We start from the raw sequence: 72,089 nt of genomic DNA on the forward strand, positions 1-72,089 counted from the left end.
CAGCAGTTAAGACTCCACTTCTACTGAAAGGGGTGTGGGTTCAGTCCCTGGTCGGGGAACGGAGATCTTGCCATGGCCTCGTGGCATGCAGAAAACTAAAGGACTGGATTGGGTGATCCCCAGAAAATCTCCAGCACCTAGGTTTTATGGCTCAGAGGTATGTGAAATGCTATCCACAGCCTCATTTATTTTAGCAAATGTCTCTTTTTTTAGCTATGAAATAATTGTATTAAATATAATACATATTTTAAAATACTGATAACAAAAGTATAGGTATAGGCAACCAATTAATGTTTGTCTACGTATCTTCCAGTTTAAGAGAAGAAACCACAGTTTTTAGGGTGATAAAATACAACTATTAGGAGAAAAGCAACTTGCCCAAGGTCACTTAGAAAGTGTCATTATCTTTATTTTCCCACTCCAGGTGGTTTATAACTAAGTGATGGAAAGACTGTCACTATCAATTATAGAAAGATACATATTGATGTCAGGTGGACCTACCAGTACTCGAATCCTGATTCCACTAGTCATTTGATATAAAATCTTGTGCATATTTTATGATAACTTGGTGTTTCAGTATGTTCTTCTAATATAGTAAGATTAAAATTAACTACTTGGTAGAATTTCATGCAGGCTAAATAATATATTTATGTTAAATGCTTGCTGCAAAGTGGATGTTCCTATTGCTTTCAAAGCTAACTAAAGAAGTCAAAAAATGCTTATTATACAAGCTAAGGTTTAAACTAAACAAAAAATGCAACTTATCCAAATTTATGGGGTGCTGCAAATACAAAGATCAAAGTGAAATATTCAGCATTAAATGCATATGTATTAATAGGAAAAAATGTCTTACTAAGCTTCCAATTTAAGAAACTAGAGAAAGAGAAGTAATTGAAACCTAAAGTAAGCACAAGAAAATAGATAATAAAAATTAGGTCAGAAATGAATGAAGTTATAAACAGTAGAGAAAAAAAATTAATCAAAAGTTGATTCTTTGCAAAAATCAATAAAATTGATAAATCTTTAGCCAAGATAACCAAAGGAAGACAGAAATAATCAATATCAAAAATGAAGGAGATATTGTCACTACTGATGATACAGATATTAAAAGAAGATTGTATACAACTCTTTTCCCACATATTTGATAATGTAAATGAAATGGGCTACTTCATATAAAGACACAAAGTACCAAAACTCATATAGGACAAATGGATAACCTGAAGAGCTCAATATCTGTTTTTAAAATTGAATTCATAATTAATAACCCTCCCAAAAAATCATACCTGGATGGTCTAATTATTAATTCTATCAAAACAGTTAAGGAATAAATAACATCAATTATCTTCAGTCTCTTACAGAAAAGTGGAAGCAAAGGAACCACTTCTTAAATAATCCAATGAGATCAGGATTATCCTAATCACTAAAGTCAGATAAAGACATTTAAAAAAAAGAAAGACCACAAAGTCAATAACTCTCATGAATATAAGCATGAAAACTTCTGAACGAAATATAGGAAGTCAAATCCAACATATATATATATATACCATGATCAAGTGGGATTTATTCCAGATACTAAATCTAGTTTTACTAGATGTAAAACTAGTTCAACAGGCAAAAATCAATGTAACAGGATACAGAAGAAAAATCGTATAATTGTATCAAGTGACACTAAAAAGGCACTTAACAACATTTAAAAGTGATTCACAAAAAAAAAACAGATTCATGATAAAAACTCAGCAAACTAGGAATTAAGAGAGCCTACCTCTCTATACTTAATAAAGAACAGACACAGGAAAACTAAAACTAATGTCATAATTACTGGCAAAATAATGAGCTTTCCAGCTAAAATCTGGTGGATATGTGACACTGTATTTGTTAAAACCCATAGTGATTTACAGTACAGAGTGAAACTTAATGTGTGCAAATATACAAATTAATTTAAGAAACTGGAGATTCTAGGATGGAATGCCCAACATGACAAAACAGCCTCTGTTACCTGGCAGCTCCACAGGAGGGGACAGTGACAAAACATGCTGACCTAAGTAACTTTGGGAATAAATGTAAGCCAAAGGTTTAAAGCGAAAATTAAAGTTTCGTGAGCACTGTACTCTGGGTGACAAGGTGATTTCCCACAGGGGTAGAAGTTAACAATTCTGAAACCACTATACAAGCATACTGAGACCGAACAAATCAGTAAATCAGTGGTTGATGGTGAGTCAGATATCCTACCATGAGAATGGCAGGATAAACAAGTTAGGGGAGAAAGGATGTGGTAACGGATTATAGATGGAGTCACCAGTATGCAGTCATGTTTAACTTATTATAGCTACAAATGATTACATATAAACATATTTATAGACATGTATATATACATACATTTCCTTGTTCTCTCAGTTTAGAGGGCCTAAAAGAAACATGTACCTCTAATGCTCAGGTATGAAGTTTCTAATAATGTTCTCCAATAATAGAAACCAGAACAGCAACTGGAGAAAGAAAGGTTTAAGAAGAGACTGGAGCATCTTTGCTAGAAAGCAAAGAAGCCCTAAAGTATACACACACACACACACACACACACACACACACACACACACACACAAAGATAGGATTATGACAGAAACAGGAGCCAGCTGAAAGGGTTCTCAATGGTCAAAACCAGAATAACTTCACTAATACATTAAATGAAGTGGTATTGGATTATGATTTAAAATATAAAATAACCATGAGTCCATAGTGGTATAAATAAATGATTGAATGACTAAATAAGAAAGAAAGGAAGAAAAACAAATTCCTTTTGCAGAAGCTTAATGAAAACAGAAGAAAATAAATAATAAAGATAAGAGCAAAAATAAGTAAACAATATAAGAAAAAATAAATGAAATATAAGTGAAAGGAATTCGCCAGGCTCCTCTGTCCATGAAATTCTCCAGGCAGGAATACTGGAGTGGGTTGCCATTCCCTTCTCCAGGGGATCTTCCCAACCCAGGGGTTGAACCTGGGTCTCCCACATTGCAGGCAGATTCTTTACCATCTGAGCCACCAGGGAAGCTCAATCAAAACTGTACTGCAGTATTTTTTAAAAAGCATATATATAGAGACAGAATTATATGCTACAACCAAGTAAGGTTTATTTTAGGGAGTCAAAGATGTTCTGTATTTGAAAAATATCAATAAAGGTACTCTATCACATGAATAGGCTAAAGAAGAAAAAATATATGATCATATCAGTTGAGACAAGAAATATATAAATCCAACAGCAACTTAATAATTTTTTTAAAAGTATGAAAAACTGGAAATAGAGGAAAATTTCCTCAACTTGAAAAATAATATCGACAAAAAAGAAAACTCCAGTGAACATTATACTTGACGATGAAAGACTGAAAGCTTTCCCATTATTACTGGGAATAACACAAGGATATCCATTTATCACTTTTATAATGTCCTTAATTTCAGGTAACATAATTTTCGGTAAAGAAAATCCCAATGCATCTGTTTTTTTTTTCCATTTATTTTTATTAGTTGGAGGCTAATTACTTCACAACATTGCAGTGGGTTTTGTCATATATTGACATGAATCAGCCATGGATTTACATGTATTCCCCATCCCGGTCCCCCCTCCCACCTCCCTCTCCACCCGATTCCTCTGGGTCTTCCCAGTGCACCAGGCCCGAGCACTTGTCTCATGCATCCAACCTGGGCTGGTGATCTGTTTCACTATAGATAATATACATGTTTCGATGCTGTTCTCCCGAAACATCCCACCCTCACCTTCTCCCACAAAGTCCAAAAGTCTGTTCTGTACATCTGTGTCTCTTTTTCTGTTTTGCATATAGGGTTCTAGTTACCATCTTTCTAAATTCCATATATATGTGTTAGTATACTGTAACGGTCTTTATCTTTCTGGCTTACTTCGCTCTGTATAATGGGCTCCAGTTTCATCCATCTCATTAGAACTGATTCAAATGAATTATTTTTAATGGCTGAGTAATATTCCATGGTGTATATGTACCACAGCTTCCTCATCCATTCATCTGCTGATGGGCATCTGTGTTGCTTCCATGTCCTGGCTATTATAAATAGTGCTGCGATGAACATTGGGGTACACGTGTCTCTTTCAGATCTGGTTTCCTCAGTGTGTATGCCCAGAAGTGGGATTGCTGGGTCATATGGCAGTTCTAATTCCAGTTTTTTAAGGAATCTCCATACTGTTCTCCATAGCAGCTGTACTAGTTTGCATTCCCACCAACAGTGTAAGAGGATTCCCTTTTCTCCACACCCTCTCCAGCATTTATTGCTTGTAGACTTTTGGATAGCAGCCATCCTGACTGGCGTATAATGGTACCTCATTGTGGTTTTGATTTGCATTTCTCTGATAATGAGTGATGTTGAGCATCTTTTCATGTGTTTGTTAGCCATCTGTATGTCTTCTTTGGAGAAATCTCTGTTTAGTTCTTTGGCCCATTTTTTGATTGGGTCATTTATTTTTCTGTAACTGAGCTGGAGGAGTTGCTTGTATATTTTTGAGATTAATCCTTTGTCTGTTGCTTTGTTTGCTATTATTTTCTCCCAATCTGAGGGCTGTCTTTTCACCTTGCTTATAGTTTCCTTTGTTGTGCAAAAGCTTTTAAGTTTCATTAAGTCCCATTTGTTTATTTTTGCTTTTATTTCCAATATTCTGGGAGGTGGGTCATAGAGGATCCTGCTGTGATTCATGTCGGAGAGTGTTTTGCCTATGTTCTCCTCTAGGAGTTTTATAGTTTCTGGTCTTACATTTAGATCTTTAATCCATTTTGAGTTTATTTTTGTGTATGGTGTTAGAAAGTGTTCTAGTTTCATTCTTTTACAAGTGGTTGACCAGTTTTCCCAGCACCACTTGTTAAAGAGATTGTTTTTTTCCATTGTATATCCTTGCCTCCTTTGTCGAAGATAAGGTGTCCATAGGTTTGTGGCTTTATCTTAGGGCTTTCTATTCTGTTCCATTGATCTGTATTTCTGTCTTTGTGCCAGTACCATACTGTCTTGATGATTGTGGCTTTGTAGTAGAGTCTGAAGTCAGGCAGGTTGAGTCCTCCAGTTCCATTCTTCTTTCTCAAGATTACTTTGGCTATTCAAGGTTTTTTGTATTTCCATACCAAATTGTGAAATTATTTGTTCTAGTTCTGTGAAAAATACCATTGGTAGCTTGATAGGGATTGCATTGAATCTATAGATTGCTTTGGGTAGTATAGTCATTTTGACAATATTGATTCTTCCAATCCATGAACACGGTATATTTCTCCATCTGTTTGTGTCCTCTTTGATTTCTTTTATCAGTGTTTTATAGTTTTCTATGTATAGGTCTCTTGTTTCTTTAGGTAGATATACTCCTAAGTATTTTATTCTTTTTGTTGCAATGGTGAGTGGTATTGTTTCCTTAATTTCTCTTTCTGTTTTCTCATTGTTAGTGTATAGGAACCAATGCATCTGTTTTAAAGCTCTTAGATTTTCTAAGAAAACAAATACTGATTTTAAAAAAACCACTACAATATTGTAATTAGCCTCCAACTAATAAAAATAAATGTGTATATATATATATACACACCCCTGTGTTTATTGCACTACTATTTACAATTCTCAATATATGAAAATAACCTAAGTGTCTACTGACAGGTGACTGGGTAAAGAAGATATGTATATTCACATACATTCAATGGAATATTATTCAGTTATAAAAAATGAAATCTTGCCATTGTGACAACATGGATGAATCTAGAAGATATTGTGCTAAGTGAAATAAGTCATACAGAGAAGGACAAATGCCATATGATCTCATTTATATGGGGAATGTAAAAAACAGAACAAATGAACAGATAAACAGGAAACAGACTAGTAAATACATAGAGGTGGTTGCCAGAAGGAAAAATAGTGGGAGGGCTGATCAAACTAGGTGAAGTGGATGAAGAGGTACAAATCTCCAGTTATAAAATAAATGTCATGCACACATGGGCTTCCTTGGTGGCTCAGTGGTAGAGAATCTGCCTGCCAACGCAGGAGATGCAGCTTCAATCCCTGGGTCAGGAAAATGCCCTGGAGGAGGGCATGGCAACCCACTCCAGTATTCTGGAGAATCCCATGGACAGAGGAGCCTGGTGAGGCTACAGTCCATAGGATCGCAAAGAGTTGGACATGACTGAAGCAACTTAGCATGCATGCATGCAGGGAAGAGTAAAATATGTTCGTGTATTCTAAATTAGGCAATAAACTGTGAATGAAATATCAAGATATTTTACATTTTTCTTAATTTAGAATTTTGCCTTTATCTGTGTTCAGATGCATTTTACTCACTAAAATCATTGTTCACTGATGTCACTGATTTTTGAAAGTATATAGTAAATTCTGTATATTTCTTTAACTTTATACATTTAGAATCAAAACAAAACACCCAAGTCCTAGTCTCAGCTCTACCACTTATAAATTGCAATTTGGAATAAGCATGAACATCTCTAAACCTCAGTTTCATCATCCATGAGATGGGAACTAGGATCCCCTTCCCTAATTCCCTCACTGTTCTTCCCTGAGGAACACACAGCATGACAGATGCAACAGTGCAGAGAAAACTGCAACATGACCTCTAAGAGCAATCGTGACACCCAGCAAGTTCTCTCTATTAATGTGTGAAGTGGGTCTACTGAGCTTCATGTCACAGGGCGACTTCAAACAGCCCAGGTGATTTCACCAGGCTCCTACTCACTGAGCAAGAGGATGTCTCTGCTTCAGGATGTAAGACTTCTCCACTGAGTGAGCTTTAATGTTTAAAGGTGCTTATTTTGTACACCAGACCCAGCATGTAAAGCAACAACTTCATCTGGTGCCAGGCTGACTACACAGGGAAATGTCCCAGTGCTTGAGAGAAAAACCAATTGTGCCAGCTTTGGGAAAACACTGTCTGTCCTCAATATGTACAATATAATATTGTAAAGTAATTAGCTTCCAATTAAAATAAATAAATTTATACTAAAAAATAAAATAAAGAAAAAGAAAATACTGTGTCTGTCCTCAATATGTACATCAATTTACCAGAATCAAATTTCAGTAAGAATTTTGAATACAAACAACTGATCTCACATTCAACCCATGGGTAGCCTGCAACTCCACTACATTTTAAAGAGAAAAACAGCCTCAATGACTTTCTCTCACTTGTGACATACAGCTCACTGTACATGTCACCAATAATGGATATTAAATGCATGTTTTGTTTGTTGTAGTCACATAATCAAATGGGTAAATTAATCAACAGCCATTTCCTCTTGCTAGATGCAACAAGTAGTTCCTGCTCAGCCTTGCCCCTCAGGCACTGGAGATAAGAACCACTTACCTGAATGAGCTTGCAAAGATTAAAAGTGGGTTGTGTATCATGAATTGATGTTAGGCAGCGATCTCATAAAATACAAGACTTGAAGACATTGTGTGTGTTTGGCGGGGAGGCCGTATAAGGAGAAGTGTATAATGGGGTTCAGTAAAGTTGGGGGTTCAGGAATTATCAGAACCACTTTTACTTCTGGTTTTCTTTAGCCCTTAACCACAGTGCATCTGCGTCTTGCTCATTCCAAACCTGATCCTGACAACAGTAGCCCACTTAGAGAAAGTTCACATTAAACACATTCATGATGTCGTCAGGGAACTTTCTGGTCCCTAACTAGGAAGACTGCTTTTGTTAAGCCTACAATATCAAAGCTTTTGGGCTGATCTAGAAACAGCTCCATCCTAGTACACAGGCACAGGAGAATCCCATGGCTTACCTGTTTGATTCTCAGCTGTACCAACTTCAATAGAATCATACTTTCCCTCATAACCCCTTTTATCCCATTTCAAAATTCTATGCTGTGTATATAAAATAACTGACGTGCTTCCTCAGACATATCCCTCCCTGTTAAAAGAAGTCCACCTAGCTATATAGTACTTAAATGCACTAACCAAAAAATTAAATTGCCTCTATTAAAACTTAGCCACCCTTAACTTTTACAATCTGTAGGCATATCTGTTTTTCTGATTAATCATTTGTAAAATAATCTGAAGGAATGAGACATTTTTTTGAAGTATAATTACTCTACAATAGTGTGTTCGTTTCTGCTATACAATGAAGTGAATCAGCTATATGTATACATATTAATATGTCTCCTCCTTCTCGAGCCTCACTCCCACCCCACCCCACCCCACCCCTACCCCACTCCTCCTGGTCATCACAGAGCACCAAGCTGAGCTCCCTGTGCTAGACAGCAGCCTTCCCCTAGCTGTCTGTTTTGTACATGGTGTACATATGCCGATGCTACTCTCCCAATTCGTCCCACCCTCCCCATCCCCCACTGTGTCCACATGTTCACTCTACATCTGCATCTCTATTCCTGCCCTGCAAGTAGGTTATCTGTACCATTTTTCTAGATTCCACATATATGTGTTAATATGATATTTGTTTTTCTCTTTCTGACTTACTTCACTCTGTATGACAGACTCTAGGTCCATCCACATCTCTACAAATGACCCAATTTCATTCCTTTTTATGGCTGAGTAATATTCCATTGTATATATGTACCACATCTTCTTTATCCATTCCTCTGTCAATGAACATTTAGGTTGCTTCCATGTCTTGGCTATTGTAAATAGTGTTGCTGTGATCATTGAAGTGCTTAGAAGGGCAGTTGTGTCCAGCTCTGAGATCCATGGATTATAGCCTACCAGGCTTCTCTGGGATGGGATTTCCCATGGGATTTCCCAGCAAGAATACTGGAGTGGGTTTCCATTTCCTTCTCCAGAGGATCTCCCAACCCAGGGATCAAATCAGTGTCTCTTGTGTCTCTTGCATTGACAGATGGATTCTTTACCACTAGTGCCACCTGGGAAGTTCAAACATTCGGGCACATGTGTCTTTTTGAATTATTGAAACCTAATTTTAAAGATTTTTTTCTGAGATTGAAACAGGTTTCATTTGTATTTTGAGGCTCATCAAATGAAAGATCAACCACCATTTTTAACCCACTCTTTGAGTCATCTCAAATGCTAGTAAAATATATAACATATTGAACACAATCTTTGATGTCTACAAAGGCTCCCAAAGAGCAAGATACTATTTGCCTATTGAGATATATTTTTCCTTCAATATGGAAAGTAATTTTATCAGAACAGTTACTAAAAGAAAAGCAAAATGAAAAAATCCAGCCAAGATCAATTATTTGATATACCTAGAACTAGTTAAGTGGAAATCAAACATACTATTATTGGATCAGGGGATGGGATATGAATGGTCAGTAAAACTGTAAGTCAAGAATTTAGCAATGCTGAACATCTAAAAACAAGCCAACAATCCAGCCATGCTAAATTTCAAAATATCTAAATATTGAATGGAGACTGGAAAACAATAAAGTAGTAAATGTTACTACAGTTATTTTAGAACATGTTTAAATTGTCTCAGTACATCATAGTAAAGATGTTTGAGTGGTTTTCTTTTTCCTAATGCCTCAAAAGAAAAAGACATCTTGTTCAAAATTTAGTTTATTTCCCAAATATTTCTTTCATTGTTCTCACAGCGGAAATTTGAGGCTTTTGTACTTTAAAATCCACATGAGAATAGCATGTGGAAGCCAACAAACAGGAATGTGTGTCCAACATCTTATAATATCAAATAACTTAAGCTAAAAGTTAATCCAGAGAAATCCTGTGACCTCCATAATATTTCTAGAGCCTTCTAGAAAGGAGAAGAAAATCATAGAAAGAGTTTTCTTTTCTCATAATTTTATTTTCTATTCTTTCTTTCTAACTTTAGTTTTGATTACCAATCACTATGTTATCTCCTTAAGATACTGTCCTCTCTCTACCTGATTCCCAACAGATGTGGCCATGGCCATTGGTCTTCATCCTCCAAGCCACTATTAATGTGTGGTCATTGTGTATGATAAGTTTTAATAAAAGCTTTATGTAGGAGAAGGAAATGGCAGCCCACTCCAATATTCTTGCCTGGAAAATCCTGTGGACAGAGGATCCTGGCAGGCTACAGTCCATGGGGTCTCAAAAGAGTCGGACGCGACTTAGCGACTAAACAATAACAAGTGATAGCTAGTACTCAATCCTGTTTAGCCAAGACTAGCTTCTGTCTCCAACTCTTAAATTAAAATTCATTGCAGTGCCAACTTTCCTTCTTTTCCTCTAAAAGCCTCTGATTTTACTCCTGAGCTGGGACACTGTTCGGGCTGCTACTAGAATCTTTTTGCCCCAAATTGCAATTTTTTTTATTCAAAATTAACACTTTTGCTTTTTTTAAAAAAAAAAAAAGCTTTATGGAATATGGAGGATAATTAAAGTACGCTACAGATAAGGAAACAAATTCAGGATGAAGTGTGACTTCTAAATCTCATTGTCCATTCACTACTGAGGGACCTCTTATTTACTGGCCTTGTGTGAGGTACCTCTTATTTATAGGCCTTCTTTATTAGACCGTGGAGTAATGACACATTCCTAGGAAATGTTTTAACTCCCATGCCTGTTCTCTGAATTATAAGATCCTGAAAATTTTTTATTTTTTTTGGCAGAAAAAGTCAGTTTTCAAAACAAATGTTTTCTCATATCTTATGTTTGCTGTGCTGTGCTTAGTCACTCAGTCATGTCTGACTCTTTGTGACCCCATGGACTGTAGCCCACCAGGCTCCTCTGTTCATGGGGATTCTCCAGGCAAGAATACTGGAGTGGGTTGCCATGCCCTCCTCCAGGGAATCTTCCCAACCCAGGGATCGAACCCAGGTCTCCTGCATTGCAGGTGGATTCTTTACAGTCTGAGCCACCAGGGAAGCCCTATCTTATGCTTACTAAAATACAAATAAAATGAAGTAAACAGAAAGTATACTAGAAAGAGTAATACATTTGAAATCAGAAGGCTAATAGTTTATTCCAGATTTTTTCATAAAGAGATTGTGTGACTTTAAGTAAATCATTACACTTCTCTGAGTTTCAGTATTCAGTATTGTATTCATGAAATAAATATATATTGAAAATCTGATGTGCTACTTTGAATATAGAAAATAAATATGAAATATTGGAGATAAACATGAAAGTAGCTTAATGAATAGTGTTTACAGATGCAAAGTGGAGTATCTTTGATAGCCTTTATGGAATCTCCTTAAGGGTAAAACTATGGCATTTGGAAAATCACATGCCTGACCACTGTAGGACAGATTGTCTGATTCATGCTTCCAGTGGCATAAGTGTCATTTAAGAAAGTGTTACCTTATTGAGCATTCAAAATCAATGACTTTAAAGACTTTAAAGTCACACTAGTGTTACTTTATTGATCATTAGCAGAAACATTCATCTTTTTCCAAGTTAAAAAAAAAGTCAATAATAACAATAGGAAAAATAAATAGAAGGGAATTCTCTGGTGGTCCAGTGGTTAGGACTCTGCACTTCCACTGCAGGGGGCATGAGGTTCGATCCCAGGTTGGGGAACTAAGACCCCAAAAGCCATGCTGGGTGGCAAAAAAAAAAAAAAAATAGGTTAGTTTATTTCTTTATGTTATCCTTAAATGGGAAACATGAAGAAAAGGAAAGGATATTGCTAAAGTAGTAATAAAAGAAAGATGATCTACTCTAAGAAACTGGAAACAACCTGCTGCTACTGCTGCTAAGTTAGTCATGTCCGACTCTGTGCGACCCCATAGATGGCAGCCCACCAGGATCCCCCATCCCTGGGATTCTCCAGGCAAGAACACTGGGTTGCCATTTCCTTCTCCAGGAAACAACTTGAGAGAAGACTAAATTTCCTTCCCTATGATGAGAAATCATTAGGGGATTTCCTTGGTGGCTCAGAGGTTAAAGCGTCTGCCTGCAGTGTGGGAGACCAGGGTTCGATCCCTGGGTCGGGAAGATCCCCTGGAGAAGGAAATGGCAACCCACCCCAGTATTCTTGCCTAGAGAATCCCATGGATGGAGGTACTCTACAGTCCACGGGGTTGCAAGGAGTCGGACACGACTGAGTGACTTCACTTTCATGATGAGAAATAAATAAGGTAAGAAGGCTGCTACTACAAATATCGTAAATAAACACACAAAATCTCTCCCATCCTATGACCTGGACATAGAAACTGATTTTAATCAATACTTTCTTCTCCTCAGGGTTTTTCTCAGAGCATTTTTAACATCTTTGTTCCTCAGACTGTAGACTAAGGGGTTCATCATGGGAACCACATTGGTATAAAAGACAGAAGAGATTTTTCCCTTATCCATAGATCCAGTAGAAGATGATTTGAGATACACAAATGCCCCAGATCCAAAGAACAGAGAAACAGCAATGATGTGGGAACTGCAGGTGCTGAAGGCTCTGGACCTGCCCTCCATGGACTTGATGTGGAGGATGCTGGACAGGATGAGACCATAAGAGACAAAGATGGTGAGACTGGGCACAATGATGTTGATGCACGCCATGATGAAAACTACCAGCTCAGTGACGTAGGTACTTGTGCAGGAGAGCTGAAGCAGAGGGTGGATGTCACAGAAATAATGGTTGATGGTGTTTGCATCACAGAAAGTCAGTCGCAGCATGCATCCAGTGTGAGCCATGGCACCAGAAAATGCCATCAAGTATGAACCAAACATAAGGCTGGAACACACTTTAGGGGACATGGCAGCATTATACAAGAGTGGGTTACAGATGGCCACATAGCGGTCATAGGCCATTGATGTCAGCACATAGCATTCAGAAACGACAAAAAAACAGAAGAAGTAGAACTGAGTCATGCACCCCATGTAAGAAATAATATTCTCCTTCGATAAGAAATCTATCAGCATTTTGGGTGTAAGTACTGAAGAATAACAGAGGTCTGTGAAGGACAAGTTAAAGAGGAAAAAGTACATGGGGGTGTGTAGATGTGAATTTATCCCAATTAGGATTATCAGGCTCAAATTTCCCATCACAGTGACCATATACATTAATAGAAACAGGAAAAACAAGGGAACTTGGAGATCCAGTTGGTCTGTTAACCCCACCAGGATGAATGCAGTCACAAAAGACCCATTCCCAGGAGCCATTCCTCCCTAAAAAAATCTGTGGGCACAGGAGAGATTTACATTGGGGAACAGCTCAATCCTTCTGACAATATCTCATCCTACAAGACAGTGTACATACTGAGCGTGTCTGAGACTAGGCCAACCTGGGCCCATAGAATCTGCCTTTACCATGGGCTTTCCCTTTCTAGAGTCTTGATAAGCTAAATAAAGCAAAGATTGTCACAGACAGCCTACAGAGAGAAGGCAATGCTGCCATACGGATACATGCCTGCTGGAAAAATGAAGGGATAAGAGAGAGGGATCAAGTTAGAAAGTCCTCCTCTTATTTCACCTTTTCTTCATTCACTTAAGCCTTCTCCTCATCAGTAAAATTGTAGGCAGAGACCCCAGCTACATGGTGCTGGCTTCTGGTGCAGATTAGATCTGGTGTGAGTTGGAACCATGAAGACTGTCTCTAATCAAAGACTAAGGGACCGAAGGCTAGAGGAGGTTAAGTTATTGCCCAGGTAGAAGAGTGAGAGTCTGTCCATAGAAAAGGAACTTACTAACTGAGACACTTCCACATCTCCTAACCTCTGAAGACTCTCTGATCCTCTTCAATATAGTCTCCTAAGAGTTTCACTTGAATCTCATGACTGCACAAAATGGTCAGGAGACAAGGAGACAGGAAAGTGGCAGATCTAGTATCAACAGAATTCAGAAACTCACCCTTATGTGGCCAGAAAACTTAGAGTTCTCCCTAGGCATTTGTCCTGGAAAGGTAGTGTCAGGTCTGAGGCTCTGGTTCATTTGATTCTAAAATGAAAAGTCTGAGCAGCCCAGAGTTAATTTCAGGTATGCCCTTGAAATCTTTCTGAACTACAAATATTAATTTCTAATTATGACTTTGAGTCTTCTCATTCAGCAAGGAAAATTTCACAGCATTGTTATCAGGTTTGCCACTTGATAATACACGGAAGATGGACTGTGAGTTTAATGATGAAGCGCACTTGGTTATAAACAGGGTGGAAGCTTGCTTGGTCTCTCCCTGGGGAATAGATTCTATGTGTAAAAGAAGTAAGGGAGTTACATTTACCATGTTCTCTACCTAGGTCCTTAGGGACTCAATATTTTCATCCAGTTTACACATCACTCCAGGGATTGCACACCCCCCAGGGCAGAGGCGAAAGTAAGCTCCCATCTTCCTATAATCTTCATCACTTTAGAAAACTCTATTGTGCAGGTTCTTTCTCTATGTCTTCCCAGACCCTAAGAGGAAATTTTCCAGAGTCTACCTATGGGTTTCTTCGTATCTTTACCTGAAATTTTACAAAGCCTCTAGTAACTCACTTCACTTGTTGTCTCTCATGGATTATCTCAGAAAGAAAATGCTAAATGCCTTTCTCCCTACTAAATTTTTTACATTTTAAACACCTACTGGAAATATCTACCTAAGGTTCCAGCTGGGTCCTTAAATGTATTATTTCATTAACTGAGGTCATCAATTATTTATCACAGTAGAAAAGAGTGGGGGCTATAGAGTTAGAGGGTATGAGTTTGAGGCCTATCCCCATGCTTACTAAATTGGACACAGTGATTAACTCTCCATGCCTCAGGTTCATAATTCCTAAAATATTGATGATAATAATAGCATCTCTTTCATTGGGTTATCTTGATGATTAAATGAAAAAAAAAATACAAAAAAAATGGTTAGAATAGTACCTGGCATGTAGTATACAGTCAAATAATGTCAGCTGTCTTCATATATGTTCTCCAAATTTTCTGTAAGTCCTCCATTATAACACTCACCAGTTTTCTCTTTACTTCCTGTGTCTCCCTGTAAATTATACGTTCTGTGAGGACAAACATCTCTTCTGTCTTGTTTACTGCTTCTCTTGTACTGCTGTGAATAAGGCAGGGACCTCCCTTGTGGCTCAGCAGGTGAAGAATCCTCATGCAATGCGGGAGACCTGGGTTCGATCCCTGGGTTGGGAAGATCCCCTGGAGAAGGGAATGGATACCCACTCCAGTATTCTGGCCTGCAGAATTCCATGGATTGTGTAGTCCATGGGGGTCACAAAGAGTGGGACACGACTGAGCGACTTTCACTCGCACAGTAGGCCCTGCATAAATAACTCTGTGAGTTACATTGTTCTCTGGTGAAAGCCTTCCGAGTGTTTCTCACGTTTCTCACATGCTCAGTGTTAGGGTCTACAACCGCATTGACTTCCATCCTTTTCCCTCAGCCACCACACAAGCTCAGGTACTTTTGAGGTTTTTATTGAACTATATGCTGAAATGCAATGATTCCAGTAACAATTCTAGCTTTTCTCACATACTCCTTCTTATTTGGCCATATACATAGCTGGAGGATAAGTTCTGAAAGCACACATCTCTCCCTTCCTTCTTTAAAATCTTCAGTGACCTTCAGTTACCCCAGGACACCTGAATCATTGTAATAAAACAATACGGCAACATTGTAGTGAAAATATAAGTATCAAAACTACGAATACTGGGCATATACCCTTTGAAAACCTAATTAAAAGAGACACATGTTCCCCAATGTTTGTGACAGCACTTTTTACAATAGCTAGGACATGAAGTAACCTAGATGTCCATCGACAGATGAATGGATACAGAATAGTGGTACATATATATACAATAGAATATTACTCAGCTATAAAAAAAAAAAGAACGCATTTGAGTCAGTCTTAATGAAGTGGATGAACCTAGAGCCTGTTATACAGAGTTAAGTAAGTTAGAAAGAGAAAGACGAATATTGTGCATTAACACATCATATGGAATCCAGAAAGATAGTACTGATGAACTTTTATTCAGGGCAGCAATAGAGATGCAGACATAGAGAAGAGACTTGCTGACACAGTAGGGGAAGGCGAGGGCGGGACAAATTGAGAGAAACATGGAAAAATACACATTGCCATATGCAAATAGATGTATTTTACATAAAACAAAACATTACCTTCTTCATTCCTGACTGCTCTAAATGGTTATCTTAGTGTTTTTGTCCTTAGGAACTGAAATCAAAAGACAATCTCCCTTTACCATGTTTTCTTAAGACTAAATTGAGAAGATAGAGACAATGGTGATAGAAGCATTTTCCTATTCTCCTTTTCTAAGAAACAAAGGAATCTACCAGACAAAATCCCCTCCAGCACTTTCAATAGAGGTTTATTAAATAAATGAGTAACTTACTGAATCTTAAGTCCACAAAGTCCATATGTCCATGACAAAGCTTCACAGGAGTTCTGGACATACCTTAGTCAAAAATCTCACAAACTTACTGTTTCTGGATTCATCACCATTCACCTTTTTCTACTTAAAACCTTATAATCTCTGAAAATAAGCTTGAGCATGAAAGAATGAATTATAGAGTTGGGTTGGACAAAAAGTTCATTTTCCAAATGAACTTATTGGCCAACCCAATACTTTCCTACTTTCTATGAAAGGATGAATGGCTGATTCTCCTCTTCTTTATACTGTTTTTTCTTATAAAGTGGTTTTCATAAAAAACTTAGCTTCTCTTATTGTTTAAATCACCTGCCTTTTATTTTAATTCCTTTCTCTTTTCTCCATATCATCATACATTGTGTGCCCTTACTAAAAATTGACATCAACAGCTAACATGATTTCTATTCAGAACACCCTATTCCTAATAGTCTTACTCAGTGCAACTTGGACATCTTTGTTCCTCAAACTGTAGATGAAAGGATTCACCATTGGCCCCACAATGGTGTAAAAAACTGTGGACACTTTATCTTCATCCAGAGACCCAGCAGGAAAAGGCTTAAGATACATGAATGTTGCTGATCCAAAGAAAAGAGAAACCACGATTATGTGGGAGCTGCAGGTACTGAAGGCTTTGGACCTGCCCTCTGCAGAACGGATGTGGAGGATGTTGGAGAGGATCAAGGTGTAAGAAACGGAGATGGTGGCACTGGGCACTATGACATTGACACCCACCACAATGAAAACCACCAGCTCATTGATGGAGGTGCTTGTGCAGGAGAGCTGGAGGAGAGGAGGAATGTCACACATGTAGTGGTTGATGATGTTTCCATCACAGAAGGAGAGTCGCAGCATGCACCCAGTATTGGCCATGGCACCCACAAGCCCCATCGTGTATATACCCACCGTCAGCATGAGGCAGACCTGATGGGACATGGAGACCTTGTAGAGCAGGGGCTTACAGATGGCCACGTATCGGTCATAGGCCATTGACGTCAAAATACAGCACTCATCAATAACAAAGAAGGAGAAGAAACACAGCTGAGTCATGCACTCTGCATAAGAGATGATGTTCTGGCTCACAAAACTCATCAGCATTTTAGGGGTAATGACAGAGGAGTAGCAGAGATCAGTGAACGAAAGGTTGAAGAGAAAGTAGTACATGGGAGTGTGCAGGTGACGGTTCAGACCAATAAGAATAATCAAGCCAACGTTCCCCACCACAGTGACCACATAAATTGCTAAGAAAATGAAAAAGAGAGGCAGCTGGAGTTCTGGCTCCTGTGTTAAACCCAGCAGGATGAACTCGGTCACTGAAGAGTCATTCTCTGGGGCCATTCTTCCCTAGGACACACCTGGAGAGCAGGACAGAGGGTAACGTTAAAATGAGTGCCCCGCTCTCTCCACCCAGCCCCACTCTAGTGAGAGAGACCCAGAACGCGAGAAGGAACCCCAGCTCACTCTTCTGTGCCTTTGTTTTCTCCTCCGTATAAAGGCTGAGGAAACTCTTAAAGACGTGTATCAAAAACACTAATGGGCAAGTTCTACAGGGATAAAATTCCGTAACCCGAGGGCTCAGGACAGCAGCATCTCTGCTCCGCTTCTGCTCTGACAGTTACCAGGCCCACCCAATGATCAGTGGTCATCTCAGCAGAGAGAAGACGTGTCATTTCAGGGAGTTCCAGGCTTCCACAGATGAGGTATGGAAGACGAGTAACAGGACAGATAAAATTCAACACTCACCCTTCTGCACAGAGACTTCAGTGTTGGGACTTGCTACCTCTGCTTCCTTATTCTCAAGGAAGAGCAAGTGGCTCTGATGAATTTTAGAGATGAACATCCCAGAACAGAGAGTCTTCTTCTTCTTTGCTATTGTTTCTGTTTTGAGTGCGTTTTGGACTGAGAGTCAGAGCACAGACCTCGGTACCTCAGGTTCTGAGGTGCCATGAGTTACAGGTCGTGGTTTCTGATGGTGGCTCTGCAGAGTGTCCTCTCCAGTCTAGGGGGTGGAAATAGCATCTGCTGGTGCCCAGGGAGCCACCTGCTAATATGACCCAGGGGTTATTGTGAATTGGGAAATCCTGGGGACCTGATTAAAACTTAGAAGTCTTAGGTTTTCATTGTGTTTTCCCCAGAGATATGATTTGCAAGAAAGAGAAATTATCCACACTGCATTTAAGTTGAATTCACTAGAATAACAGTGTGTGTTGGAAGTAACCCATTTTACATACATGTTGGTTTGTTGCCAAATGGGGCACATCCTCAAATAGAAAATCAGTGACTTTTCCTGCATCCACAGCTCTTAAGAAACACTAGTCACTTATTTGTTTATCTGGTGTGTCTTCTCACAATACAAACACATACATTCATACATTCACATGCATTTGAACCTAAGTTCCATGAGGGCAGAGATTTTGTCTGTTTGTTCAGTACTCTTTTTGTAGCACCTTAGAGTAAAACCACACATATACAGTAGGTATTAAATAAACATTCATTTAATAAAAAATGAATGAATTTAATAAAACATGAATGAATGAAAAGTTTGAGCAAACTTTTCCCCCTTTCCCTCATTTCCCTAGGGACCAAGAATGGATATCACAACAGAAGTACTGCCCCCCAAAATAAAGAAGTACTGCCCCACAGGCAAAGGCTTATATAGGATCAGTGATTTTCCTTGTAAACCTGAGTGTGGGACTGGACAAACACCAGTGAGATATGTGAAGGTCACAGGTAAACTCTTAGTGGCCATCTATAAGCCTTATAGATCAAAGTTACTGAACTCAGAGAAAATACATAGTTTCTGTCTTCCCTGAATGTCACATAGACGACTTCCATGGCTCTTAGAGAGGCCCCAGTGCCTCTTCTCGGAAGTCTGCAGCATAGACTCAGACCGGAAGGCAGATTTGGATCAGTTTGGATCAGTACAGGATGCTTCCAAATGCCCAGATCAAGGTCAGCTCACTAGGGAGGCCATTAGGAACCGTTCAAAATCATTTCTTTCTTGGCACAGCTTTGAAATACTCAGTGCCAACTTAGGAAGAGTACTAATGTGAGCACTGGGAGGACAGACTAGAGTAAGGACTGGAGGCAGGTCAGCGATGGTCACTTACTTACAATAGTCAGTAAGTGATTTTAAATGCCCTGAGTTAATACTGCTACTGTGAAAAATTCTAAAAAGCAAACAAATGAGAGAGGAGGGAAGATTCATCAGGACTTTCATAAAGGGATCAGTCAGTTCAGTCACTCAGTCATGTGCGACTCTTTGCGACCCCATGGACTGCAGCACGCCAGGCCTCCCTGTCCACCACCAACCCTCAGAGTCCACTCAAACTCGTGTCCATCAAGTCGGTGGTGCCATGCAACCATCTCATCTTCTGTCGTCCCCTTCTCCTCCTGCCTTCAATCTTTCCCAGAATCAGGGTCTTTTCAAATGAGTCAGCTCTTTGCATCAGATGGCTGATGTATTGGAGTTTCAGCTTCAACATCAGTCCTTCCAGTGAACACCCAGGACTGATTTCCTTTAGAATGGACTGGTTGGATCTCCTTGCAGTCCAAGACTCTCAAGAGTCTTCTCCATACCACAGTTCAAAAGCATCAATTCTTCGGTGCTCAGCTTTCTTTATAGTCCAACTCTCACATCCATACATGACTACTGGAAAAACCATAGCCTTGACTAGATGGACCTTTGTTGGCAAAGTAATGTCTCTGCTTTTTAATATGCTATCTAAGTTGGTCATGACTTTTCTTCCAAGGAATAGAAATAGACAAAAAATTCCCAAAGATACTAGGCTAGGTATTTGGATATACTATGGTGTTATTACAAACAGAAGAAAACTCAGAAAAGAGTGAAAATATCCATAAAAATTATACATTTAGTTTCAAACGTGGTGGGCTTGAGCATCTAGCAGGACACCCAAGTGAGTGAAAGTCATTCAGTAATGTCCGACTCTTTGAGACTCCATGGACTAACATGTCCATGGAATTCTCCAGGCCAGAATACTGGAATGGGTAGCCTTTCCCTTCTCCAGGGGATCTTCCCAACCCAGGGATAGAACCCAGGTCTCCCGCATTGCAGGCAGATTCTTTACCAGCTGAGCCACCAGGGGACATCCAAGTAAAAGCGTACAATTGGGCAAATGCCTAACTAAGGCTAAAGTGCTTTGTTGGATGGCATCATTGACTCAATGGACATGAGTTTGAGCAAACTTCAGGAGATAGTGAAGCACAGGGAAGCCTGGTGTGCTGCAGTCCATAGGGATGGTAAAGAGTCCAACATGACTTAGCGACTAAAGGCTAAAGTAACAACTTACTTTAGTAAGTTTAAAAGTAACAACCTACTTTTAGCAACAAAGGCTAAAAGTAAGAAGAAAGGTCAAAACATGAGAAGGTTTGAGAATTGTTTCCATAGAGATTAATGCCATGGGATTAGGTAAACTCAACAAGAGAAAGAAAAAGAGCAGAGGGTAGAAAAATACTTGGGTAATTCCCCAAATTGTGAGTATTGTACTTAGGATAATCTCTTAAACCCGATCGTCATTAAAATGAGTCCCAATCGTTTTTCTCAGACCCCCTCACAATTACTAGGGGACCAAAAATTCCTCAAGCCAAAGTTGAACTCTATCCCACAAGGTAGATATTCCTTGACCTCAGCAGTGATAAAGAACTTGGAAATTTATTAAAATGTGTTTTCTATGGAAAGTTAAATAAATCTTATTTAGGCAATACAATAGACAGAAATATTTCCTCTAATTTTATATCAAATCACATTGCAAGAAGAATTATATGCCAGCGTTCTAAGCTAGACTTGAAAAATCCTTCTTTCATCTTTAATAAGCCACTGTAAATATAAGCAAACATGGAATTAATACAGAGCAATTCTGAGCTTATCCTTACATGGCAAAATTCTCATTCCTTCTTTCTTCTCTCTCCATAACCATCAAGTTAGCCTAATTCAAGTGTAACTCTCAAATGGTCACCCTCGCACTGAGATATATTCCAAGGAAAGATTCATCAGGACTTCTCACAAAGACACTAGAGACAGACCAAAAAAATCCCAAAAATAATAAACTAGATGTTTGGATAAACTATGGTGTTACTACAAACAGAAGAAAAACTCAGAAAAGAGTGGAAATATTCATAAAAATTATGCACTCAGTTTTACTCATTCTTAACTCCTTTTTAAGTATCTCAACCCCAATATGTTCTAACTTGTCAAAGTTAGTGGTAATATAAAATTTATATTGTACCATAAAGATGCATAAAACATAAAGATGTCTTTTAACTAAATGGATTTTTAATTGGCAGGATTATGTGACACTAAGCTAACAAGCTACAATCACCCAGAAATATTAACTAATATATTCTCAAAAGTAAAAGTATAACTGAGGTTATAATTTTTAAGCAGAATAAAACAAGTTATCAGATACTAATTTTATACCGATGACTGCTATTAATGTTTTTTAAATATCACAACTATGTCATTGACATTGATTCAGTCAAAATATTGACTGTTTCTACCATTGCCACAAGACTTCTTCATGTTCCCTTTGATACCCACTTTTTCTCTCATCAGTTCAGTTCAGTTCAGTTGCTCAGTCATGTCCAACTCTTTGTGACCCCATGGACTGCAGCACACCAGGCCTCCCTGTCCATCACCAACTCCCGGAGTTTACTCAAACTCATGTCCATTGAGTCAGTGATACCATCCAACCATCACACCCATTTTTCCTTTCATAGCCACACCCACTTTCTTCCTATCCTATTCTTCTCTAAACCTTTGGCAATCATGACCAACCAGGTTCTCCATTTCTATAAATTTATCATTTCAAGATTTATGTTATATTAATTAATAGAAGCATACACAGTATAACATTGTATCTTCTATTTATTGGCTGAGGTTTCCTTTTTAAAAAATTTGTTTCACACGCTTGTAATCGCTCAGTGAAGAATTTCTACAATGGCTGCTTTGAAATCTTTGTCAAATAATTCTAACATCTCTGTTGTGTAACATGTATTTCTTGTCCTTTTTGCACTGAATTTGAGATCTTCTTTATTCTTCATATAAAAAGTGATTTTTTTTAAACCTGGGAACTTTGCAAATTATATTATGAGACTCTAGATTTTATTTAAACCTTTTGTTTAGCTACTTTTCTTTGATATTACTCTGCCTGGAGGAACAAGTCTACTCACTGCTGAGTGAGGGTTATTGTTTTGCTTCCCCTCATGGTCTCATCTGACAGGCAAGGGCGTGTGGGTTAGTCACTCAGTTGTGTCCAACTCTTTGCGACCCTGTGGACTGTAGCCTGCCAGGCTCCTCTGTCCATGGGATTCTCCAGGCAAGAATGCTGGAGTGGGTTGTCATTCCCTTATTCAGAGGATCTCCCTTACCCAGGGATTGAACCTGGGTCTCCTGAATTGCAGGCAGATGCTTTACCATCTGCGCCAACAGGCAACGGGTGTCAGTCATTGCAAGCGGACAATGATAAGAGGCTTGATTCCCCGTAAGTCCTCCTCTGACATGACCTCATGGAGGGCAAGGACTCACTCATTACTGATAGGTATCGATGGAAGTTCAGGCTTCCTCAATGGCCTCTCACCACTTAGGGAGCTCTTGTCACCCAGCAAGAATCAAAGCCCTGACTCTGCAAAGCATTCTCTGATTCCACTTTTACCAGAGAAAGTATTAAGGCAATCATTACATCCCATGAGGGAGGGAGTCTAAGGATTCCTGTTTGAACTTTGCTGTCATGGAAGGGAAGCTACAGGTTTTCCCTGGGGTTGGTCTATGGTATGGTGGTTATTGTACTAAAATTTTCTGTCTTACTTGGCTGCTCCTTTCCTGGTCCTTGGACTAAAAAAAAGTAGACTTCTTTTTCCAGCTTTATTGAAGCACGCGCAAGTGCATGGTCAGTCACTTAGTCATGTCCGACTCTTTGCAAGCCTGTGGCCTATAGCCCACCAAGCTCCTCTGTCCATGGAATTCTCCAGGCAAGAATACTGGATTGGGTTGCCATTTCCTTCTCTGGGAGATCTTCCTGACCCAGGGATTGAACCAACATCTCTTAGATCTCCTGCACTGACAGATGGATTCTTTACCACTGAGCCAACTTTTGTTGTTGTTGTTGATGAGAAAAACCTTATGACAGGATAGGGGCTCTGAACAGTCCAATCCAATGTGGCTCTCTGGCTGATTAAGAAAAATAAAATCTGTAAAGACACTGAAAACCCAAACTTTTATTCTATCATTTTTATATTAAGCCAGGACACAGAAGGACTTCAAACACTAAGAGTTCTGAATACCAGTAAGATTTTGTTCGATGTGCATTTATTCTGTAAGGTGTTCTCTGACCCCTCTGACTCTTCTGGATACCCCTAAATCCACAGTACTCATGTGGTCCCCAGCATCAGTGAAATAGGTCCAGTAGTATGTGTACTGTGCCAGAGACTTGGCATGAAATTGTGCCTCTCACTCTGAGTGATTATAAAAGAATTCCTTAAACTTCAGTCATCCTTTCCTTATCTGCAAGATAAGCACAGCACTACCTGTCTTTAAGGGCAGATGAGAGAGGAGATGCTGGCTGTAAATTTCTTAGTAAGTAATTGGTGCTCAATATCATCTGTGTTATTACTGGTATTCTGGTTGCTATCACAATCTGTTTCTCTTTTTGTAAGTAATCCACAGGCAAAAATACAGATTAAGTGTCAGTATGTAAGAAATTGCTAGGCATGCGATATTATGTCATTGATTGATTGAAGGATTGGTAGCTGTGGACCAGTTATGAATTTCTGTTCCATTTACCCTGTGGATGACTGGAAATGAGTCCTAAAAACTGGACTCAGGTAACAGGGTTTGTCCCCCTGGGTTTCCCCAGGAGCCATATTCTGCAGTTTCTGTTTTACTAAGGCCACTGGTGATCTACGTTGTAACTACCACAGGCAACCTACTCATCACTGGATTCAGCTGGATGGGCCAACGCCTGCACACACAGGGTCCTTCTTCTTGTGGAACCTGTCCTTCCTGGAGCTGCTGCTCGTGTCTGTTGTGGTTCCCAAGATGCTTGTCATCCTCCCAGTGGACCACTCCATCTCATTCACCAGCTGCATCATCCAGTCCTACCTCTATTTCCTCCTGGGCACCACCAACTTCTTCCTCTTAGCTGTCATGCCTCTGGATCATTTCCTGGCAGTCTGTAGACCCATTCTGCTATGAGACCCTGATGAGTGGTCATGTCTGTTCCCAACTTGCGCTGGCCTCCTGGCCAGCTGGGTTTCTCTGTGTCCTTTGCCCCTCCATCCTCATGGCCAGCCTACCACTGGCCCCAGTGGTATTGTTCACTTCTCTTGGGACAGCTGGCCCTTCCTGAGGCTCTCTTGTGGAGACACTTGCCTACTGGAGCTGCTGGCTTTTGTGCTATCCACATCAGTGTTGCTGGGCTCGCTGGCACTGACCTCAGTTTCCTACACCTGCATTCTTTACACTGTTCTCAGGGCCCCCACAACAGCTGAGTGAAAGAAAGCGTTCTTCATTTATGCTTTACACCTTACAGTGGTGATCATCTCAGAGCAGCTCCATTTTTCTCGACATCCATCTGCCAGAGACTCAGTCCATGCTGTTCAACAAAGGGGCCTCGGTCCTGAACTATATCATCATGCCCCTCCTGAAACCGGTCATCTTCAGTCTGCAATGAGAAGGTGAAGTGAGCCCTGAGACATGCCCTCAGGTGGAACTGACCCATGGCTGTGAGACACCATGAGGGTCACATGTGAAAGGACATATTCCTACTAGATTGGGCAAATATTTGAAGTTCAGGTCACACAGGCAATACCTTGTACTTTTCTCAGATAATGAAATAGGTCTTCATAAATATGCAATGTGGAGATCAGCCTTCACTTTCCTCCCTCGAATCTTCCTTATGCCCCCACCTTCACACAGAGAAAGCTGATCCATTTGGTCAAATATCAAACCTCTGGTGATGACATGTTTCTTTTGAGGTGCTTGAACACTTAGCCTCCATTCATGGAGGCTGCTCCTCTTTTTCCTCACATGTGTGTGCTTCAGTTCAGTTCAGTTCAGTTGCTCAGTCGTGTCCAACTCTTTGCAACCCCATGAACCGCAGCACGCCAGGCCTCCCTGTCCATCACCAACTCCCGGAGTCCACCCAAACCCATGTCCATTGAGTCAGTGATGCCATCCAACCATCTCATCCTCTGTCATCCCCTTCTCCTCCTGCCCTCAATCTTTCCCAGCATCAGGGTCTTTTCAAATGAGTCAGCTCTTCGCATCAGGTGGCCAAAGTATTGGACACGACTGAGCGACTGAACTGAAGACCAACTCACTGTTCTAAGTTCCAAATACTGTCACTACCCTGTCTGCAACTTCAGCCATAACAATCTATTATGGGAACAAGGGTTATTAAGGATTTTTGTAGGAACAGTAAGAGGAGGGTGTCAACATTTTGCATATTGCCTTACCAGTTGTGCTGTACTAATTATTTCAGCTAACCCTAGAAAATACATCCCCCAACACTCCCCTCCTAGAAGAAAGAAATGATAGACAAACTACACCTGTCAAGTATCTTCAAAATACTATTTTTATTATTAAAATCTCTTTCGTTTTCTCAGCCTCCTAAATTCCAGTGCAAGTCATTGTGTGCTAAGTCACTTCAGTCATGTCCAACTCTTTGCATCCCTATGGACTGTAGCCTGCCAGGCTCCTCTGTCCATGAGATTCTCCAGGCAAGAATATTAGAGTGGAATGCTGTGCCCTCCTACAGTGGATCTTCCCAACCCAGGGATCAAACCCAGGTCACTTAGGTCTCCTGTATTTGCAGGCTGGTTCTGTACTACTGGCACTACCTGGGAAGCCAATGCAAGTAAATGATACCTGAGCTGTTAGCATATGCCAATAGACATGTTAACACTGAGTAAGTCATTTGCTTCCCATATTATCTCTGTACTCTTCCAGGACTTCTGCCACTCTACTCTGACAAAAAGAAGAACCCTTCAGTAGTACAAAGGGAAAATAGTCTACGAACAATAAGCTGAAGCATTTAGATTCCCTCCTTAAATCATGGTTTCATTAATCTTTCTAATCTAAAGGCTTCCTAATGAGACTCATAGATAAATACACAGAGAAAACACAGAAACAAAGAAGACACCTATTAGTTTTGATTCTTTTGATCTTTTATCAAGATAATAGTCATGAAATTTGGGTTTGGCAGAGTGAAAAGGATTTTCTGTTTTTCTTTAATGTGTCTTTGACACACTGGGATCTAGGCCTGATTACTGACTAGAACATAGAGTTTCACTTAGGAAGGTCCTGGTCAGAAAGAGAAAGAGCAAAATATTAAAAGGAAACAAAAGAATACACAGGTAAAGGAGGCAGAGGGTCAGAGGGGTGTCTCCATATTCCTTCACTGCATTGCCTCTGAGAACAGACTAAGGGGAATACCGAGGGCAGAAGCCCTCTTCCTGCTCACATTTAGGGAATTGAATGAACTGGTCCTACAGGCTGTCCACAAACCAGCGTGGTATGTAGTCAAGCTTCTGAGAGAAGCAGGGTAGTAAGGCAAAGGATGGGCTGGCAATATCGCTTTTCAAGCACCCTCAATTTCCTTGTGATAATGGATGGACCCCAAGATCCCATATGCTAACGAGGAGAGATTCAGTTGGGGTCTGAGATGACAGTAAGTGAATGTGTCCTGGGTTCACAGTGGCCAGGGGTCACATGATTAAGCTCTGTGGGGTGAAAAATTTGGCCTAGGAATGGGTGGAGAAAGAGCAACAGACTCAATGGGATCTATGACCCAAACCAGGGAATTAGGTGAGACTAAGCCTCTTGATGAAAGTGAAAGAGGAGAGTGAAAAAGTTGGCTTAAAACTCAACATTCAGAAAACTAAGATCATGGCATCTGGTCCCATCACCTCATGGGAAATAGATGGGGAGACAGTGGAAACAGTGTCAGACTTTATTTTGGGGGGGCTCCAAAATCACTGTGGATGGTGACTGCAGCCATGAAATTAAAAGACGCTTACTCCTTGGAAGGAAAGTTATGACCAACCTAGATAGCATATTAAAAAGCAGAGACATTACTTTGCCAACAAAGGTCCGTCTGGTCAAGGCTATGGTTTTTCCAGTGGTCATGTATGGATGTGAGAGTTGGACTGTGAAGAAAGCTGAGCACCGAAGAATTGATGCTTTTGAACTATGGTGTTGGAGAAGACTCTTGAGAGTCCCTTGGACTGCAAGGAGATCCAACCAGTCCATCCTAAAGGAGATCAGTCCTGGATGTTCACTGGAAGGACTGATGCTGAAGCTGAAACTCCAGTACTTTGGCCACCTCATGCGAAGAGTTGACTTATTGGAAAAGACCCTGAGGCTGGGAGGGCTTTGGGGGCAGGAGGAGAAGGGGGCGACAGAGGATGAGATGGCTGGATGGCATCACTGACTCGATGGGCATGAGTTTGAGTAAACTCCGGGAGTTGGTGATGGACAGGGAGGCCTGGCATGCTGCAATTCATGGGGTCTCAAAGAGTCGGACACGACTGAGTGACTGAACTGAACTGAAGCTCCAATGGGAGCTTCACCCAGCCTGACCAAACAGAAACCAAATGTCAGCCTGTCAGTCACAGACTTCAGCATCGGGGTCAGCAGAACATTCAGACATGCAGTTACTCTGGTGTGTCCAGTCACAAGCCCAGGTCAGCCACTCTGTAGCAGAAGACGCTGTGTGCATGCGAGGCCTCGCTTCAGACCCACGAGGTCAAGTAAACTGCACTCCTCCTTTGTGCACTTTGGTATCACTTTATAAAGTGCCAGGGCTTCCCCAGTGGCTGAGTGGTAAACAATCCACCTGCCAATGCAAGAGGCACGGGTTCGATCCCTGGTCAGGGAAGCTCCCATAGCGGTGTAACAACCACACCCATGTACCACATCTCCTGAGCCTGTGCTCTAGAGCCTGAGCACTGCAACCGCTAAAGTCTGCATGCCCTGCAGCCCGTGCTCTGCAGTAAGAGAAGCCACTGCAACGAGAAGCCTCTGCACCACAGCTAGAGAATAGCCCCAGGCGCCACAAGTAGAGAAAAGCCCATGCAGCAATGAGGAACCAGCACAGCCATAAATAAATAAATTTTTTTTTAAAAAAAAAGGACAAAATTGGAAAAAAGGAGAGGCCAGAATTCTAAAGGACTGAGTTATTTTCTAGGAAAAAAAAAAAAAAAGACCATTTCTTTTACAGAACTATTTGACTTTATACATAAAAGTAAATGTACTAGACTTGCCTAAATTTTAGCTATTTCCCCCTATTATTGGCTAGAGGACATGTTTATGAAAATTATATTGATTGTTGAGAAATAAAGCTACCTTTTATTTGCACATAGAACTTGTATAATTAAAGTTTGCTACAAGTTCAGAATATAAAACAGAGAATTAGATTTTTTGCTACTAAATTAACATGCGTTGAAAGAGGACTCTGACTTAACATCTCCTGATTCTGAAATTCTCTTTCTGTTAAAATACACTCTCTATAAACAGTTTGTTTGCTCTATGCTGTCATGTCTTCTCTTACAATATCCCAACTTCCTCTTTCAAGTCTGACCCATGATCTAGGCCCTGTTTGCCTTGTGGAGGGGAACTACACTTAGAGTAATTTACTTACTAATTTAATTTAATCAATTTACTTAGTAAGTTAATCAGTCAGTTAATTTAATTAATTTACTCACTAAGCAATGGATAATGACTTAATGCTAAGATCACAGACACGTGTCATCCTCATCTCATCCCACATCCATGGAGGGTATCACTGATGGATTAAATACATTCAAGAAGTTAAACAAGCATTGCTTTGCTTAGTTTTAAAGTTGATTCTTAGATATGGAAGTGAGTTTAAAAATGCACAGGTCTTCTGACATAGATGAGAAGCCGACTGATTACCTTGGTGACAGGAAATGCAGGAGCCTGGATCAAGGAGTTAGGGTACTGGGGGGAAACAGAGATGATGAAGGAGAAGGCCATAATCATTTCTCCACACCCTCTTAATTTGAAGTAGAGCTACTAGGTGTGCTTATGTATTATTTTATACCACTCTTTATTTAGCGACCAGAGGATAATCTTATCTTCCCACTTTATATCCCAATTTTGCATTCTTTCCTGGGTTTCAGATGTTTGCACTCAGTCGTGTCCAACTCTCTGTGACCCCATAGACTGTAGCCCACCAGGCTCCTCTGTCCATGGAATTCTCCAGGCAAGAATACTAGAGTGCATTGCCATTCATATGCTCTCATATCTGAAAGTCTTAGATATTATCAAGAACTTGGGCTCAGAAGTTAAATAAACAGAAAAATTTCAGAAACAAGCTCTGAGGCTTTAAGTAAATTATTTAATGTCTCTAGCCTGCAACTGATTAACTTTTGAAATGCAGAAGGTACCAACTTCATAAGAATGTTGAATGAATGAAAGTAAACAATAAAACTATATCACTTGGTGCAATGCCTGGCACACAGTAAGCTTTTAACAAATACTACTTAATGATGGAGATGACCATGGCTTTAAGAAATTGTGAGAAAGAAAGAAATTTGCCCAAGATGATTCCCTTTCTCTTCATCAACATTAAATTCAAATAGCCTCCTGAAATCATGATTTGACTTCTGACATTTATTTTAACCTACAGATCCCTCCTGTTTCCTGGAAGTTTAGAATTATTTTGAGCTCCTCAAAAGTATTTTGTGTCCAAGAAGCAAAATCAGAAAAGAAAACCCAGATGCACCACCTCCACGCATACTGCAGTTTGAACGTTCTCAGCAGGGCCAACATCATAGGGGAAAGTGCCATCGGAGCTAAACATGATTTCCATGTAGCTCTTGAGGCTTTTTCTCTAGGGGAAACGGGAGAAGTTCTCAATTCCACTTTCTTTATAAAAATTTATATTTATTTATTTATTTTTGGCTGTGCTGGGTCTTCGTTGCCACACCGGCTTTTCTCTAATTTTGGAGATTGGGGGTTATCCTCTCGTTGGCGGAGCATGGGCTTCTCTTTGCAGTGACTTCTCTTGGCACTCGGGCTTCCACAATTGTGGCACGTGTGCTGAGTAGTTGCAGCTCCCAGGCTCTGGAGCACAGGCTCAATAATTGTGGTGCATGGGCTTAGTTGCTCCATGGCATGTGGGATCTTCCCAGATCAGGAATCCAACCCTTGTCTCCTGCATTGGCAGGCAGATCCTTTACCAACAGGGAAGCCCTGGATTCCATTTTCTAGCTTTGTTAAAAGTTCAGGTCAGCAGAACTGAGCTGAGGTTAAAACAGTAAAGAAGCAGGAGACTTACTCGTAGCTCTGGCTACTTCATGAGGCTTCTCAGGTGGGTTGCTACACTGAAGCAGAGTTCGGATTCTCAGCTCCCTGCTTCTGTTCATCTGGAGGTCAGGGCTCCAGGGGACCCAGAAGGTCCTTTTGCCTCCTCCGCAGCTTCTTCATGGCCATGATCACTTCCTTGTTTCTCAGGGTATAGATGGCAGGATTCAGCATGGGAGTGACCATGGTGTACAGCACAGAGACCACCTTGTCCATGGGGAATGTCCGAAATGGCCGTGCATAGATATAGACACAAGGCACGAAGATTAAGGTGACCACCGCCACATGGGAGGCACAGGTGGACAGGGCTTTGCTTCGGCCCTCCCGCGAGTGGCTTCGGAGCATGACCAGCAGCGCTGTGTAGGATCCCAGGAGCACCAGAAAACACATCAGCGTCACCAGACCATTGTTGGACACCATCAGAAGCTCTAAGACAAAGGTGTCTGTGCAGGCCAACTTGATCAGCTGAGGCACATCACAGTAAAAGTTATCCAGCTTGTCAGGCCCACAGAATGGCAGCTGGACAGTCAGTGCAACCTGTGCGATGGAGTGGATGAAGCCCCCCACCCAGGAGGCTGCCACGAGGAGCCCACAGACTGTCCGATTCATGATAAGCATATAGCGCAGGGGCTGGGAAATGGCAACATAGCGGTCATACGCCATGACCATCAGCAGGAAGATCTTGATGCCTCCGATGAAGTGGAAGAAGAAGAGCTGAGACAGGCAGCCACTGAAGGAAATGACGGGCTTCAGCGAGAGCAAGTCAGCCAGCATCCTCGGCGCCGTGATGGATGAGTAGCAAAAGTCCAGGAAAGAAAGATTGCCTAAGAGAAAGTACATGGTTGTGTGCAGGCGTGGGTCGGAGGTCACTACGGCCACAATCAGGAGATTTCCGGTCACAGTCATAAGATACACAACCGAGAAGACGATAAAGAAGAAAAGCCGGAGCTCCCATATCTGAGAGAGCCCCAGGAGGACAAAACCTGTCACCTGGGAATGGTTCGCTGCGGTCATCGGCTTGGTGTGGCCTGGTAAGCGAGCCTGCTGAGGAAAACGGGCACATTCACTGTGGGCTCCACAAGCTTCTCTGGAACAGTGTCTTCTGACCTCCCTGGGGAACAGAGTTCTCGCCTGTCGCTTAATACAAGAAAGCTGTAAGTGTTTCTACGGGACACCAGCATTTGAACATCATGTACTAGTGTAGTCAAACACCAAGACCATAAAAACAGCATAGCACTGATGGTATTTATAGTCCATGAGGATCACAAATCATCAGTCCTCAAAATTTAAAAAAACTGGTACTAGAGGCAATATTGCCAAACTGGGAGTGAATTTTGATTCTTTCAATAACTAGCAGTATAAACAATAACAATCTTCAGAAATTCTCTAAACCTCACTTCCCACATCTATGATATAAATTAGCCATAACGCCTGCAGAATAACCTATAGTTTATCATTATATGTGGCATTTATGTAGGAAACCTGATAAATTTCCATGGCAGATATTTAGTTTCCATGGGGTGACAGATTGCTCATTTGTATCCCCAAACAAAAAAAAGTGCAAGTTCCCATCATATCCCTGGAAAAATATTCAGTTTCTTTTTGAGTTAGCTCTAACTTGGACATGTATTTCCTGCTTTAGGATTTTCATCCTGGAAGGATGTTAAATCATGGGCAAGGGACAAAATAGAAAACACTGTTCCTCAGACTCACGGACTTGGAGAACGAACTTAAGCTTGCTGGAGGGGAAGGATGGCGGAAGGGAGAGTTAAGGAGCTTGTGATGGACAGGTACGCACTGCTATATTTCAATGTACACACAACAGTGTCCTACTCTATAGCACACAGAACTCTGCTAAATGCCATGTGGCAGCCTGGATGGGAGGGCGGTTTGGGGGAGAATGGATACATGTATGTGTCTGGCTGAGCCTCTTTGCTGTTCACTTGAAACCATCACAACATTGTTAATTGACATACTTATATACAAAATTAAAAGTTTTTTTAAAAAACAGTGTTCCTGCACATTATAAAGATAATGACCTACTGCTTTTCTAACATCTGATTAGAAAACATGTGAAAGAAAAGCTTTCTATCATGTGTCTCTGGGAAACCCAGAGAAGTGATAGTCCCCTGGGGAAACAAAAAAGAAGGGTGACTAGAACAGAGTGTGATTATCAATATTAATCTCAGCGTACTTATCTAAAGTGTAATTTCTTATATATATGAAAAGTTTTCAGAGAAGATCACAAATACTGATTTCAGTTTTAAAATCACTATCAAAATACACAGCTGCCTTAACATTTGAAAACCTTGAAGAGATGTTTCATATATTTAAGCATTGTAAAAGATACTAAGAAGCTAGCTATTTACAAGAAACCTGGAATGCATCTCTTCACATCCCATAACAGGATGGTCACTTATCAATTCAAGTTAAACTTAACTAGTTTTGCACTAGTGCATGTGATCTGGGGAAAGTTACTTAACCTCTCTCAACTTCGATTTTCCTGCCAGTAAAATGAAAACGATGACAATATACCCAGTTTGCCTCACTGAGATATTTTAAGCATAATATGTAAATTAATATATAAGAATGATTTTTCCCCAGCCTTTGTATTGTTTTAAGCAGATTCTGTTACCGATGAGCGTAAGATAGGAAAGAGTTTATTCTCAAGTTGTCATACCTGAAACGTTTCTAAATGGGAGATTCAGTGTAATATATCTTATATCTAGCACTGCAAATGTAAATTTTAGATTTTTAACTAACATAGTGGATTGTTCTTTAGCATACCTTTTTAGGTATTTTTAGTTATAATTCTAAGCATACATGAAATGCAGGGGAACTGGGTTCCACTCTTGGGTTAGGAAGATCCCCTGGAGAAGGAAATAGCAACCCACTCCAGTATTCTTGCCTGGGAAATCCCATGGACAGAGGAGACTGGCAGGCTACAGTCCATGGGGTCACAAGGTCAGACACAACTGAGCAACTAAACCACCAAACCACCCCTAGGCATACATTTGTGAATTTTCCGTTCACTCCAATTCAGTGATCATTTATTCTCAGAATATTTTATGAAAGCAAAGAGTACTAGCAACTACAAAAATAGTGAAGAAGTAGTATGTTATATCTCTACCTTCTGTATCTTATTTTAGATGGAAAGATGAGAAAATCATTTTGTAAATTAAGAACAAAATAAAAATTTTAAATAAATCTAAAATGTGATATAGGTCTCTAAAATGTTATAGATATAGTGCTATTGGGAGGGGAAAAAATTCCTTCTCCTTGAAGGAATAAGCAACTGTGAGACCTCAAGGAGAGAAGTTTATTTCATTCATTTTAGGATCTCTACTTCCAGATACCTATGGTGCTCAATAGTCATAACTTTTACCAACACTGTAAAAACCAGCTTGGATAGAGAGGAAAGTGTGTTCCCAGCATCACCAGTAGACCTTGGCTTTTGTACTGTGATCTCTTGGTTAAAGAATCTGAACTGTTCTGAATCTAGTCTGTATGGTGTGGACAATGGTGCCTACGTCACAGTTTTCAATATTGTAAAATGAGGACAACACTTCCCCTGTAGGGTTGATTTAAGCATGAAATTATACAATGTATAGAAAGCTTTTAGCCTAATGCCCAGAAGAACACTAGATAACAATATCTTGAATGTAAATAAATAGTAGCTGTACCTTGAAATTTAGAAAGTATTCTTAACTAAGAAACAGGGAGGGAGAGAAATGATGCATTTCAGAGGGAAGAGACATTAAGAAAACACACAGAGTGCTCACTTTGGCAGCACATATACTAAAATTGGAACGATACAGAGAAGATTAGCATGGCCCCTGAGCAAGGATGACATGCAAATTTCTGAAATGTTCCATGTTTTTATAGAAAACATTTTGTATAATAACTGTGTAACTGTTTTTGTTTGGTTTTTTATATTTTTTTAAGTAGCTAACTAGAGAAATAATTTTGGAAAATCTACTCTTGGACTTCCCCCGTGGTCCAGCGGGCTAAGACTCCTTGCGCCCAATTCAGGGGACCCCTGATCAGGGAAATAGATCCCACTTGCCACAACTAAGGGTTCCCATGCTGCAGCTAAGACCTGGTGCAGCCCAAATAAATAAATATTTTTAAAACAAAAATCTATTCTAAAGATGTATATAATGTTGTCAAATATAAAGATGGTAAATGGCAAACCACAAAAAAAAAAAAGAAAAAGAAAATACACAGAGATGGGACAGTAGGGGGAATGTCTGGATGGAGTCAGAATGTCTTTCTTGAGATAGAAACAGTGCAAGAGATAACAGGAAAAGTAGACACAGGACACAGATCATAACGTCAGCTTTAGGTAAATGTCGGGTTAAGAAGTTCCTGTTTTAGACCGAGTTTACAAGCAGGGGAGTAAGGAAATCAAAAAGGCATTAGTACTGCTTAGCTGTGCCATTTGAACACCTTATTTAAGTAAACATTTAAAATTTGTGAATTCTCCCTGGTCAGTGGAATTGTAGATACTTAAACCTTTTGTTTACTCACTCTATTTAAGTGAACCTCCAAGAAGGAGGGAATATATGTATTCAAATAGCTTATTCACTTTGTTGTACAGTAGAAACTAATACAACATTTTAAAGCAATTATATTCCAACTAAAAAATAATAAAACCTACCCCAAAAAAAGGAAACAGTCTAATTGTAAATCTTATTTCTCATCCTAAAAGTAGAGAGACCACAGCATGAAAAATGGTGTTAGACTTTAATGCAAAGTCACTCCAACAGAGTTGAGGCTCACAGAAGAAAAATGACTTGCTAAATTCTCAAGGTTAGTTAGTAGCACAGACTAGACCATGCTCTGCATCATGTCCTTCCAATGGAAATTTCAGGATCTACATCTCCAAACGGATGAGAAAAAGCCAAAGAACACATGAAATGGCAGTGGTTCACTTACCTGCAGCTTCCCATTTAAGATATGCCAAAAGCAGATATAGATTTATAAATATGGGTCAAAATATTTGAGTGTAAAGATTCTGCTGAGCCCTTAAGAGGGCTTTGGGGAATGGAACTTAACTAATTTTAGTGCAGAGGGATTATTAGCAGAACAGGAGGCAAATTCCAGGTATGGGGCAGGCAAACCTGCCCGATGCTCTCCAAAGTCAAACGTCACTGGAGACCACACCAAGAACCAGAGCTTGGAAGGGCAATGGCTTGAGTAAACCATCCCTGTAGGATAAATGAACTGCTTTCCCTCTGGCTTGAAAGATTTTTCTTCATTACCATACCATGGCACCATAATTCAAAAATTAAATTTGCAATTATTTGTCTCCAGTTATCTGTTTTCCTATCTTTCTCCTACCCTATTTTATAATGTTTCTTAATTACCATACAGATCAAAGATTTAAATGCATAAAATAAATCAATGTGAGTGTTCACGGAGAAAGTAAGAGTTCATCCAACTACCACAAACCTGCTCCTCCTCAATCTGACTTTATTGTTCCTGACCAATTGCTTTTTGTATCATCGTCCTTGTTAAAGATTCTTAAGGTCATCTGTGTATTGGACAATATTTTGTGCATATCAGTAAGGCAAAGTATATACTGCATTCGTTCAGTTCAGTTCAGTTCAGCCGCTCAGTCGTGTCTGACTCTTTGCGACCCCATGAATTGCAGCATGCCAGGCCTCCCTGTCCATCACCAACTCCCAGAGTTTACTCAAACTCATGCCCATCGAGTCAGTGATGCCATCCAGCCATCTCATCCTCTGTCATCCCCTTCTCCTCCTGCCCCCAATCCCTCCCAGCATCAGGGTCTTCTCCAACGAGTCAACTCTTCGCATGAGGTGGCCAAAATATCAGAGTTTAAGCGTCAGTCCTTCCAATGAACACCCAGGACTGATCTCCTTTAGGATGGACTGGTTGGGTCTCCTTGCAGTCCAAGGGACTCTCAAGAGTCTTCTCCAACACCACAGTTCAAAAGCATCAATTTTTTGGCGCTCAGCTTTCTTCACAGTCCAGCTCTCACATCCATACATGACCACTGGAAAAACCATAGTCTATACTGCATAAAACCCTCAAATTTGTAGATGTTTTAGAACTCTCAGATATGAAAATTTTACTAAATGCTTGTTATATGTTTATGCTCAAAAAATTTATTCCAATTGATATATGTGATATACATACTCTCAGATATGAAAATTTTATTGAATGTTTGTTATATATATATATTATATATTTATTGTTTATATTATTTGTTATTTATTTATTTTCATAAAAATTATTCCAATTGATGTATGTGAGATGTTCAATCTCACCATATTTTTGCCAACAATAATTATCAATCTTTGCATCATTTTCAATTGAATTTTCTAGAAGTCTGATTTTAACATGTACTTATAAAATTATTGAAGATAATTATGTTTTGTCTTAAAAATTCTTCCATGATATTCATATTGATAGTGGTGTTTATTCTTTGCCCAGATGTTCCATGCATTATCATTTTTGTAGTTTTATTTATCTTATTTGTGAACTATTTATTACAAATAGAAATTCTACCTCTTACACTGTTGGTGGGAATGTAAATTGGTACAGCTACTATGGAGAACAGTATGAAGGTTCCTTAAAATCACTAAAAATAGAGTTACAATTTGGCCCAGCAGTCCCACTCCTGGACATATATTCATAGAAAATCCTACTTCAAAAGGATACATGCACCTCAATATTTATAGTGGCACTATTTACAGTATCCAAGACATGGAAGCAACCCAAGTGTCCATTGACAGGTGAATGGAGAAAGAAGTAGTGGTAGACATATATGATGGAATATTACTCAGCCATAAAAAATGAAACAATGCCATTTGCAGCAAGATGGATGGACCTAGAGATTATCATTCTAAGTGAAGTAAGTCAGATAGAGAAAAATAAGTATCATATAATATGACTTCTACCTTGAATTTAAAAAATATGATACAAGTGAACTTATTTACAAAATAGACATAGAAAACAGCTTATGGTTACCAAAGGAGAGGGAGGGAAAAATTAAAAGTTTGAGATTAACAGGTACCTACTACTACATATAAACAACAAGGAACTACTGTATAGCACAGGGAACTATATTCAATATCTTGTAATAACTTATAATGGAAAAGAATCTGAAAAAGAATATATTTGTATACACATATAACTAAATAACTACAGTACACTTGAACCTAATACAACATTGTTCAGTTCAGTTCAGTCACTCAGTCATGTACAACTCTTTGTGACCCCAGGAACCGCAGCATGCCAGGCCTCCCTGTCCATCACCAACTCCCAGAGTTTACTCAAGCTCATGTCCATCGAGTCAGTGATGCCATCCAACCATCTCATCCTCTGTCGTCCCCTTCTCCTCCTGCCCTCAATCTTTCCCAGCATCAGGGTCTTTTCCAATGAGTCAGCTCTTTGCATGAGGTGGCCAAAGTATTGGAGTTTCAGCTTCAGCATCAGTCCTTCCGATGAACACCCAGGACTGATCTCTTTTAGGATGGACTGGTTGGATCTCCTTGCAGTCCAAGGGACTCTCAAGAGTCTTCTCCAACACCACAGTTCAAAAGCATCAATTCTTCAGCACTCAGCTTTCTTCACAGTCCAACTTTCACATCCATACATGACCATTGGAAAAACCATAGCCTTGACTAGACAGACCTTTGTTGGCAAAGTAATGTCTCTGCTTTTTAATATGCTCTCTAGGTTGGTCATAATTTCCTTCCAAAGAATAAGCATCTTTTAATTTCATGGCTGCAATCACCATCTGCAGTGATTTTGGAGCCCAGAAAAATAAAGTCAGACACTGTTTCCACTGTTTCCCCATCTATTTGCCATGAAGTGATGGGACCAGATGCCATGATCTTAGTTTTCTGAATGTTGAGTTTTAAGCCAACTTTTTCACTCTCCTCTTTCACTTTCATCAAGAGGCTCTTTAGTTCTTCTTCTGCCTTAAGGGTGGTGTCATCTGCACACTGAGGTTATTGATATTTCTCCTGGCAATCTTGATTCCAGCTTGTGCTTCTTCCAGCCCAGCATTTCTCATTATGTACTCTGCATATAAGTTAAATAAGCAGGGTGACAATATACAGCCTTGACATACTCCTTTTCCTATTTGGAACCAGTCTGTTGTTCCATGTCCAGCTCTAACTGTTGCTTCCTGACCTGCATACAGGTTTCTCAAGACTTTTCTTAAAATTCTTTTATTGAAATATAGTGGATTTATATACAACATTGTATATAAATCCACTATATTTCAATAAAAGAATTTTAAGAAAAAAGTAACTTCAAATATCTTGGGGTAGGAATAAATTTATGTAATATTTGAATTATCCTTATACCTTTTAAATTAAAATTTTATCTATGTTTTTAAAAAATATGACTGGAAATCTATCACTACAGTTTAAAATACTTCTTATGGGAGTCTTACATTCTTTTCCTCATATATTCTATTTCTTCATTACATGCTCTAAATATATTTCTGATTTGGGTCTACACTAATTACAATGTTCTGGAAATGTGATATTACACAGCTAGATTTCCTTATATAAAAAGAATATGATAGGATATATTCTTACAAATATACCAGCCACTAAACCCCAGAGATCAGAATCCCTTGGGGGACGCTTGTTTTTTATATCTCTAGGCATAAAATAATTGAACTGAGAACAGAAGTCACATTCTCTTAAACATGCTTCTTCTTCATGTCGAGATGAAAAGGTACAACTGACTCATTTTTATTCTTAAAGTGACGAGAACAAGGAGGAAGGTGAGTTTCACAATTACAGTGCTCATGTTGTATAAATATTAAAATAAACGGATTTTAAATTAACTCTTGATTTTCCCGCAAACTGGAGGCTCAGGCCACCAAGACACAGGAAGGGAGAGAAGAGCCTGTGGACACCTATCTCAGACTCAGACTCCTTAACTGAGTAGTCTAGGGTCTAATGTGTGAATTAACCTATGAAGGCATCAGCCTCTAAAGTAGGAATTACAATATGGCCGTCTTTACAAGTATTTATTATTTTTTATAGATTAAAACATGAAACTCAGAGACTCTCTGCTGAGTCAAATGTTACACTGTGTTAGAGTTAGTATTGAAACAAAACATATTTGACTCATGATTCACTGTTCTTTCTGCCACTCTGTGTTAATGGCTTCCTTCTTTAAAGGGGAGCAATTTTTGAAAATCAAATCCAATTTTTTTAAATTATATTCTAGATCTGAGCTGTCCAATGGTATAGCCACTAGCTGCATGTGGCCACTGAGCATTTGAGTGAGATTTGACATGTATTATTAAGTCAATCAGTGTTAGTCACTCGTGACTTTGTGACCCCATGGACTACAGCCTACCAGGCTCCTCTGTCCATAGAATTCTTCAGGCAAGAATACTGGAGTGAGTTGCCATTCCCTTCTCCAGGGGATCTTGCCAACCCAGGAATTGAACCCAGGTCTGCTGCATTGCAGGCAGATTCCTTACCATCTGAGCCACATTATAAATTTCAAAGATTTATACAAAAAATATAAAATACCTCTTAAGAATTTTTACATCATTACATTAAATGTAATTTTTTGTATATACTAAATTAAATATTGTAGTAGATTGACTTTAGCTATTTGCTTTTGCTTTGTAAAGAAAAGGGGGGGTGCTTATAGGACATTATATTAATAAATCACCCTTGTGACTGCATTATCTTTCTTTCAAGCAATGCTGACCTAGACTTTACCTTTGAAAAAATACTATCAATTGTCATAGTTTTAATAGCACTGTATGGTGCATGGAAATGTTTAAAAACTTACATTTTGAGTTGCTAAACTGAAAAAAAAATTGCTAAATTGCTTTTAAATCCAAAATTTACGTAAGGCCTGAATCAACTGAGTCAGTGTGGTAGATTATTTCAAGGGGGTTCAAACATACAACATAAAAAACTTTAACCCAGGCCTAGTAGAATTTACTGCTTAGTAAATGGTTAAATAAAGTCAATACTGGTTAGCATTATTCATTTTTATGTGGATTAAGATGTAATCTGTATAAAAATTCTTCCTATAAACAAAACATTGCAATTCTATGTGTTGTAATAAGCCATTGGAAGGCATATTACACTGCCATGGAGTCTCTGAGACAATGTGAAGGTGGAAAAACACTGAAATATAAAATGGTACAGCTCTAGCCTCCATCCAAAAGGCCCTTCTTAAGAGGATGTTTTCAAGAATGGGCTTCAAATGATCCTTTCTGGCACAGAAAAGAAGCAGAGAGAGGTTCAGAGGAGGAAATATGAACAAAGCAAAATGGTTCCAGTTCTAGGAGACAGAAACCTAGAATAGCACCTCTCCAACTTCAGTGTTCACACACATCACGTGGGGAACTTGCTAAAATGCGAATCTTGACTCAATTGGTATGGCTTAGGACCTGAGACCATGCACCAAATCTCCAGTGGTGTTAGTGATGTTCCATGTTGAGTAGTAAGGATCCACAGCACAGAAATGTTTGGGAAAGAGAGGACAGAGAAGTGAGCTGGATTGAGTAGAGGGGAGACAGGTGCAGAGCCCTGGCACAGAACAAGGAACATGGGCAGAATGGCAGACATTTCACTGTGACCAAGAGCCCAGTAAAGATCACAGGGCATGTGGGAGAATTAGACACATGAGGGAGAGGTTAGTGAGTTTGTGACACTCAGGGCATTCTGAAGGCATGCTTGAAAAGACCTTATGGGCAAAAAGCTGAGTATTGGGTCTTGTTGGACATTCTTTTTCTGTTTCTGCATGTAGTCTCTAGGACTAGACTACACCTGTGTGTGTTAGTTGGCAAGAGTCAGAGGGAAAGGAGGACTCATGAGTGTTTTAGCAACAGGCTCAGGGCAACTGGACAATCTCTCTTCTTCACACGGTTCCCCAGGCTCCATCCCTCAGGACAGGAAAAGAAGAGCAGATGCAAAGTGTTCTGTAAAATCTGGCCACCTTGCTCAGAGGACAGCTGTTCAGTGTTAGGAAGCTCCTCTGTTTTAAACAGATTTGGGGATGCACGTGGCCAAGGGAAGTGTGCCCTGTCCTAATATGGCAGTAATGGATGGAAGTAAGAGACACAAAAGTTTCTTTAAGAGCCAGGGAGAAAAGTAGATCTATGCCTGGCAAGTTGAGAAGATACTAAACCAGATGTCTGAGCATTGCCCTGTATAACCTCTAGGTAGATACAAGACTGTAGGCTGTGAGCAGCCCAATGCCAAAAGAAAACTGGTCTGATTTTTCAGAGGTAAGGTCTTTTTGACCCCAGGACAGACATCTTTAACTGGAGTGCCCTCTTTGCCCCCTCCTGGAGGAAGTGTGGGTGAAAGACAGGAAGCACTACTTGAAAGCCTCCAGTGAAAGCTGAAATCCCCAAATGGCAGCACTAGCAGTAGTATATTGTCTTGCTCAGTACCCTTGGTGATGCAGGTAGGCTTAGCTCAGAGGATTGATAGAGGGTCACAGGCAGAAATAACTGTAGGAGTGCTGCCATTCCACCATCATCAAGCTTTACTGAAGTATTAGAAGAATATGCTTTCCACCTGGAAATCAGCTTGTGATTAGATTACAATAGAATAGCAGAAATGAAAATACAGTTTCCTGAAACATGTTCTGAGCCACACTGGAGCTACAATATGATTGTTTTAAAGTGGAAGGGGGATTCTATCACCAATTTAGTTTGGAAAAAATTGTTTGTTGTAGAGCTGTCCAGGAGAATCTGAAATAGTCTTGGTTACAAAATGTGTTTAACTTTATGTAATGCTGCATGCCTGAAACCAGTATGATCCTAACGTACCTATTTCATGTACACTCTGGAATTAATACTCTAGAACACCCTTGAAAAACTTGATGTGGACATTACAACTAATTTTAACAATAAATACCTTTTCTATAGGAAATCCTGGAGGCAGTTTCAGCTCTAGGCAACTATATTATTAGTAGAAGTATTTTCTAAGCACATAGCTCTTCTTTATGTGCCTTTTCAACTGATTTGCTTTAGAAAAACTCTTCAATGTTCTTTAGCATTAGACTTATTTTTAATGCTGAAGTTAAAGGTTTTATACTTTGCTAAAAGAATTAGAGACAGTAAGGAGGATGTGAAAATTTATATATGATTCCTAAAATCTATGGGGGCTTCCACAATGATTCAGCAGGTATAGAACCCACCTGCAATGCAGGAGATGCAGGTTTGATCCCTGGGTCAGGAAGATCCCCTGGAGGAGAGCATGGCAACTCATTCCAGTATTCTTGTTGGCAAAATCTCACGGACAGAGGAGCATGGCAGGCTATGGTCCATGGGGTCGCAAAGAGTCAGACACAACTGAAGCTACTGAGCACACAGAATCTACAGGGAGAGGATACTGACTCTGTTTTATCTGAGACCTGACTTTTGATGGGTCTCTACCCATCAGTGGAAGCACAGGCTTAGTGCTAAAGGGTAAGAAAACCGGGGTTCAGTGTTTTCACAGAGAGAATATTTGGATTGTGAAGAACTGGAGAGGGACTGGGACTGCCTGTATAATTTGACTCTTCCCCTTTTATCTCCACAGATTTCTCAGAGGAGAATGGGTGTAAGAAATCAATCCACAGTGACTGAGTTTCTTTTCACAGGATTAACAGACCAACCAGAACTTCAGCTGCCTCTCTTCTGCCTCTTCTTAGGGATTTATATGGTCACAGCCATGGGAAACCTAGGCATGATCCTGATAATCAGGTTGAGTTCTCAACTCCACAAGCCCATGTACTATTTCCTTAGTAGTTTGTCTTTTATAGATTTCTGCTATTCTTCTGTCATTACCCCCAGAATGCTGGCAGGGTTTTTATGCAGAGATAAAGCTATATCCTATTCTGGATGTATGATCCAGCTGTTTTTCTTCTGTATTTTCATCATTTCTGAGTGCTACATGCTGGCAGCAATGGCCTATGACCGCTATGTCGCCATCTGCAGCCCCCTGTTCTACAACGTCATCATGTCCCCCAGGGTCTGCTCTCTGCTGGTCACTGCTGTCTTCTCAGTAGGTTTTACTGATGCTATGATTCATGGTGGCTTTATGTTAAGGTTGACTTTCTGCGAATCAAACATCATTAAACATTATTTCTGTGACATCGTTCCTCTCATTAAACTCTCGTGTTCCAACACTTATATTGATGAGCTTTTGATTTTTGTCATCGGAGGATTTAACATGGTAGCCACCAGCTTGATCATCATCACTTCATATGCTTTTATCCTCTCCAGCATTTTCCGCATCCATTCTAAAGAAGGTCGGTCCAAAGCCTTCAGCACCTGCAGCTCCCACTTAACAGCTGTCCTTGTATTTTATGGGTCGCTCATGTCCATGTATCTCAAACCTGCTTCCAGCAGTTCACTCACCCAGGAGAAAGTGTCCTCAGTATTTTATACCAATGTGATTCCCATGTTGAATCCTCTGATATATAGTCTGAGGAACAAGGAAGTAAAAAACTCATTGATGAAACTCTTAAGAAGAAAAATATCTTCATAATGAAAATGCTTTTTAAAAATTGTTTGAGGTGTAGTTTTTTTACCATATTGTATTGGTTTCTGCTGTACAAAGTGAATAAGCTGTATGTTTACATATATCCCCTTCCTCTTGGGTCTCCCTCTCACCCTCCATCCCACCCATATTAAGATTTATCTATGTATTCATAATCATATGTGCTTGCTTGTATTTATGTCTTTGAGTCTTAAAAAATAATTTGAAATGAGGTAAAGTGGTTTTTCCAGTAGTCATGTATGGATGTGAGAGTTGGACCGTAAAGAAGTTCAGTTCAGTTCAGTCACTCAGTCGTGTCCGACTCTTTGTGACCCCATGAATCGCAGCATGCCAGGCCTCCCTGTCCATCACCAACTCCCAGAGTTTACTCAAACTCATGTCCATTGAGTTGGTGATGCCATCCAACCATCTCATCCTCTGTTGTCCCCTTCTCCTCCCCCTTCAATCACTCCCAGCATCGGGGTCTCTTCAAATGAGTCAGCTCTTCGCATCAGGTGGCCAAAGTATTGGAGTTTCAGCTTCAACATCAGTCCTTCCAAAGAATATTCAGGACTGATTTCCTTTAGGATGGACTGGTTGGATCTCCTTGCAGTCCAAGGGACTCTCAAGAGTCTTCTCCAACACCACAGTTCAAAAGCATCAATTCTTCAGCAGCTACATGGCACTGGAGCAGCAGAGAGGAGATACCCCACGTCCAAGGTCAGAGAAACCCCAGTAAGACGGTAGGTGCTGGAGCGGCTGTGAGGAGATACCCCACACCCAAGGGCAAAGGAGAAGCCCCAGCAAGATGGTAGGAGGGGCGAATTCGCGTTTAGAATCAAACCCCATTCCCGCCAGAGATGCTCAGAGGGCTCAAACAAACCTTGTGTGCACCAGGACCCAGGGACCCCACAGAGACTGAGACAGAACTGTGTTTGAGCATCTCCTGTGGAGGTACGGGTCAGCAGTGGACTGCCACAGGGACAGGGGCTCTGGGTGCAGCAGACTTGGGTATGGCATAAGCCCTCTTGGAGGAGGTCACCATTAACCCCACCATAGAGCTGCCAGAACTTACACAGGACTGGGAAATAGACTCTTGGAGGGCACAACAGAACCTTGTGCACCAGGACCCAGGAAGAAAGAGCAGTGACCCCACAGGATACCGTACCAGACCATAAAGAAAGCTGAATGCCAATGAATTGATGCTTTTGAACTGTGGTGTTGGAGAAGACTCGAAAAGAGTCCCTTGGACAGCAAGGAGATCAAACCAGTCAGTCCTAAAGAAATCAGTCCTGAATATTCATTGGAAAGACTGATGCTGAAGCTGAAGCTCCAATACTTTGGCCATCTGATGCAAAGAGCCAACTCATTGGGAAAGACCCTGATGCTGGGAAAGATTGAAGGCAGGAGGAAAAGGGGATGGCAGAGAATGAGATGGTTGGATGGCATCACCAATTCAATGGACATAAACTGAGCAAACTCCAGGAGATTGTGAAGGACAGAGAAGCCTGGTGTGCTACAGTTCATGGGGTTGCAAAGAGTTGGTCACAACTTAGTGACTGAACAACAAAGATTTTATATATGTATAATATATATATATATATATACATGATATTATATACATTCAGATTACTAAATATATTTACACACAAGACTAATAAAATGTAAAACAAGTATAAAAGTAAGAAGTAGCAAATATTTTCAACTTAAAGTTTAATATCATTCCTGTGATTGAAACTCAATTTCTATCCTTTAGAAATTCAGTTCCCTGAATCTAAGAAAAAAGAAAACAAAATCTTGAAATACTGTATAGTTATATCATAAAAAAAACACATTAAATTCTTTTAGTATGACAAAGTCTTTCCTCTTATTTATTTTACTCAAAAGAGATTTTTTAATAGCAGTCTGCATAGGACACATTGAACAGTATGGTAAAAATCATTACAAAAACTTTGTAATAAATGAGGAAGAACTTTAATTTTAATAATTGGCTTATGAAAGGCCAATATTAAGTCAAAATGCAATTTAATGAAGAAGACTGAGCAAAAGGCAAAGCTAAAACAGTCCCAATATTTGGTCTCTGATAATATTTGATCAAAGGATAAAACTTAGAATATCTAGATTAGGAAATTATACCTTTACAGACTTATCTAAACATCCAGCTTTTTCCTGTGTGACCAGTACACATGCAGTATTTTACAACTTTATTTGAGCTGTTTTTCCTTTCTAGGCTGTAAACCAGATACCTTTAATTTCTTCCTTAGAAAATGTTTTGAATTAAACATAATGAAAAAGTTTATGGTTTTCACTAATAAACTCATACACAGTAAACCAAGATAATGCACTGTATGGAGAAAATGTTTAGAATTTCTGATCTTTTAAACTTGTTAAGGTGTGTATTATGGTCCAGAATGTAGTCTATCTTGAAGAAAGGTCTATGTGAGCCTCAGAAGAATGTGTATTTTTCTGTTTGGGGTTGAAATAGTCTGTAGATGTAAATTATACCTGGTTGAATAGTGGTGCTATTGAATTCAACTATATACTTTTTCCTGGCTTGTTGGATTTCTTCATTTCTCATAGAGGGTTTTTTAATTCTCCAAGTATAATAGTGGACTCATCTATTTCTCCTGGCAGTCCTATTGGTTTCTGCCTCACATATTTTGACACTCTGCTGTTGTAGATAGGCACATATACAATAACAATAGTCATGTATTCTTTAGGTTTGACCCCTTTATCATTATGTAAAGCTCCTCTTTATCTTGTCACTCTTGGTTTAAATATCCTGTATGTTAGTTGAATCAAACTGTTAACTGTATTATTCAAATCTTATTTATTGTTTTGTCTACTTTTGATTTCTTAAGAAGCCATCTTATCTCTTAAGTATTATTAACTTCCCTCTACAAATATGAGTTTGTCTATTTCTCCTACAAGCACTGTCAGCATTTGCTTTGTATATTCTGATATCATAGTTTTGGTAGGTACAAGTTTAAAATTGTTATATTTCAGAATATCCCAGTATAGCTCTAGTAACTTCTTGTCATAAAGTCTAGTTTAACATTAATATAGCTACACTTACTTTTTTTCTTAGAGCTGGCATTATATATCTTTTTCAGTTCTTTCACTTTCAACAAGCCTGTGCCTCATATTTAAGGTCTCTTGTAGGTGTGTAGCTGTGTATAGTTGGGATTTGTATCCAATCTGAAAATTTAGATTTTTAATTAGAAAATCAAACATATTTACATGTAATATCATCACATATTGACATATGTATGTTCTTAATTCCATTTCACATTATTATTATGGTGAGCTTTTACTATAAATGTACTTAAAACTTTATGAAACCACTATAATTATTTTGTAAAGTCTAAATTAATTCACATTGCCCATATATTTAACTTCTATGTTGTTCTTAATTTCTTTCTGCATATCTAAATTTATCTTCTTCAATGTTAATAATAATCTTTAGTTTTTTTTATGCAGATGTTCTGGCAATAAATATGTTCAGGTTACTTTTTATTTGAAAATATTAATATCTCTATTTCAATTTTTTGATGAATTTTTTTTTTTTCTGGCCTTGGCCTCTAGGTTGACAGTTGCTTTTCAGTAGCATAGGGGTCAATTTGATCATGTTATGATACATTAATAAACAACCCCCCAGATTTCATTGGCTAACAAAAAATAAGATTTGGAGACTTCCCTGGTTGTCCAGTGGTTAAGGCTCCAAGCTTCCAATTTCAGGGGCATGGGTTCCATTTTCAACTGGGAAGTAAGATCCCACATGCCACACAGTGCAGCCAAAAGATAGATAAGAAAGAAGATGTGTTTCTTGACCACATTGCATGTTACTGGCTCCCTGTGTTCTTTGTCTCTCCCACATATGTCCTTATTCTGGACTCAGGAGAAAGCAGCAGCCTCTACCTGGGACATGCCAATCTGTGACAGAGGGAACAGAACAACAGCTCAAATTTTAGCTCAAGCCTTGAGCACTGCAGGTCCACTCATCTTCCATTTTCTAAAGCATGTCACAAGGCCAGTGTGAGAATGGGATGTGTAACTGGAGACATGTAATCATCTTATAAAGAAAAGGGGTGCAAAATGATTAAAAACAATAAAGCAATCTACCAAAGTTGGTTCGTGTTGCCTTGTGTATCCCTTTTCTTTCCCTTTATTTTTCAATCACAATTTCTACTTCTATTTTAGATGCATCTCCAGTAATTTAAATGTAGTAGGATTTTTTTAACTAATCCAACAATTTCTGACTTTTAACAGTAAGCAGAAATGTCAAAGTGTCTAGGCTTTGACAGAAGGAAATGGATGAATCCCAGAAACTAAGCTTGTGATGTGAGCTAAATGGAGTGGACAAGAGGTACAATATGAAAAAATACATGCAAGAGTCCACTGGCTGATAGTAATGCCACATAGACACCTCTTTATTCCATGTCTGGCCTCTTTGGAGGGTTTCTACCCACTATCTTTTAAAAAGTACATTTGATCAATCTAGAAAATGCCTGTGCTCACATACTGGCACCTAAATTTACTCCAAATAACAACCTAAGGATTTTTAGACTAATTTAAGGATGAGGTATACACAAAGAGGAGAGTGAAAAAGTTGGCTTAAAGCTCAACATTCAGAAAACTAAGATCATGGCATCCAGTCCCATCACTTCATGAGAAATAGATGGGGAAACAGTGGAAACTTTATTTTGGGGGGCTCCAAAAATCACTGCAGATGGTGATTGCAGCCATGAAATTAAAAGACGCTTACTCCTTGGAAGGAAAGTTATGACCAACCTACACAGCATATTAAAAAGCAGAGACATTACTTTGCCAACAAAGGTCCGTCTGGTCAAGGCTATGGTTTTTCCAGTAGTCATGTATGGATGTGAGAGTTGGACTATAAAGAAAGCTGAGCGCTGAAGAATTGATGCTTTTGGTTTGTTTTTTTTTTTTTTTTCATTTATTTTTATTAGTTGGAGGGTAGAATTGATGCTTTTGAACTGTGGTGTTAGAGAAGACTCTTGAGAGTCCCTTGGACTGCAAGGAGATCCAACCAGTCCATCCTAAAGGAGATCAGTCCTGGGTGTTCATTGGAAAGACTGATGTTGAAGCTGAAACTCCAATACTTTGGCCACCTGATGCAAAGAGCTGACTCATCTGAAAAGACCCTGATGCTGGGAAAGATTGAGGGCAGGAGGAGAAGGGGACAACAGAGGGTGAGATGGTTGGATGGCATCATTGACTTGATGGACATGGGTTTGGGTGGACTCCGGGAGTTGGTGATGGACAGGGAGGCCTGGCGTGCTGCAGTTCATAGGGTCACAAAGAATCAGACACGACTGAGCGACTGAACTGAACTGAACAATGGAAAGTTTAAAAAAAAAAAAACTTTTAATATCTCCGTGTGGCTTGTGGGATCTCAGTTCCCCAACAAGGGATTGAATCCAGGCCATGACAGTGAAAACTTGGAATCCTAACCACTAAGCCACTAAGAAAGAAAGAAAGTGAAGTTGCTCAGTCATGTCCGACTCTTTGCGACCCCATGGACTGTAAGCCTACCAGGCTCCTCTGTCCATGGGATTTTCCAGGCAAGAGTACTGGAGTGGGTTGCCACTTCCTTCTCCAGGGGATCTTCCCAACCCAGGGATCAAACCCAAGTCTCCCGCACTGTAGGCAGACGCTTTACTGTCTGAGCCACCAGGGAAATCTAAGCCCCAAGGGGACTCCCTCAAAAGTTTTCTGTGTTTCAGTTTCTCTGAAACTCTAAAGCAGGCCACCAAAATTTTATTAACTGAATAAAGCAAAAACATGGTGTGATTTCCCTAGAGGCCTCAACATGTGTATTTGGCATCTCCAACTAAATTTGTAATTGTGATTGTTTTTCAGGGTTAAAATTCTTTGATTATCATAATAGTAATTAACCTCTTTTACCTCATATTCCCAAGAGTCATTCTCAATTAAATTCTTAAGAGCAAGCAAGAGCTTCAAATACCACAGCTTATTCATGGCCTATTTTCATACAGAAAAGGACACATCACATCTTAGATGCAAGAAAAGAGTTCAGAGTTCCATTTATCTTATAAAGGATTTGGAGTTTCAGAATAAACACATGAAAACAACTGGTAAGCAGATTTAAAGTCAAAGTAATGATGGATTTTGTGACAGAGCTTAATAAAGATGTAATAGACGATCCACAGTAGGTCTCAGGCTAGAAAAATAGTTGAAAAGAATGCTTATATTTAGCCCTTGGTAGAACTGTGTGTGTGTGTGTGTGTGTGTGCTCAGTCATGTCCAACTTTTTGTAACCCCATGGACTACAGCCCACCAGGCTCCACTGTCCATGGAATTCTCCAGGCAAGAATACTGGAGTGGGTAGCCATTCCCTCCTCCAGGGCATCTTCCTGATCCAGGGATTGAACCCAGGTGTCCTGCATTGCAGGCAGATTCTTTATTGTCTGAGCCACCAGAGGTTGCTTTGGTAGAACTACCTCATCCTAAATATCCCTTCCAATGCTAAGACTCTTCTGAATCTAAAATGTTCCAGTTACTCAATTATTCGAAGTAGTAATGAAAGAGGAAACAGACAAGAACAGGCTCCATCTTGAAAGCAGGACTCCATCTTGGGCTGGACTGTGGACTTTGAGCTATATGCCCAGTATCTATGGAAACGACATACCAACTGGAAAACCAGGCCCCCTGGAATGGAAGAGCCCCAGGGCTCATACCTAGACTCTCCATTGCCTAAAAGAATACCCTGATTATCTGTGTAACCGAATAGAATCATGCATTCTATTATGCTTATTGGGGTATGACCACAGGCCTATTGATAATTGTCCACTGTTAACTACCTAGACTTAAGGCATATGAATCACAGGTTAACTTTGATTGTATCTTTCTTTTCCTTTGTTCAGACTAGTTTCAGGGAATTTGGGGAGGTGGGTTTGGGCACGTATACTTAAGGTGTATAAGATTTTCACAAAAACCGGTCGGGGTCCTTGGCTAAGAGGAGACTCTGCCTTGGGCCCACCGGTGTAATAAACTGCACTCCACTATCTGCATTGTCCTTCTGAGTGAGTTTGTTTCCCAGAATGCATGGCTACAACAGTAAGAACAACATTCCTAAATACAGAACATGGCAATGAGAGTAACATTTTTGCATTAACTAAACTAGAGAAGTGAGTCTTGATCCAGGCTTATGTAACATATCACTTAGACCATAACCTGGGCCTCTCTGACCTCTTTTCCCTCTCTACAAAAGTGGGAATGAGAATCCAGATTGTGACTTTTACTAAAGAATGCATCTTTGGATCAGATAGAACTGGAACTGAATCTGGCTTTGTCACACATTAGCTGTGTGACAGGAAAATTATTTAAATTCCGTAAATTTCAAGTTTTTCATGTGCAAAAGGTAAATCGCAACATCTCCCTACTTCAAAATGTTGCCAAACATACATGTATGAAATAGCAAAACCTTGAAACAGATTAAAACAGCTACTGACAAAATGCAGGAAAAATATGACACATTCAACATCAGTTATAGGGATGATTTAATAGTCACCTATTAGAAATTAATAGATCAAAACAAAAGATGATGTGGAAACAATCAGTGCAAACCTAAAAATCAGCAAGAAAATTTTGCATCTAAGTAGGCGGTACACTTTTTGTTTTGTTGCTGTTGTTGTTGTTCAGTCAGGTCCAACTCTTTGCAACCCCAAGGGCTGCAGCACACAAGCTCCTCTGCCCTCCACTGTCTCCCAGAGTTTGCTCAAATTCCTGTCTATTGAGTCAGGTGATGTTATCTAACCATCTCATCCCCTGCCACTCCCTTCTCACATTCTTTTTTAATAGTATCTAAATTTTTAAAGCACTTAATGACCAGGAACTCAGAGTATGTTAAGTAGTATCACAGCTACAGTATCACCCTCTTGGCTCAGGGGTAAAGAATCCACCTGCAACTGCAGGAGATGAAGGTTTGATCCCTGGATCAGGAAGATCCCCTGGAGAAGGAAATGGCAACCCACTCCAGTATTCTTGCCTGAGAAATCCCATGGACAGAAGGGAGTCTGGTGGGCTACAGTCCATGGGATCGCAAAGAGTCAGACACAACCTAGTGACTAAACAACAACAAAAATCACAGCTATTACCTAAAACCTAAAAATGGAAATGAAGTCCTTTTGAGAAGAGTGACTTCATCTGTATAACACTGATTATACAGTACTGAGACCAACTGGTGAAAGTTTCTGGTGAAAAAGGTTTTACCTCAAGTTAAAAGAATTTCTAAGAGTTAGAGATGATCAAATATGAAACAAGATACATGAATAAGCAATTTGCGTGTTTTCCACAAATGAAGGATTCTAAGCATACATAGTTTGACTTTTTGGAGAGGAAGATATGACAGGTTTGGACAAGAAGCCGCTGGACTGTGAAGCTTTCCAAGAAAATCAGAGCAAGAAAATAGTGCATCATACAGCATTGAGAAGGAATCAAACAAACATAATTCTGAAAAGTTAAGGTTCTTTCTATGTCTAAATATACAAAACACGTGCCGAGAAATATGGGGTCAGTTTTGAATTGCCCACAGGGTATAAGAATGTGTGTCTTTATCTTTCATTTTGTTCTGTGGTAGAAGCATTTGCTGGAAGAAACATGACTTACAAGGTCAAATAGCTTTAGGGTCTTTACACTATCAAAAATTTTATTGTAGACAGAAGTCAGGCAGATGCAGCACAAATCTGAGTTTTCACATCTCCACTTCATATTAATATTTTCACATTTTTATTACTCATAGAAGGGCTTCCCTGGTGGCTCAGTCAGTAAAAAAAAAAAAATAATAATCTGCCTGCCAATGCAGGAGATATGGGTTCGATCCCTGGGTCAGGAAGATCCCCTGGAGAAGAAAATGGCAACCCACTCCAGTATCCTTGCCTGGGAAATCCCATGGAACAGAGGAGCCTGGCAGGCTACAGTTCATGGGGGTCACAAAAGAGTCGGACATGACTTAGCAACTAAACAGCAACAATATATTTGGTTGTGCCATGTTTTAGGTGTGACATGTGGGATCTAGTTCCCTGAGCAGGGATGAACCTGGACCCCCTCCAATGGGAGCAAGGGAGTCTCAGCCACTGGACCACCAGGGAAGTCCTTACTTTTTTATTCTTGAATTGTATGATCAAAAGAAGTTGAGTGATTTTCAGTTAATTATATATTTCAGCTAGTTTGAATAAATTTGGGTTTAAGGAAGGAAATAAAGAGAAAATAAACATATCAAATAAAAATCAAAGAGTTAAAGTTTAAAGGGATTCACAGGGTTGCTGTTTTCTGGGGTTTTTTTCCCCTAGCTCATCAATTACATAGATGAAAACTGAGGCCAAGTGATTTCCCTGGAGCCACATAATAGAGTCACAGACAGAACTAGAACCCCCCTCCCTCTTGAACATTCTCTTTTACATCTAGCAAAATCACAAAACATTTGAAAGACATCTTAAACTGTTCTAACCTCCTTTGTTCCTTCTCCTTCCACACAGAAATGGCCACAAGAAACCAGACCACCATCACTGAATTCACTCTTATCTCTTTTCCTGCTGTCCAGGGGCTTCAGACATTGCTTTCTGTCATTCTGTTAGTTTATACGCTCACCATAACAGGAAACATTGTCATCATTTCCTTAATATGGACCAATAATCGTCTCCAAACGCCAATGTACTTCTTCCTCAGTAATCTGTCATTTTTGGACATTTTATTCACAACTACTATTGCTCCAAAGTTGCTAACTTGCCTCTTAGAGGAGGAGAAAACCGTTATCTTTTGCAGGCTGCATCATCCAAACATACTTCTACTTCTTCCTGGGGACAGTGGAGTTCATCCTGCTGGTGGTGGTGTCCTTTGACCACTATGCGGCCATCTGTAACCCCCTGCGCTACACCATCATCATGAACAGCAGGGTGTGTCTCCTGCTGGTTCTGGGCTGCTGGGTGGGGGCCTTCCTGTCGGTGCTCTGCCCGGTTATTCTGCTGTCCAGGCTGCCCTTCTGCCAGAAGGAGATTAATCACTTCTTCTGTGACATCGCCCCTCTGCTGCAGGCGGCCTGCATAGACACTCGTCTCCTTGAGAGGATAAGTTTCCTCTTGTCTTCTCTCATCCTCCTGACCTCACTGGTGCTCACCACCGTGTCCTACACCTACATCATCTCTACCATCCTGCGCATCCCCTAGGCCCAAGGATGTCAGAAAGCCTTCTCCACCTGTGCATCTCACATCACTGTCGTCTCCATGGCCTACGGGAGCAACATCTTTGTGTATGTAAGACCCAATCAGAACCACTCCCTGGAATTTGACAAGATAGCCACTGTCCTCATTACCATAATGACTGCTCTTCTGAGCACCTTCATTTACAGCTTGAGGAACAAAAAGGTAAAGGAAGTCTTGAGAGAGTCAGTTAGCAGGATAGTTCTACCACATTCCAAAGGAACATGACACTCAGCAGTTTCAGGACATCTAAGACATGCTTCCTCTATATATCACTTTGCTCTGCATGAACAATGACACAGAATCATGACCAAAAAGTCTCGCAATCTATAGGCAGGATGAGAAATCATCACACATCACCAAGAGTCAAGCATTATGATCTTGCTATGGAAAAGCAGAAATAAATAAGTACTGTTTGGCTCCTTAGTCCTTGAAGTATTTTGCATAAATTAATATAGAAAGGCAGAAAGATTCCAGACTCTGAGTTCTAAGAGCTGATGTCTAGACATTTGTTCAGGCACTAATTTCAATGGGCTTCAGTAAGTTACTTCTTTAAGCCGCCACTCGCTCATCTGTAAAATGGAGGCAAGAACTGCTGCTCTGTTTATCTTACAGGGCACTTGTGGCTACAAAATGAGATTATTTTCATAAAAGTAACATTGTTTGCACATGGAGAGATTGTTGAGATAGAAAAGGAAGCTTTCATCAGCCCTGAGATGCTGGAAGTTCTGACCTTGTTGCCCAAGATAAGAAGCCCAAGGGGCTCAACAAATAAATGTAATCTTATGAATCGAAGCAGGTTGGTCCTAGAGAAGGGAGCCTCACATTGCCACTGTAAGGAGGATTATATGAATAATAACATTTAAGAAAAAAATCAATCCCTGACCAGAACTCATCTGATGTTCACAAATAGGTCTCAGTGTTACTGCAAACTGATACAATGCTTACATATCCTCATGCTTTTTACTTGTTGGACAAAAGTTGACAAAACATCCATTTCGCACAAGGTCACTGTGCAATAAAAATTACTAAGCATCCTCCTTTGTTGCCAAATGGAATGACTGCTACCTCTTTATCAATTACATCTTTTACATACCAATTACATCTCACTCTGTCTACCCTCATTACAGAAAAGATTTACTGAGCTACCAATCCTAGAATTGCCACATCTTTCTGATAACACCCAATCCAGAACAAGCCCCTACTTTCTTAGGTTCATTGTTTCACTGAGACATTCCACATTCTCTGAAGTGTGAGTTCTTTCTCATCGGCAGTGAATAATAAACCCAAATTTTTCAACTATAGATGTGTGCCTGGCAGTCCTTTTTTCATTTTTATTGGAGTAGAGTTGATTAGCAATGTGTTAGTTTCAGGTGTACAGCAAAATGACTTCCTTGTACATATACATATTGTTGTTGTTTAGTTGCTCAATTGTGTCCAATTCTTTGCAGCCTCACAGACTGTAGACCATCAGGATCCCTTGTCCATGGGATTTTCCCGGCAAGGATACTGGAGTGGGTTGACATGCCCTCCTCCAGGGGATCTACCAGAGCCAGGAATCAAACCCTCCTCTCCTGCATTGGCAGGACGATTCTTTACCACTGAGCCATGAGGGAAGTCACATATATACATATTCACTTTTTTTTAGATTCTTTTTCCATATAGGCCAATACAGAGTATTGGCTATAGGCCATTAAGGCACCATAATATGCATATTGTATTAGTTATGTCTTTGCATACCTCAATAAAAGGTATATAAAACTGGGTTTTGTTTATACATAAAATTAGTTTTATTCTCTCAGTTATCAATAATACCTATGTTATTAAATCCCTGGCTTAAAGAACCTATTTAGGTACTGTTCATGCAGAGCATGTAAACAGAAGTGAGCAAAGTCATTATCTGCTTATGAGTTTGATGCCAAAGGTCCATAAGAGCACCAGTTTCCAGAATGCTTTTAATCCATCTGGTAGGAAAAGATAATAGATCTAATAAGGAACTGCAGATAAATCTGTGTTATACTGAATACTGTCTCATCAGAAAAGCCCTATTTTGATTACTTCTTCCTCAAGTCCTATTTAGATTTTTATTTCTGCTTTGGAGCTGCCCACTTTTTAGATCCTATTATATTTTGCTTGCAGGTCCAAACTCTACACCCAAAGAGATCCATTGGAATTCATTCAGTTCAGTCAGTTCAGTTGCTCAGTCGTGTCTGATTCTCTGCGACCCCATGAATCGCAGCACACCAGGCCTCATTGTCCATCACCAACTCCCGGAGTTTACTCAAACTCATATCCATCGAGTCAGGTGATGCCATTACAAATCCAAATTTACTAAACGGCTCCCATTTACTAGATTTTCTCATGCAATTTTGTGATAATTGGAAAATATTAAGTTGTCTAAGGCCTTGCCAGTTATGAAATCAATGATTTTTCAATGTCTTTTCTATGTTTCCCTCCACATTTTCAACATTTCATCACTGTTCTAAGAGAGCTGTTAGACAATTACCCCAAATTTCTTAGACATCAGTTCTCTAAACACAAGCTTCTGTCCTGTACACTAAAAGCCTGAGTTGAAATTATTTTTGTTGCTGTTGTTGTTCAGTCGCTAAGTCATGTCCAACTCTTTGTGACCCCATGGGCTGCAGCACACCAGGCTTCCCTGTCCTTCACCATCTCCCAGAGCTTGCTCAAACTCATGTCCATTGAGTCAGTGACACCATCCAACATCGCATCCTCTGTCGACCCCTTCTCCTCCTGCCCTCAGTCTTCCCCAGCATCAGGGTCTTTTCCAATGAGTCAGCTCTTCACATCAGGTGGCCAAAATATTGGAGCTTCAGCTTCAACATCAGTCCTTCCAATGAATATGCAGGGTTGATTTCCTTTAGGATGGACTGGTTGGATCTCCTTGCAGTCCAAGGGACTCTCAAGAGTCTTCTCCAACACCACAGTTCAAAAGCATCAATTCTTTGGCTCTCAGCCTTCTTTATGGTCCAACTCTCACATCCATATGTGACTGCTGAAAAAACCATAGCTTTGACTAGATGGACCTTTGTCAGCTAAGTAATGCCTCTGCTTTGTAATACACTGTCTAGCTCTGTCATAGCTTTTCTTCCAAGGAGCTAATATCTTTTAATTTGGGGGCTGCAGACACCATCCACAATGATTTTGGAGCCCAAGTAAATAAAATACTGCCACTGTTTCCACTTTTTCCCCGTCTATTTGACATAAAGTGATAGGACCAGATGTCATGATCTTTGCTTTTTGAATGTTGAGTTTTAAGCCAGCTATTCACTCTCCTCTTTCACCCTCATCAAGAGGCTCTTTATTTATGGTACAGGTATTTGTTTGTTTATTTTTTCCTATTTATGGTTTTGACATCCTGGTGATAATTGGATTCATGTAACAGTATCTAATTTCACTCAAGCATTTTAAAATGTCCAGGATGGTCTTCCTTACTTTAAGAAGACTTACATCCCATTTAGCTTATACAATGGAAGCCTAGAGGAGGGGCTATGTTCAAATGAAAAGAGGAAGGTGCTTATACTTTCACTAGAGAAAGCCTATGAGTAAATATGAAACTAAATATTTAGAATATGAAGTTTCAAAACTCTTTAATTCATTCATAGTTATCTCACACATGAAAATTTCTTAAAGGCTGAAATAAAATATTCCAAATAATCAATACTGATTAATTTGAGTGATGCTTTAGGTGATTTTTTTAAAACACTCTACTGTTCTACATTTTCTATGCCTGGAATGCATATGTTTTAATTTTAAAATACTGGAATGGAAATTTTTCTGTAGAGGCTAAGGTTGTCTCTATACTAATGCACTGGAACCCAAGAAGTGAATCCCATATTTGGTATTTGGTATATAAATACAAAATTATTTTATTCAATCTGTTAAACTCAGGTCATGTTATTAAAGTTGATGTCGATTGTAAAAGTAGGAACAAAAACATCTACAACTTTCTTTTAAAATTCCAATTATTTTCTGCCTTATTATTATAGTTAAACACGCTAAGGAATTCATTTTTTTCCCTTAAGTTTGAAAATTAACCCTGAGGGAAATGTATTAAAACAAACCAAACTAATTGCAACATTTACTATTTTCAGACTATCTCCAACTGAAGTTAGCAATGAAGTTCTGAAATGACCATAGTAACTAGAAGTGAAGCTTACTCAGTTGTGTCCAACCCTTTGCGACCCCATGGACTGTAATTCTCCAGGCCAGAATACTGGAGTAGGCAGCTGTTCCCTTCTCCAGGGATCATCCCAACCCAGATATCAAACTCAGGTGTCCCACATTGCAGGCAGATTCTTTACCAGCTAAGCCACCAGGGAAGCCCAAGAATACTGGAGTGGGTAACCTATCCCTTCTCCAGCAGATCTTCCCGGCCCAAGAATCAAACCAGGTCATCCTGCATTGCAGGCAGATTCTCTACCAGCTGAGCTACTAAAGAATACAGTAATTAATCAAGGACTCTAGACCCAATATCCAATATTAATAAATCATAGCTACAAAGTAGAATTGAAATTAATTTAAAAGTCAAACCAATCCATCAACAAAGAATGATTATCATGATATGCAGAGTTCTACTTCAAGTGGCAATTCTTTAAACTTTTGAAAGTATGGCATTTTTTGTGACTATTTATGAAGCACAATCTGACAATCTGATACACTGGAGTGTGATGTGCAAAGCAGCACACCAAGAGAGAATCTAAAGGGACTTCCCTGGTGGTTCGGTGGTTAAGAATCCACCTGCCAATGCAGGGGACATGAGTTCGATCCCTTGTCTGGGCAGATGGAGTAAATAAGCCCATGCGCCACAACTACTGAGCCCATTCACCCTAGAGCACATGGTCTGCAACAAGAGAAGCCACTGCACCCAGACGTCTGGCACACAGCAACTAGAAAGCAGCCCCTGCTGGCTGCAACTAGACGAAGTCCAAGCACTGCAGTGAGGACCCGGCACAGCCAAAAATAAATGAAAGAATACTCCTGAAGATAGCCTCTGGCGACTTTATGGTCCAAATTACCTCTATGTGAGTCACAGAACTTTACAAAGATTCAGTCTAGCTAGGTGTGCCCTGCAGAAATCACTAATATCATCTGAGAATCAGAGGGTACAGTGCCTTGACAAGGATATGGAAAAAAGGGAAGCTTTGTGCACTGGTGGCGGGATTGTAAATGGATACATGCACTATAGAGAACAATGTGAAGTTTCCCAAAAAATAATTAAAAACAGAACAATGGTAAGATTCAGCAATTCCACTCCTGGGTATATATCCTATGGAAATGAAATCAGCATCTCAAAGAGATATCTGGGCTCCCATATCCATGGTATCAATATTCAAAATAGTAAAGATACGGAAACAGCTAAGAGTCTATTGATGACTGAACAGTTAAAGAAGATGAAACATGTGTTTGCAATGGTGTATTATTTATTCACCCTTAGAAAAGAAAATCCTGACATTTGCCACAACATAGATGAAACTAGAGGACGCGCTAAGTGAAATTTGCCAGAAAGGGAAAAATAAAAAAACTGCATGATCTCACTTCTACATAGAATTTTTAAAATCTAGCTCACAGAAACAGAAAGTAGAATGGTGGTGAACAGGACCTGAGGGAAAAAGGGAGATGGAGAGATGCTGGTCAAAGGCTAGAAATGTTCAGTTACAAGACAAATAAGCTCCAATTATCTAATGTACAGCATGGTGACTATAGTTAATAACACTGTATTGCATGCTTGAAATTTACTAAGAAGAGAGGTCTTAATCACTCTCACAAAAAAAAAAAAAAAAACTATAACTATGTAAGGTGAAGGAGGTATCTTCCCAGGTGGCACTAGTGGTAAAGAACCCACAAGAGGTAAACAACGCAGGAGATTTAAGAGACATGGGTTCAATCCCTGGGTCAGAAGATCCCCTGGAAGGAGGGCATGGCAATCCATTCCAGTATTCTTGCCTGGAGAATCCCATGGACAGAGGAGCCTGGTGGGCTACAGTCCATAGGGTCTCACAGAGTCAGACACGACTGAAGCAATAAAGTATGCACGCAAGGTGAACGATGTGTTAATACTTAACCTCTTTGATGGTCTTTTCACAAATACACCTATGTCATATCATCACATAGCACACTTTAGATACAATTTTGTCAAGTATTCCTCAATAAATCTAAAAAATAAAAAAGTAAAAATTAATTAGATGATTCCACTATACATGATCTAATGGCTAAAAATAAAAATTGACAACACCAAGTATTAGCAAGGGTGTGGAACTATGGTACTCACACACATGGCTAGTAGAAAGGAAAACAATACATCAACTCTGGAAAACACTGTCAGCATCTGGTAGAGTTAAACATATGCTTATCAAACAATAGAGTAATTTCTACTTCTAGGAACATGTCCAAGAGAAATGAAAACAAATATTGACCAAAAGCATGAACTCAAATGTTCAGAGAAGCTTAATCTGTAATAACTAAAAATTGAAGACAACTCAGGTGTCTATCATGTGGTGAATATATAAGCAAACTCTCATATAGCTACACAATCTATAGAGTAGATAATCTTCATACTACAAAGGAAGAAACTACTCATGCCTGAAACACTCAAGGTAATTTCAAAGTATCAGATTAAGTGGAAAAAATCAAAGCTATATGTTGTAATATAGAATTTATGCATTAGCCTAGAAATTCAAACTTACACAGACAGAAAGAGAATCCATGGTTATCAGGGGATAAGGAGGGAAGAGGACAGCAATTTACTTCAAAAAGACACAAATGTTTAAGGTAATGTTAAATATCTCACACCATTGATCTACTGGTGGTGGTGGCTACATGAATGCATACTTTGTCAAAACTCAAAAGGTTATATGTTTAAATTATCTCTTGTCTGTAAATAATATCTCAATAAAATATTTTCCCCAATGGATGTTGTTTTTTATTGAAGTATAGTTGATCCACAGGTTTTTTAAAATATGTACATAGACATATATCTATGTAAATAGTTTCAGTTTGAAAAACAGTTGATTTTAATATATGACGAATGTGGTTTTTTTTAATTTAAATTATCCAAATTTTTAGTTTCCAGAGGCTTTAAGCAGAGCTATAAGTTTTTCTTTAAATAAATAAATAAACACTCAGGAGAGTCTCCCAGGTGACCTTAACTTTCTGTGACTAGTTACTTCACTTCTAACATCCTGGGATTGCACTACTTATAATTAAAGTTTTTTATGCCAGAATCCCAAGAGCCATTCTAAAGCAAACTTTCAAAAGTGAATTAAAGAATCATTAAATATCACATTCATCCAGTCGTAACCACCTTAATATGTACAAGGTAGTATTACTTCCAGGAGAAAGTAAATTAAGTATATATATATATATCTCTAAAATCAAGTTACAACATGGGTGATGAATGAACAGAAGTGACAAAAATAAAAGATGAAACTTCAGAGAGATAGTTCAGTCAGTACATATATGAAATTTTCTAACAATCAGGACTAATAAAGTAGAATGAGATCCTTTAAGAAACAGTGAGTTTCACATGATTAGACAACAGAGACAGTACAGAATAGTTTAGCACCTGACTATCTCATATGCCTTTTAGTTCTCGTCTAATCTGATAGTCTATGATTCTGAATAGCTCCAAGTTTCTGAATGGATGCACAGAAGACATAGAAATTATCAGAACAAACATAAACTTACATATCTATAACTGAAAAAAAAAGATCTGAAACTTGGAAAGATTTCAGTCACAAAGTCTTTCAGTCTTCTTGCCAGAGATCTAAACTAGAAGTCTGAGGACCTGCTCTTAATTCATTGGGTTTGATTACTTGAGTCATAACCAAACTCACCATTCTGGCTTTTTTGTTGTTGCTGGTTTTTTTGTTTTTATTTTTGGAAATGTATGATCCAAAATACATACTACTTAAAACCTAGAGAAACATTCTAAGATTAAGATTCACTGAATTTATAAAATATTAGATTAAATGATAATATAACACTTGGAATTAATCTTAGTGTAAGTCGAGACATTTTTTTCTGCAGGGATAAGAAAAAGAATTAGGAAAAGTAATCAGAGCTTATAAAAAGGACAGGTTATGTTTTATTGGTTTGTTTCTGCTTTTCATTCAAGTGAAGAAGATGAAATACTTCAGCAAAAACTGAGAAACTGTTTGATGTGGTTTTGTAAGAGGGGATGTGCTATCATATGTGGAAGAGTCTCAGACTAAAACTGAGAGTTATATGGAATTCAAATAGAAGCAGTAAGAGAATTTAAAGAAAATGGATAGAAAGCAGTAGGAATAGCCAAAGTTCATGGTTTTTAACATATTTGAGTGAAGAAAATCCCAACTGTTCTACAATCAATATGATGTAAGTATGTCTATTGCCCAGTCATCTATGCATGCTCTGTAATTTCAGTCGTGTCGGACTCATTGCAACCTCCTGGAATGTAGCCCATAAGGCTCGTCTGTCCTTAGATTTCCCAGGCAAGAATACAGAAGTGAGTTGCCATTTCCTCCTCCAGGGGATCTTCCCGACCCACAGATCGAACCCGTATCTCTGGCATCTCCTTCATTGGCAGGTGGATTCGTTTACCACTGAGCCACTATAAAGTACCCAGCACTGGTTTATATTTGGCTTGCTTTAACTTAAAACTAAAGGATTAGCCACTAAATTATACACCAAAGGAGTCGGTCAACTGTATTTTATAGACATGATATAAATGCTCAGCAAAGCTGAACAGTATCCAAAGATTAAGTTAAGGGCTTCAAACACCATCTATCTGCATCCACTTTTTCCACTACTGTTAATAACCTGATCGTCAAGCGGCTGAGAAGAATATAAGGTATAAGGGTCCTCTCTGAGAGAACCTACAAAAATCAGTTGGAAAATGTGAGGTGAAAGTTACTCTACTGGATGCTGCCATAGATCTAGAATTGCAAAGAATAAAAAGATACACATTGATCATTTTCAAGAAAATGTGTTTCAAAATATATAAAATGTTTTGCAATGAAATATGTATAACTGACCTCCTTGTCCTATAACAGTGTAGACATAAAACTTTCTATCCTTGTAGAAAAAATAAAGAAAAATTATACACCTTTGATGGAGAACTCAACTACTATTATATCAAAAAAACTTGGGTACCATCAGATAATATCAATAACAAAAGTGAGGACAGCTGTTACAGATTCCGTTTTATTTGACTGTCCTGGTTAGTTTTGATTTTTCTGCTCTTTGATGTAGACAACATCTGAAAATTTGAAATAACTTTGAGAAAAGTTAACTCAACTTTTATTAACATTCTCTCCATTTTCCAAACTGACTGAAATCTCAGTGAAGTAGATTTCTCTTCATAGACACAGAACTTAGCTAAGAAAATAGAAGTTTAGGAAGAGTGAAATAGAAAAGGGAAGGACTGTTGTATAAAAAAAAAAAAACAAAATCATAAAGACTAGGGTTGTATGAAACCATGAAGACAACTTAATACAAAGAAAAAATTTTAATGCGAGAATACTGAGCTTAGAAGAAGTCATGTAATTTATCTAAGATGCTACACTTATAAGGGTAAGAGGCAGAATGAAAATAAATCACTCAACTCTATTCAAATGTTTTTCTATTGCATTTTATGAATGATATTTCATGCGTGCTAAGTCACTTCAGTCATGTCTGACTCTTTGCGACCCCATGGACTGTAGCCTGCCAGGCTCCTCTGTTCATGGGATTCTCCAGGCAAGAATACCAGAGTGGGTTGCCATGCCCTTCTCCAGGGGATCTTCCCAACCACGCCTCCTGTGGCTCCTACACCACTGGGCCACCAGGGAAGTCTTATCAATGATATTGACAGTGGAAAGTTTAAGTTGAATTTGATCTTTTTATTTTATTATTTTCTCAGAGACATGCTGCCCACCTTGCACTGCGCTCAATGGATGTGCAGAATCAGACCGCAGTGACTGAATTTATCCTGACCGCCTTCCCTGCTCACCAGAAACTTCAGATTTTCCTCTTCATGGTCCTCTTGTTTACTTACTTGCTCACTCTAACTGGAAATGGTGTCATCATTTCCCTAATATGGGCTGATTATCGCCTCCAAACCCCAATGTACTTCTTCCTCAGTAACTTAGCCTTTTTGGACATTTTATATACTACATCAGTTACCCCCAAACTGTTATCCTGTCTCCTAGAAAACAGGAAAATCATATCTTTTGCAGGCTGCATCAGCCAAACATACTTCTTCTTCTTCCTAGGGACAGTGGAGTTCATCCTGCTGGTGGTGATGTCCTTTGACCGCTATGTGGCCATCTGTAACCCCCTGCGCTACACCGTCATCATGAACAGCAGGGTGTGTCTCCTGCTGGTTCTGGGCTGCTGGGTGGGGGCCTTCCTGTCGGTGCTCTGCCCAACTATTGTGGTGTCCAGGCTGCCCTTCTGCCAGAAGGAGATTAATCACTTCTTCTGTGACATCGCCCCTCTGCTGCAGGCGGCCTGCATAGACACTCATTTTATTGAGATGATAAACTTCCTCTTGTCTTCTCTCATCCTCCTGACCTCGCTGGTGATCACCACCGTGTCCTACACCTACATCATCTCTACCATCCTGCGCATCCCCTCGGCCCAAGGGCGTCAGAAAGCCTTCTCCACCTGCGCTTCTCACATCACTGTCGTGTCTATTGCCTACGGGAGCAACATCTTCATGTATGTGAGACCCAGCCAGAGTCATTCCCTGGAATTTGACAAAGTGACTGCTGTCCTCACCACAATGATGATCCCTCTTCTGAACCCCTTTATTTATAGTCTAAGGAATGAAAAGGTAAAGGAAGTTTTGACAGATGCAGTCAACAAAATTATATCCTTATTGCCCAGGAAACTTGAAACATAATTCCACATGAATCCTTGAAAGTTTGTTTGCTAAGAATGGCATTTTCACGTCTTGGACACAATGTGGAGTAAAGCATGCTTGAAGACCATAAAATTGAAGATGTGTGCAAAGAGATGGAAGAACTATGTGCCACACCAGGTGCAAAGTATTATGGTCAGAGCCCAGAGGAGGCAGTTCAGCCACAGAGGAAATAACATGCTCTGAACTCTATTATTGGACCTTCTCACACACAGAAATTCATGGATTAATGAAAAACACTGAAGTCAGAAATTTTAAGCCCTCTCTATCACTTTTTTATCAGGTGACACTTAGCCTATCTGAACCTAACATGTTATCTGTAAAGTGAGGAATATAGTCTGTGGTTCTTTTTCTTTCTGTTAATGTAGGCTCAACCACGATGGTCTAAGAAATGAAACCACATGTAATTAAAAGTAAGTACTTTTTATGGGTCTTTGCAGACTATTCAGGATGACAAGCTCCAACCCTGACAGCCAGATAATGTAGATAATAATAACAATAACAACAAAAAGCTAAGGAAAGGAATAACATATTCCAATGTTTGTACAGTATACTCCAATATGTACATATATATCTCATTTAGTCCTTTTAACCTTGAGAATGTGATATTATCCCCATTTTACAGCTGAGAAAACTCAGACTCATTGAGATTAAGCATCTTACATCACTAGTTTTGAATATATATATATATGCAGATATATGTGAACTCTAGCCTACTCAAGCACATCACTGTATCATGAAGTGTGGAATGGGAAGAAACTTCAGGGAAAAAGAATTAACATGAAAAGTTTCCATGTTTCCTGAGATAAGAGCATTCCCCACCAGTTCTAATTATCGAGAAAACCTGCAGACCAAGGAGTATCAGATGAGTGAGAACAGATTGTGAGAGGCAATGTGTTGGAAGGAAAAACCAATTATTCAGAGGCAGTAACTGACAATGAGTCCAGACTGATTGTCTGTGGCAACTGCCCAAAGTGGTCATCATCTACAGAAGAACATGTGTCCTAGGATGCATTTGGTTGGGGAAAATAAAAGCAGAAAAGTAATCAAGCCAGCTTAAGTAATATTGGTATTTATTACAGTAATAATCAAGAATACCACATAAAACCTCAGAAGGTAAGAAACAGCAAGACCTGCTAAGGACAAATATTAGTAGCTAGAACTCCTTAAAAATCCAAGGCAGACACCCTCTTCCCTCTGAATCTCTGACCTCGCTCTAGCTTTCTAGAGCAGGCTGAACGATGGCCCTGAAAGATATCCAGACCTAATCACTGATCCTGTGAATCTAAGTAACATATAAAATTTATATGGCAAAGGGATTCTGCAGGAGGGATTCAAATTAAAGATCTTGAGATAGGGTGATGATCTTGAATTACACAGGTGGATACTAACTGTCATCACAAGTGTCATTATATGAGACCACACAAAGGAGGTAATGTGATCATAGAAGCAGAGATTTGAAGTTGCTGTGCTGCTGGCTTTGAAGATGGAGGAAGGAGCCACAGGCCAAGGAATGCACATCTCAAAGCTGAAAAAGCAAAGCAAAGGATTCTTTCTCCCCATAGAGCCCTTGGAATGGCCCAGCCAACACCCAGGTTTAGGCCCAGTGAAACTGACTTTGGATTTCTGTCTCCAGAGATGTAACGGAACACATTAGTGTTTTTGAAGCCACCATGTAGTAATTGGCTATAGCATCACAGCAAACTAGTACATACCAGTTTCATGTTTCTCTCTCTGCAGACTATTTATTTCCATTTCTCTGTGCATATGGAAGATAATGGCTGCTTCACTCATTTGCAAATATATATTTCAGGGAATTCCCTGGTAGTTCAGTGGTTAGGACTCCATAATTCCACTGCAGTGGGCACAGGTTTGATTCATGGTCAGGGAACTAAGATCCCACATGCTATATGGCATGGTCAAAAAAAAAATCCATCATAGGTATATTCAATATATATGCATGTATACTGAATACATTTAAATATATTGAGATATATATACAATTTACATGGATTTTTTTTCTTTTACTGTGCTGCACAACTTGCAGGATCTTAGTTTCTGGACCGGGGATTGAACCTGGGCCCACAACAATGAAAGTGCCGAATCTTAAGCACTGGACCACTAAGGAATTCTCTATTTTATTTTAGGATATGTATTTTATTTTTTTTTTACTTTGACAATAGGAAACTTTATTAGATGCTAAGGAAGCTTTAAAACAAAAATGTTAGTTGCCTGAAGACAGACTTTGAATACATTTTTTTTTACCTTCTTTTTTTTTTTTCTTTTTTTTTTCATTTATTTTTATTAGTTGGAGGCTAATTACTTTACAACATTGCAGTGGTTTTTGTCATACATTGAAATGAATTAGCCATGTATTTACATGTATTCCCCATCCCGGTCCCCCCTCCCACCTCCCTCTCCACCCGATCCCTCTGTGTCTTCCCAGTGCACCAGGCCCGAGCACTTGTCTCATGCATCCAACCTGGGCTGGTGATCTGTTTCACCCTAGATAATATACATGTTTCAATGCTGTTCTCTTGAAACATCCACCCTCGCCTTCTCCCACAGAGTCCACAAGTCTGTTCTATACATCTGAGTCTCTTTTTCTGTTTTGCATATAGGGTTATTGTTACCATCTTTCTAAATTCCATATATATGTGTTAGTATACTGTAATGGTCTTTATCTTTCTGGCTTACTTCACTCTGTATAATGGGCTCCAGTTTCATCCATCTCATTAGAACTGATTCAAATGAATTCTTTTTAATGGTTGAGTAATATTCCATGGTGTATATGTACCACAGCTTCCTTATCCATTCATCTGCTGATGGGCATCTAGGTTGCTTCCATGTCCTGGCTATTATAAACAGTGCTGTGATGAACATTGGGGTGCACGTGTCTCTTTCAGATCTGGTTTCCTCGGTGTGTATGCCCAGAAGAGGGATTGCTGGGTCATATGGCAGTTCTATTTCCAGCTTTTTAAGAAATCTCCACACTGTTTTCCATAGTGGCTGTACTAGTTTGCATTCCCACCAACAGTGTAAGAGGGTTCCCTTTTCTCCACACCCTCTCCAGCATTTATTGCTTGTAGACTTTTGGATAGCAGCCATCCTGACTGGCGTATAATGGTACCTCATTGTGGTTTTGATTTGCATTTCTCTGATAATGAGTGATGTTGAGCATCTTTCCACATGTTTGTTAGCCATCTGTATGGAGAAATGGAGAAATGTCCGTTTAGTTCTTTGGCCCATTTTTTGATCGGGTCATTTATTTTTCTGGAGTTGAGCTGGAGGAGTTGCTTGTATATTTTTGAGATTAATCCTTTGTCTGTTGCTTCGTTTGCTATTATTTTCTCCCAATCTGAGGGCTGTCTTTTCACCTTGCTTATAGTTTCCCTTGTTGTGCAAAAACTTTTAAGTTTCACTAGGTCCCATTTGTTTATTTTTGCTTTTGTTTCTAATATTCTGGGATGTGGGTCATAGAGGATCCTGCTGTGATTTATGTCAGAGAGTGTTTTGCCTATGTTCTCCTCTAAGAGTTTTATAGTTTCTGGTCTTATATTTAGATCTTTAATCCATTTTGAGTTTATTTTTGTGTATGGTGTTAGAAAGTGTTCTAGTTTCATTCTTTTACAGGTGGTTGACCAGTTTTCCCAGCACCACTTGTTAAAGAGGTTGTCTTTTTTCCATTGTATATCCTTGCCTCCTTTGTCGAAGATAAGGTGACCATAGGTTCGTGGATTTATCTCTGGGCTTTCTATTCTGTTCCATTGATCTATATTTCTGTCTTTGTGCCAGTACCATACTGTCTTGATGACTGTGGCTTTGTAGTATAGTCTGAAGTCAGGCATAGGATATGTATTTTAAATTACCTGTAATCTAAATCCAAATTCCTTGAAAGGTTCACTGAAGTGAATGGTCTGATTGGTCTCACTGAAGTGAGATGATGTCTTTCCCAATTCTCCTTTTGTAAGAGGAAGGGGTTGACAAAAGGTAAATTGCCCTCTGTCCACACAGCCCCTGAGCAGGTACAATGGGGACAAGCATCTAAAAAGGGAGCTTGGGAACAGGGAGAAAACAAGAGGCATCTCAAAGATCAAATTAGGTCACTACCAGTTTGGTCGTGGGTCATCTAGCTTCATAGACAAAGATGAAGACTTTTAGAATTGGCAGGAAACCCTCATGGGAGAGCAAGCAGAGGAAGTGCTATCTTCAGAATGGATTCAAATACTATATTATAAAATAACATAGGCCATCAAAAAATAAAGCAGTGAACAGATGTTTAAAGATCAAAAGAAAGTAATACAGTATCACCAGGAATGAAGCATTCATATAATTTTCTGCTCTGTACTCATAATCAGCCATTCATTAAGAAGAATTTTGAAAGTTACTTAGTGTCCAAATACTTCCATAACAAAATTAGCAGTTCAAAAGAATACAAATTTATTATCTTATAGTTCCGTCAGAAGCCCAACACAAGTCATTACCAAGGCTATCATCCCAGAATTGTACACCTGGTCCCTCCCTCAAGTGGAAACCAACTCTTCTTATCTAAATTTCAGGAGGAAGCTGCAAAGAGGAAAACACTGGTTAGAACTAACTAGGCCCAAGCTGGCGGAAGTTTTGATCTTGAGCCTCATCATATGGTCATTATAATTCATTAGCATGCTAATGACAATCCCACCAACACAATGACAGTTAACAATTACTAAGACAACAACCCAAAAAGCCCAAGCAAGGACCAACAATCAACAAAGTGAAAGGCAATCTATGCAACAGGAGAAATATTTATGAACCATGTATCTTGATAAGATGTTAACATCCAAAACTCATGAGGAACTAACATATTACAGTACCAAATATATATATATAGTTATATTATTTATTTAGCAAATAATACATATATAAATAATATTTATTTAGCAAATATACATATATTTGCTATTGCAATGTATAAATTCCTCATGTGTTTTGGATATTAACATCTTACCAAGATACACAGTTCATAAACAATATAAGATTGCACTTATATAATATTCTAGAAAATTCAAATTATGCTGACAGAAGACATCAGTGGTTGTCAGGTGCTGAGGTATGGAGGGAAAAGCATTTACTTGCAAAAGGTCATGAAAAATGTTTAAGGTAATGTTAAACCAATGTACTGGTAATGGTGGCTACGTAACTATGTACATTTGTCAAAGTTCAACAAATTATATACTTAAACATGTTTACTGTCTATAAATCTTATCTCAATAAATTTTTTAAATATGTACATACACCTTCATCTATATAAGTAATCTCATTTTGACAAGCATCTTAAAACTTATTAAACACATTATAAATATTGTTTAAGTTTTCCAAGTATCTAGTTCACTGAAACTTTAAATCAGATGTCTAAGTTTTTCTTTAGATAAATAAAATAAGCACCCAAGACAGTCTCTCAGGAGACTTTAACTTTCTGTCATTAGTAACTTCAGTTCTAATATCCCAAGATTGCAATAATAATAATTAACCTTTTTTAATGCCAAAATCCCAAGAGCCATTCTAAACCAAACCTCTAATGGTAAATTTTTAAAAATCTTTAAATATCACAGTTCTTCTAGTTGTAATCACTTTACAAATCACAAGATAACATCATTTCCTAAAGAAAGCAAATAAGGTGGATATGTCTAAAATCAAGTCACAATATGCCAGCTGAATGAACAGGAGTGACTAAACAAAGTGATGAAAATTTAGAAAGGTAGTTCAGTGAATGCCAATATAAGTTTTTTCTAACAACCAAAACCAGTAAAGCAGAATGAGATGCCTCAGGAAATAGCTTCATATCACTAGACGACAGAGGCAATGCGGGATGTTTTAGCACCAGACTATCTCATATGTCCTTTAGTTCTCTTCTAACCTGACAGTCTGTGGTTTTGAATAGTTCCAAGTTTCTGAATAGATCCACAGAAGATACAGAAATTAACCGAATTGTCAGGTTATTACCTTTCTATATTGAAAAAACAAGATCTGAAATTTGGGAGATTTGAGAAGAAAATCTTTCAGTCTTTTTGTCAAAGGCATAAACCAGAAGTCAGAAGACCTGCTCTTAATTCACTGGGTCTAGCTTTCTGAGTCATCATCAAAGTTATCGTTCTGCCATTTTGGCAAAAATGTGATACCGAATATGTGTATTAAAAAAGGATTAAGTGATAACATAATGCTTGGACTTAGTACAAGTCAAAGCTTAGACTTTTCTGTAAGAATAAAAGAAAACTGGAGAAAGTAATAGGAGCTTATTAAAGGACACTTTTTCATTCAAATGAAGCAGATGGTGTACTTTAGCAAAAACTGAATAACCATTGGTATGTTTTTGAGAAAAGGGATGTGTATTATATGGGGAAGAGTTTCAGAGTAAGACAGAGAGATTTATATGGAATTCAAAATCAAAGCAGTAAAAAAAATATAAGAAATAATGGATGGAAGGCATACGAAGAAAGACAAAATTTTTGATAATTGAATGAAGAAAATACCACAAGTTCTACATTCAGGAAGATGTAAGTATATTTTATTATGCATTTACCCATATTTATATTTTAAGCATCTAGGTCTTAGTAAATTTGTTTATATGTATATTTTATGAGTTAAAGTCCAATTACTGCTTTGCCAAAAAAATTACTTATGACAGAAGTCAAAGGTGATAGCTCTCCCATAATTATGTAAATTCATGTGTTTAATGTCCTTCAGCTACAATTAAACTTTTTCATATTTTCCTGATAGCATCACAGATTCCCCATCCCCCCCACCCACATCTTAGTCCTTTTCTGTTATCTGTTGAACACAAAGTATGTATAAATCACTGCGATATCTCCTGTGTC

At 39.2% G+C, this 72,089-nt stretch overlaps 7 protein-coding genes, 1 non-coding gene and 1 pseudogene across 8 annotated transcripts in view; 6 read left to right on the forward strand and 3 right to left on the reverse strand.

Moving 5' to 3' along the window:
- The window catches only part of OR10S1 (olfactory receptor family 10 subfamily S member 1), a 1,768-nt gene extending 1,184 nt beyond the window's left edge, over positions 1-584 (forward strand). Inside the window, exon 1 of the mRNA XM_070462997.1 lies at positions 1-584. This exon is cut by the window's left edge and continues 1,184 nt beyond it. The gene's annotated coding sequence lies outside the window, so the exon portion shown is untranslated.
- An 11,527-nt stretch (positions 585-12,111) lies between these two features.
- LOC110148310 (olfactory receptor 8B3-like) lies at positions 12,112-13,044 on the reverse strand. Its single transcript, XM_020910242.2, has one exon. The coding sequence runs from the start codon at positions 13,042-13,044 to the stop codon at positions 12,112-12,114; it is 933 nt and encodes a 310-aa protein (XP_020765901.2).
- A 3,612-nt stretch (positions 13,045-16,656) lies between these two features.
- On the reverse strand, positions 16,657-17,595 carry LOC110148308 (olfactory receptor 8B3-like). Its single transcript, XM_020910239.2, has one exon. The coding sequence runs from the start codon at positions 17,584-17,586 to the stop codon at positions 16,657-16,659; it is 930 nt and encodes a 309-aa protein (XP_020765898.2). The 5' UTR covers positions 17,587-17,595.
- A 6,468-nt stretch (positions 17,596-24,063) lies between these two features.
- On the forward strand, positions 24,064-24,978 carry OR6T1 (olfactory receptor family 6 subfamily T member 1). The gene is given in 7 exon segments (XM_070462996.1): positions 24,064-24,151; positions 24,154-24,234; positions 24,237-24,451; positions 24,453-24,558; positions 24,561-24,804; positions 24,806-24,928; positions 24,930-24,978. Coding segments are annotated over 7 exon segments (906 nt in total).
- Positions 24,979-30,661: 5,683 nt separating this feature from the next.
- OR4D5 (olfactory receptor family 4 subfamily D member 5) lies at positions 30,662-31,606 on the reverse strand. The gene has a single exon (XM_020910249.2). It carries the CDS (start codon positions 31,604-31,606, stop codon positions 30,662-30,664), a length of 945 nt encoding a protein of 314 aa, XP_020765908.2.
- Positions 31,607-34,366: 2,760 nt separating this feature from the next.
- Positions 34,367-34,473, forward strand: LOC139033588 (U6 spliceosomal RNA). Its single transcript, XR_011486126.1, has one exon. It is a non-coding gene; the product is annotated as a U6 spliceosomal RNA (small nuclear RNA).
- An 8,685-nt stretch (positions 34,474-43,158) lies between these two features.
- Positions 43,159-44,100, forward strand: LOC110148309 (olfactory receptor 8D4). Its single transcript, XM_020910241.2, has one exon. The coding sequence runs from the start codon at positions 43,165-43,167 to the stop codon at positions 44,098-44,100; it is 936 nt and encodes a 311-aa protein (XP_020765900.2). The 5' UTR covers positions 43,159-43,164.
- Positions 44,101-53,614: 9,514 nt separating this feature from the next.
- On the forward strand, positions 53,615-54,560 carry LOC110148312 (olfactory receptor 6M1-like; annotated as a pseudogene).
- Positions 54,561-64,263: 9,703 nt separating this feature from the next.
- Positions 64,264-65,217, forward strand: LOC110148313 (olfactory receptor 6M1-like). The gene has a single exon (XM_020910243.2). It carries the CDS (start codon positions 64,264-64,266, stop codon positions 65,215-65,217), a length of 954 nt encoding a protein of 317 aa, XP_020765902.2.
- Positions 65,218-72,089: the final 6,872 nt, after the last annotated feature.

This window comes from Odocoileus virginianus, unplaced genomic scaffold (genome assembly GCF_023699985.2).
Source record: "Odocoileus virginianus isolate 20LAN1187 ecotype Illinois unplaced genomic scaffold, Ovbor_1.2 Unplaced_Scaffold_19, whole genome shotgun sequence".
Taxonomy (NCBI): domain Eukaryota; kingdom Metazoa; phylum Chordata; class Mammalia; order Artiodactyla; family Cervidae; genus Odocoileus; species Odocoileus virginianus.

Bases quoted from the DNA above. Each gene is read 5' to 3' on its own strand.
- LOC110148310 (XM_020910242.2), bottom strand. From the start codon at position 13,044: ATGGCTCCTGGGAATGGGTCTTTTGTGACTGCATTCATCCTGGTGGGG.
- LOC110148308 (XM_020910239.2), bottom strand. From the start codon at position 17,586: ATGGCCCCAGAGAATGACTCTTCAGTGACCGAGTTCATCCTGCTGGGT.
- OR4D5 (XM_020910249.2), bottom strand. From the start codon at position 31,606: ATGACCGCAGCGAACCATTCCCAGGTGACAGGTTTTGTCCTCCTGGGG.
- LOC110148309 (XM_020910241.2), top strand. From the start codon at position 43,165: ATGGGTGTAAGAAATCAATCCACAGTGACTGAGTTTCTTTTCACAGGA.
- LOC110148313 (XM_020910243.2), top strand. From the start codon at position 64,264: ATGGATGTGCAGAATCAGACCGCAGTGACTGAATTTATCCTGACCGCC.